This window comes from Zingiber officinale, chromosome 2B (genome assembly GCF_018446385.1).
Source record: "Zingiber officinale cultivar Zhangliang chromosome 2B, Zo_v1.1, whole genome shotgun sequence".
Classification (NCBI taxonomy): domain Eukaryota; kingdom Viridiplantae; phylum Streptophyta; class Magnoliopsida; order Zingiberales; family Zingiberaceae; genus Zingiber; species Zingiber officinale.
The window spans coordinates 138,195,901-138,267,989 of record NC_055989.1 but is presented as its reverse complement, the minus strand read 5'-3'; the positions used below and the strand labels follow the sequence as shown (position 1 = coordinate 138,267,989).

Genomic DNA, 72,089 nt, shown 5'->3' with positions numbered 1-72,089 from the left:
TCTCGCATTATTCTTTTTTCTTTTGAATGAACATTGTGGATCCCCATTTGATAGGGATGAGTTACAACACCAAGTTTGTACATTACATTTCAATGAAAATATATTAAATAGAATCTATTCTTGCAGCAAGATGTGATCAAATCTGAGGTGGGTTCAGTTTCAAGGTTGAAATACCAGAGACTCCGCCGCACATGCTCCACGACATTCTAAGATTATTGAAGGAGCCATACAGAATTCTGAAACTATATCATGCTAAGTTCTGAAGATTAATTCATCAGGTTTTATTGAGATGGTGAAGCAATGTTCAATGTGAAAATTTTGATTAGCAAGTTATTTATTTGTTCAGTTGATTCAGAAAAGTTCAGTTGAACATTCTTTTTAGTTATTTAGAGTGTTTTTTTTGTTTAGTTAAAGTTTGTTTAAAGTCCTGTTTGCTAAGATCATCAAGGCATTGAATATTCTACTAGAAATATTAGTCGAAGATGTTAATCCAAAGGTAATAATGTCACTCTACTATTTTCTTTCAGAGCCAAAAGTCAAGTTAAGGGATTTTTTAGTTTAAAGGCATGTAACACGTTTATACAAAGTGATTGTGGCTCTTGTATATGTGAATGTTTTGTGATGCATTAGGAGTTTGATAGATATCCTCATCATGTATTCTTTATTTACTCTAATGAGTGAATTGTGGAGGGACCATCATATGTTGGGTCATAAATCTATTGTGGAATGCCCCGAGGCATAACTGAGCCAGTAATCATGTGGTAGATTTACAACATAAATCCATTGTGGAAGCGAAGAGAGAACAAGATTATCTTTCCTCTTATTAGGAGTGAAAGAATGGAAAATGATGAAAATGTCAAATTATGTCATTCATTGCAATTGTGCTTGTGGCTAACACAAATGTAATAGTAAGAATTTGCAAGAAATTGCAATATTATTATTGTGTTACAATGACATTATTGATTCCCGCCCACATTATCTCTCAATGACTATGATTTATCTCTCTTATAATGATCTTGGGCAGGCTGACAAGGGCACTAGGTCGAGCTTATTCGCCTTTGCACTACAATGACATTATTGATGATAATTCATTGTTATTGAATTGGGGCGGTACAAACTCCTATATAATTCTAAATTTCTTCTCCTTAATATTGTTTTTAATTTTTAAAATCTAAAAGGATACACCATTTTATTAAAAAATTTAAAGGGGCCGGGTATTATTTTTAATTTTTCATTGAAAAGTGCCTTGTCTGCAATAAATTCCCATAATCTTCTCAAAAATTAGTCTATTTGATCAACTAAATTATGTCGGTTCAAATTTTTAACCTAATTTGGTTGAGATTTAAAATCAAATATTGCAAGACATTGTTTCTTTATTCACACTCCTATGAATAAATTCCTAATTATGATATCTTGTGCAATGACTGCCCTTTCATTGATGTACCCCTTTCCATTTGGTAACCTCACTTTAGAAAAAAAGTTGTTCACCCACTTGATTATGTTGAGGCGGTTAAGTTGAGGTAGCGAATGTTAGAGGAGGTGAATGGTGCCTGATACATGCACATACTATTTATAATACTCTTGCTACAATCTAGCAAGTTTTCAAACAAATTAGTGCAATGAAATAATTATTAATACACAATAGGTACTCAATCAATCACATGTGACATTTAGCTATCCCTTGGATTACTACTCCACGACTTATGATTCGTTAATAGATCACTCCAAGAAAACCTAACATTCTCGTTCTTAATCAACTACCAAAGGTTGATAAACCTCTTACAAACTCTAGGATTACAATGAAGTACAAGAGTAAGACTAAGAAGATTACAATAGGCTTCTAATAGATTTAACCACACTATTTCGCCAACCTTGAAGCCTCCAATGAGTCCTTATATAGCCTTCAAAACCTATTGATGTAATTTAATTTACTTCCAATAAGTCAACTAGTTTTCACCATGAGTCCACTGATGTAGAGAATTTAACCATTGTCAAGTAACAACATCCTTTTTTTTTCTTTCCATCTTTAAGACTAATTCCTAGCATCAATCAACTAATGTACCATTAGTCTACTATCCAATTAACTAATCTATTGAATAGACACTATGTGAAAAATGACTTTTTACTTCGTTGATTACCTGAAGTAAAAGACCTGTTTTTACCGAAGTAGACACGCGTGTAGTAAAAAGATTCATTTTACTTCGGATAAACTCCAAAGTCGTAGGCCCAGAAAAAACGAAGTCGTATTGGGTGTCGGGTTCGGACATATTACGAAGTAAAAAGTGCATATAACTTCGTCGGTTTTTAAAAACACCGAAGTAATTAATCCTTTTCGACTTCATCGTTTAGTATTTGTTGTGAAGTAATATACCTACTTTAACTTCGGTTAAAAATGAAGTAATGGATTACTTTTACTTCGTCATATATCGTTAATTCCTGAAGTAATTATCGATTAAATTACATTTAGCTTCGTTCTGGATCAAAGTAATAGATAGATACTACTTTGAAATTTTTGGTAATAACCGAAGTAGTTGATACTATTTTACAGCAACAAATTGTATTGCTTCGAAGTTATAAGTAGATTTTACTTCGGATTTTATGAATAAAGTGAGTATTTTTTCTCTTTTTACTTCATTATTTTTAGACTTCAGTAATTTTGAGCATCACAAAAGGTAACTTCATAAACCTTGATCAAAATAAGCCATGATTTCAGCATATGTTTATACAAAACAAATCTCCCTAAATATGATCAAAATAAGCCATAAAAAATAAAAAACATGTACTGATTCATTCACACAACCTGCAATTCACTTCAAATACGAGTACACAAATTCACTCCATTCAATTCTCACTTCATCATATTGTGTCTGCGTATAGTACTGGTTCTTCACACAACCTGCAAACTGCAATTTAGAAAGAACCAAGGGGCCATCTTCAGTCTGAAGTTTACTATAAGAACATATTACATCAACAGAGATAACCAGATAAAAAATTTAAGCTATCTTACAAGAGACAGTAAACGCATCAAAAGTTCCAATATCACTTTTTGAGTGACTAAACTGACACAATCAGTTATCTTTTCTCAATCAAAGAAGAAAATAAATCCAATCATCAAAACTTAAGATACCAACAGGACCAAAGTTAGAGAAAGCATCTATCATTGTTCTAATAAAAAAAAGATGCAATTACACTTCCAACAAATAGTAAAAAATATTGGAAAGGATCATTTCGAGCTTCGAGTTCTTACCACAAGTCGGCGTGGTGTACCATATGATGAAACTTCTCCACAACTCAGTCTTCTTTTTTTCAGGTACTCCACAGTGAGACTTCTAAGCTGCAAAGAGGAAAAAAATGGAAGAGAAAAAAAAATGCACCAGTTCTCCAATGGAAGACCCTAAGATATAACTATCCACTGAAATAATCATTTAAATTAGTAATATCTAAAACAAAATATAATGCTTGATTCACATAGTACAAAACTGTGTCCCACTTTACAGGATAAATTATGAGAAACACATTATCCAGATAAGGAAGTTACTTTTTTTCGGTGTCAAACATACCTGGTTACTTGCTTCAACTACATCATGAGGAGGCATCTCTTCAGTGCCAATCTCAAGAACAAATGCTCCAGGACGTTCCAATACCTTGAGGTAAAGCAATAGAATGGGACAAAAAAAAACATTACACATGATGAACCTTTGTTAATTTTACACAATAAAAATTCACTAATACAAATTCACGAATAATATTGGAGCAAAAAAGACCAAACAGTGTAAGACTTCTAAATTAATTCAAAGGAACATAAAGAGTTCCGACTCAACAGACAAACCAGTCTAGTTGTTTAAACTTTAAAGCTCTGTCTACTAGGAAGAAGGGAAAGGGGAAGGGAGGGTAGGAAAGGAGTGCAAGGTGGAAGGAAGGGGAGAGAAAAGTTCAGTTACTCAAACATGTCTACATGGAAGGAAGAGATTTTTACTAGACAGTTTATGGCATCACACCTTAGGGACTGCAGATCTTTCAACTAATGGAAATGACCAATCATTCAACAGTTGTTGCTTTAGGTGTTATAACTTACCAACAACTAAGACCATTATAGCCCATTAAGCAACATAATAAGACTAAAATTTGAAAAGGAATGAACCTTCTGCAATTGGGAATTTGGAATATTTTGAAACAAGAGATCATTTTCCTTGGAAAATCCTAATGGGTGCCCAAGAGCTTCCTGTGTCTTCAACCAAAGTTGAGCACATTGCCGAGCAAGACTGCAACACATTTAGAAACATATGCACTGAAAAATAGCTTAGTAGCAGCTTTATCTTTTAAGATTAATAATTCAAGAAAACTTTAGTGGATAAAAAGATTGTCATTCATCAACTCAAATTTTTAATTTAACAAAAATATTAAGAAGTATGAATGTGATACTCCATAAAAGAAAATCACTTAAATGCCAAGTTATTTTATCCATTTAAGTATTCTATCTTCATGATATTGCATCCAAAAAACCATTGTAATTGGTGTTGTCAAACGCTTCGTAACCTCGATTTAGGGGATTGGGTGGATAGACATTGCTTTTATGCTCTCTTGTCCACATCCTCTTCCCAAAGCCAAATAGAAAACTAACCATACACCATGACCTAAAACCTAGTAGAGACAAAAATCTTCTCAACTTGCTTAGATAAATTGAGATAAAAAATTAAGTACACATATCTTTAGATAATAGTCATTAGGTACAATCAATTTAATGCAATGAAATAACTTGTGAATCTAGTGGCTCCAAGTCTGCCTCCTCATTACTGAGTTTCTGCATTAAAGAATAGACCTAAAAATGATTGAAGAAGCCTGCCATAATCTGAACCCACTTAACTGCCCTAACAACCTTGGCATCAACATTTTTCTCAACAAATTGAAGGCGCATATGCACAAAGGTGTTCAAAATAGAGTATCCATTTGTATTGTAATCACCTGAAGCAAAAACATTAGACTGATTTCTCAGACTGTTGACTCAGTGGAGCCTAATTTGCTATGATAGACTGTTGACTGATTTCAAAATAGAGTATCCTCGCCCTTTTTCCAATAAGTAAAATTGTATTGATCCTCAAGATCAAGGGGCCGCAAGACGTTATCGGGAAGAGCACAAGCGACAACAATATGTAAGAGTGAAAATGCGAGTTTGCTTATTTTGATGGAACAATAAACAAATAAAAGTCACATCGAAAGGGAGCATTTTATAGTCTCTAAATATATGCCTCTATCATGACAAAGTTTCTTGAAATCGCAAGAACCTCAGCAAAAAGCGGATTACCAAATTGAAGAATAATCAATAACTAGCACAAAGCAAATAAACAAATAGAAACCATAAAAGTACGCACCTTCGTCGATCTGCTAAGGATCTATGAAGCCGGAGGCCGCCAGAGGACGGATTCGGCGTTGTGGGCATCTGCGGCTGTAGTTCCTGCGTCGCCGTCGAGCCTCCTGGCGAAGAATCCGAAGGGAAGGCGGCGTCGGTCGAGTCCCTCCTGCCGCCGGTCACAGCCTCGGCCATACGAGGGCCGTCGTCGTCGATATCGGCGGTTTGCGGGATAGAAACGCAAAGATTAAGCCCGAAGGCTCTCTTCGTTCTACTCCACGAGTTCGCCATGGCTTCGTCCGCTGCAAAGAAGGGGCAAGGCAAAAATACAGTTACAAAACCGGACCAAGGCGACACCCTTCCTTCAGGTCGCGCGGCTTGCGAAACAGGATCCCCGAAATCGCCTCTTTTCTAACCCTTCGCAGCGGATTTCGGCAAGGATCAGACTGCTGCGGATGGACGAACCCTAGGAGAAGGAAAAAGAGGTGGATCGATTCTCCGCTCAGAAGGGGAAGGAAGAGGAGGTCCAACAACTCAATTTCGGAAGAGGAGCATCAGAAGCCCTAACCCAAGAAAACGAAAGGAAGTGGGGGGAAATAAAAGTGGTCAGAGTCTCTTTGTAAAAATAAAAGTTAACTCTTGTACTATTACTTCGGAGTAAACACTAAAAAATGTATTCACGACGTTACTACTTCGGTATTTAACAAATTTCCGAAGTAATAACTTATTTCAGTTTAAAGCGAAGCCCGTGTTTTTAAATCTGCGAAGTCTATATTTGTATATACTTTGTCGGTTTTTGCAGCGAAGTTGCTTATACACTTTTACTTCGTATATTTAAATTGACGAAGTAAATTGTGACGAAGTAAAAAGTCATTTTTCACATAGTGAGAATATTACATTCATAAGCTCCTCAGCCACAATTAATTAATTTACAAGTCAATTGTATCACTCACTAATCGATTGATCCAAATCACAAACACCAAAACATTAAGGTTTTTGGTTTCTCTATTCCACTAATCAATTGATCCAAACCAGAAACTCCAAAACTTTGGGAATTTGGTTTTCTCCATTCCATCACAATCAAATTCAAATTCCAATTGATTGAACTCTTAATTACAATCATCATGATGATCAAATTCACCTATATTGAGTTCTATCCTTGTCCTATGCATACAGGTTACTCAACTCTTATAACTCACAAACAGAGTCTTACCATCATAGCTTGACTTTGCCCCTTAGCCATCTTTTGTCAAGTTACTCAGTTCCTCAGATGCACACATGTACTTGACTCCTCCAGATGTCATCCTTTATATATTTACCTATGTAGTATGCCTCCATCAACTATCATCTTCGCTGCCTCTATGCTTCTTGTCTTGTGATCCCTCAAATGCTTGGTCATCCTTCTTCAATCTCTATAAAACTAGAGCTATTGAGCTTCCAATTTTGTGGTGCCAAGTCATTGCTTTACAGCTGCTCCAATACCATCTCAATGCTCATATTCTATGGTTCCATGGATGTCTCATACCACGCTTCTTTGATCTTTACATACCTCTAAGCACTAAGTGTGCAACCTTGGGCCAACCAAGTCATCATCTATATTACTTGGCCTCATTAAGTCATGATCTCTCCAAGAACCATGATATCTCCAAGCTTTATGTGTATTACTGTAATTTGATCTATACACTCAAATACACATATCAAATCACAAGATAAAAACCTAACTTAAACCTTTTATCTAAACATCAAAACCCAAGGTCGCACTAGACTCCTCAAGATAATTGCACTAATAGGATGTATACTCATTAACTAATGTTTCTTTCCATCATTCTCACAAGTAAGTATCCACTCATTTTATGATGATTGTTCTTTGTGTTGGTGCAATCATTCCTTAAATGGTCATGTTTAACGTTGGATTTTGAAGTTTCTACATATGGATTTAGGACTTGCATATTCATTTGATGTGTGTTTGAGTGTGCAAGAACTTGCAAGACACACATGGAGTTTGGAGAACTCATGACTTGATGAGGTAAAAGTTATGTTGGACGATGACTTGGCATGGTCAATGAAACACACTGAATGATTTGAAGGTTCATGGAGATTGAAAAAAGTTGCATGAGGTGACAAAGGGACCACTAGCTAGAAGCACTAAGATGGTGTTGGAGTTTCTCTAGAGCATGACTTGGTATGACCAAGTTGGCAACTCAATGGCTCAAGATCCATGGAGATAAAAAAAATGATGGCATGGAGCATCTGAAGGACCGTACAATGAGGAGTAGTGAGAGCAACATTGATGACAACTAATGGAGGTGCGCTATGTAGGTGAAGTGGGAAGGATGACACATGGAACTAATTGAGGGTTCAGTGTATTCAAGAGATGATTAACTTGATAAGAGATACCCATGGGGTAAATTTAAATTGTGAAGCTAAGACTCTAGTGGTCAACTACAAGAGTTGATTGACATGTGCATATGTGGTTAGGATAGATCTCAACATAGGCAAAAGACTATTGTTAAGATGGTCAAAGTTAGGTTCTATTAAACTATAACGGAATCTAGTTGATTGAAGAGATGAGTATATCGAAGACTTTATCCCCTACTAATGTGATGTAGCTAAGTGTTTTGATGAGTTAGGCAAAAGGTTTAAATTAGGTTTGTTGTATATCTAATATGTGTTTTAAATTGTGTAGGATCTACCAGCTATACAGGTTACCTTAGCACAACCAAGTTATTTGATGGCTTGATGGATTAAGGTATGTACGATCTATGAAGGATGAGCATCAAAGAGACCACAAGAAGAGGAGCATTAAAGTATGACAAACCAAGGAGGTAAACTATGTGAAGGATGGCATGAGAATAAGTCAAGGGCTTGCTGAATCCGAGATATATGAGAATACATCAAGGTTAGTAGAAACACCATATGAGATTTGACTGGAGTGAACTATACACAAGGTAGAAAGGGTAGGTAATAACTTAGGTGGACTAATCCTTAGAAATGGTCGAAGTCAGGTGACCCAGTAAATTAGTGTTGGGATCTAGTCGACTAATGGCTGAGAAACCACTCTTCATGTGTATAAGGAGTTTTATGGTGTAAAGCAGTCAATTGATCAGTGTGTATCAATTGACTTTTGGTCCAAAGTCCCAAAGTTAAGTTTGATTTGGATCAGTCATCTAATGAGTAAGGATCAATTGATTGATGGTTCAAACTTTAACAAATTAATAGAAAGTTAACCAGTTGACTCAATGAGTCAATTGAATTCTATTTGAGGTGCATAAAATATCTAGAGTTGACTAGAGTATTCCACTAAGCATTGATCAATTGACTACTTGTGAGTCTAGTAAATTGATGTTACAACGACCATTTCAAATGAAGCCAAAGATGGAAGCTTTAATGACACAATTCAAATAAGATTTGAAGGATCAATAAATATTGATTGATGATTAGTTGACCGATGGTTGCTAGAGTAGAAATGATAGGATTTAGCATGAAGGCTATAAAAGGGGCTCTAGGGGCTTTGAGACAAAAAAAAATCCACTCAATGTAAATCCCGCTAATACTCAATGAAAATCACTCCAATACCTTGTCTCCTCAAAACTTATTTTTTCTTATTTTATTCTTGTATTTAGTACTATATTATGTTGAATTTGTAAGAGATTTCTCCTCCTCTCATATTTAACTAAAGAGGAGATAGATAATGGATATATGTGAATAGCATGTGGATGTAGCAATTTTTGGGAATCTTGAACCACATAAAAAATTCTAGTGTTTTCTGGTTTGTTGTTCATTTATTTTTATGTTCTTTAATTCCATTGCAATATTTTTATAGAACACAAATAATGTAGGAAACAAGTGGCATTCATCCTCTCTACCACAATAATACACCGATCCCAATAGATTTGTCTAAGCAATCGACTCAGGCTTAGGAGCCAGCAAATAGAATATTTTTGTTCACAGCTCAATCAAGTCAACTATTGTAATCCAATTCATTGGTGTTAGGATCTAATTGACTAATATTATAAACGGAGAGCAATGACAAATCATCAAAAGTTAGCTAAGTTCTCTTTGAAGGAAAAAGGTTTAGAAAAGCTTTAGATGATTACATGATATATAAAGGCCTTGAGATCAGATGCAAGGAGACAAGAAGTTATAAAATGAAGTTTATTTGTAAGGTTCAACCTTATGCTTGGAGAATTGTTGCTAGAGGGCTTGGAAATTTTTGGATCACTTTGTTTGACAAATTGCACACATGCTTATCATCTATGAGGAAAGATTGTTCTTGGGTTGCTCCAAGAACAAGTCATGATTAGTGAGAAGTATGTTATGACCAAAAGTAGCTAGAGGGGGGGGGGGGGGGGGGGGAATAGCTCGTTGCTCGGCGTTGCTTGTTTCTTCAAAGATGTGCAGCGGAAATACAAAGAAACAATCACACAACGCTAACACGGTTGGTTTACTTGGTATCCACCTCACAAGAGGTGACTAATCCAAGGATCCACACCAACACACATACCCTTCACTAAGTAAAACTCTCCTTTATGGTAACTACCAAGGGCGGAGAAGCCCTACAAGACTCAACACAAGAAGAGAGGGAAAGGATACAAGAAATACAAGCTTACAAGCTTATAATGAGTACAAACCCTAACCCTAGCTTCTCTTCTTGGCTTTGATCCGCCTCTTGACTTGGAAACCTTCCAAGATCCTTCAAGAACTGGCGATCTGAGCTTTGTGAGTGCTGTGGAGAAGCTGGCGAGAGATCTGAGATGAATCTGCGAAGCGATGCCGAAGGAATCGTGCGCCTGCGGCCTTTATCGACGCCAACGGTCGGATCCTGATCGATTCGATTATTCCCAATCGATCGGGGAGGCTTTGGATCGATCCACGGATCGATCCAGAGCGCCTCTGTGCTCTGGAAAAATGCCTGGATCGATCCACGGATCGATCCAGCGCTTATCGCGCGAAGCAGCAGCGTCCCAATCGATTCACTGATCGATTGGGACATCTGGATCGATCCACTGATCGATCCAGAGGCTTTCTGTTCACTGGGAAAGGTCTGGATCGATCCACTGATCGATCCAGAGCCTGGATCGATCCACTGATCGATCCAGCACTTGGTATTTGCCCAAAACCAAGTCCCAAACCTCCCAAACCAACATCCGGTCAACCTTAACCTGTTAGTACATCATGCCTAGCATCTAGTCATTCCCTTGACCTGCTAGGACTCCTCACCAAGTGTCCGATCAATCCCTTTGACCCACTTGGACTTTTATCTTCGTGCCAAGTATCTTGTCACTCCCTTGACCTACTTGGACTTCCACCAGATGTCTGGTCAATCCCTTTGACCCATCTGAATTTCCTCGTGCCAAGTATCCAGTCAATCCTTTGACTTACTTGGACTTCCCAACACCAGATGTTTGATCATCCTTGATCCATCTGGATTTTCCCTTGCCTGGCTTCACTCACCAGGACTTTCACCTGGCTTCACTCACTAGGGTTTTCCTTCTGCCTGGCTTCACTCACCAGGACTTTCATTCTGCCTGGCTTCACTCACCAGAACTTTCACAGTCAAGTATCCAGTCAACCTTGACCTACTTGACTCTTCTGCAATCAATTTCTTATTGTCAAACATCGAAATCCAAACCAAGACTCAAGCTTGGTCAACCAGGTCAACCTTGGCCTAAGGGATATTGCACCAACAATCTCCCCTTTTTGATGTTTGACAATACCTTTAAGTTTGGACCATTCTGAGTTAAGCTAATCCAATAGCCTTAACTCCATTCATGCCAAAGTATGAATGTCGGTTCCCTTCATTCTCCCCCTATGACATCCCCCATAGGTAATGAAGGTCTAACTTAAACCACACATTCTCCCCCTATTGGCACACATCAACCCATCCTTGAGCACACCTCAACCCGTGCCTCAATCTTGGGCACTCTTCAACAAATGCCCCATTGTTGAAAACTCTCCCCCTGAAAAGTTGCTCATCGTTGTTCACAACTTCACTCGTTGTGACCAACACGATAATGAAGAGCACATTCCCTTCATTTCCAAATAATGCTTGCTCTGGAGCACTGACATGGTCTAATGACCCAAATGAAGGTCTCATACCCTTCATTTATCCTTAACCCTTCCTCAATGTAGACAAATACTCAACCTTGAGCATTTTCTAACCACTTGAGTTCCCTCTTGAAATAATGAGGATATCCACTCCCCATTTCAAGTTCAACAACTCACACATGAGCATTTTCTTTAAAGAAGGTTAACCACCTTCCAAGGTTCATGAAAAATAATTTTTCATGTCTTCAAAGAGTCCCTCCCCCTAAAGACATCGTGGTAACTTCTGTCATTGCACCAACAATGACTTGGTATCCCTAAACCTTTAGGAAACCTAAATTTTGAAGTTTTGAGGTTCAAATACTCAAAATTTGAAACAAACCTCAACCTAAACTTCAATGAAGCCTTCCTTAACCAGTCCATCCTTGTTTTCACATGAAAACACCCTTTGTATGTATACAAATGTATTTTAGGGGTTTGGAATGGTTACCTAGACTCAAAGAGGTTCAAAGATGCTGAAATCAGGCCTTCCCAGTCAAAATCAACAACTTGGATCGATTGGAGTTGGGTTCCAATCGATTGAACCTTTTTGAATCGATCCACTGATCGATTCAGACTACCTGGATCGATCGGCTGATCGATCCAGCGAGCTTCTGCTTGCGGGAGACTTGCCTTCTGAATCGATCCACGGATCAATTCAGGCACTCCAATCGATCCATGAATCGATCGGAGCTCTGATAGTTGCTGAAATTCCATTTCAGTCAACTTCAGAAACCCCTAGAAAATTCTACAAAAATCCAAAAATCATGAAATTTCGTGTAGACATTATTTAGGGCATACTTAATCATGGAAAAATAGTTTTCTATGAGAATACATCATATTTTTCAAAGATTGACACAAGCTTGAAAATTTACTAAAACTTTAGCGTTTTCTTCAAGTTTGTGTCTAACTATTCAATGGTGATTACTATCAAAAGATAGCCTTCACCATGGTTTTCCAAAAGCATTTTTAAACACATTTTCAAAACCAATATCCCATCATGTTCCTTGGGCATAATGCACATGACTTGTACATTAGCTTTCCCAATGATGAGAAAACACATAACTATGTGTTTTGATGAACCTAAAAATTCAAAAGAATGCACTAAATCAACATCTCGAGCTTTGTTCATCATCCTAACATCTCACTTGTATCTAATGTGCACTAAAACACATACAAGTCACCTTATAGTCTTTGTGAGATGTAGATTTTGGTTTTGCCCTAAACTAGGGATCATGCATATCTATCTAGGCACTTTAGAGATATTAGACATCCACCTAGAATGTCACTTGTTAATAAGTGTTGTTAAATGTCATTTGTCCTTAATTACCAGGAATTAAACTAATGCATGATAATGTTATGGCATACATCAAAATAAAATAACTTTCAAAAGAAAGATTCCTATAACTACATGATGTATGAATGTCATGACATGGTATTTTTGGATTTTTCATAATAAAACATGAATGCAAAAATAGACATGATGTCATGGCATATGATGGGCAACAATCATGACAAGATTTAGCATAAATAAAATATACCTAGATTAACTATCTAAGTATCCTTAAAATCTTAGCTAAACTTACAACTTAAACCTAGATTGCCCTAAAGTGCTTCAAGAAAATGCCAAAGCCTAAATTGACATTTCTAATTCCCTTAATTAATGTATGCCAATTGAAAATAAGCATATCCTCAAATGTTGGCATATTTCATTTTTCCACAAGAGTAGCACCTTTAAATTAAGGCCCGGATCGCCTTAAATTTCCTAAGAACATACCAAAATCCCAACTTGGTAGTTCTTATAAATTTCCCAATATGTGCCATTTAAGATTAAAATCAATTCTTCCACCATTAGGCACATTTTACTCTTTCAAGGAGTAAATAATAATTTCATTTCATTTTCAAAGGTTAACAAAACCTTGAAAATGCTCCTTGAGTGTCAATTTCCTCAAAGTTGGGTTAACTACCCTTCTAATCGGAGTTGACACTCTCTAACCCATTTATGGGGTAGAGAAAATGCTCCTAGGAACCCAACACCTATTGGTGCTCCTTGGATGCTCTAGGTACTCACTAGGGATAACTTCCCTAGTTACCTTCCTAGTGACTTTGTTGGGCTTCTTAGAAGCCTTGGTCACATTTTCTAGGTCAGCTCTAGGGATAGCCTCCCTTGTGATCTTGTTAGTGACTTTCTTAGACTTCTTAGAAGTCTTAGTCACTTTTGTTGCAAAGATACTTCTAGGGATATCTTCCCTTGTATCTTTGACTTGACCTCTAGACTTAGGGTTTGTTTCATAGCTATATGGAACCCTATGATAACTAGGCACATCCCTTTTAGCTTTGGGTTTGTATCTCAAACCTCTATGGCCATTGGATGGCTTTTGTGCTCCTAGACCTAGGCTATGCTCGTTTTGCCCTTTTAGGATATTTTCCATTCGTTTTAGGGTCTTTTCTAATTTGTCAAGTCTTGACCTCAAGACTTGATTTTCCATCACTAAGTCCTTAGTTTTTGTTTTTCCATTTGATCCATGAGCATTTTTGTTTCTAGGCTTGTAACTAGAATCCTTAGAGTTCTTGCCTATACTTTTACCCACATTCCTAGCCCTAGGTGTAGTGGTTTTAGCATGAAAAGCTATATGTTTTTCCTTAACGCTATCATGCTTCCTATTTTCATGGTAAATAGCATTAAAATGATATAAGTTAGAACTTTCATGCTTTTTACCATAGTTTAAAGGGGTAGGCTCAATGAAAGTTACCTTTCTTTTTACCTTGGAGGCTCCCCCTTGAATTGAGCTTCCTCCATGAGCCTTAACCACCTTCTTCCCCTTAGGGCATTGACTTCGGTAATGTCCCTTTTGGTTGCACAAGAAGCACACAATGTGCTCCTTGCTCTTCTTTGTTCCGGGGATGGTCTCCTTGAGCATCTCCTTGCCTTTTTTTGCCATTTGACCCTTTTTCTTGGCCAATTTGGGGCACTTGCTCTTGTAGTGCCCATGTTCCCTACATTCAAAGCATATAATATGATTTTTATTATTAATTGAAATATTTATACCTTTTCTTGTAGGGGTGGCATCTTTTCCTTTGGATCCGGAGGTGGAAGCTTCCTCTTGATCGGACCTTGATTTCCCTCCATTTGATTTTTCTTGACTTGTGGAGGTAGAATCTTCTTCCTCCTCTTCGTCTCTTGACCCGGATGTAGAGGCTTCTCCTTCTTCTTGATCCGGCGTTACCAAAGATCGCTCCCCCTCAATCCTAGAGGTGGAGGCTTCATCATCTTGAATATGAAACAAGGAGTATGCTCCCTCCTTGTTCCCTTCGATGCATTCCCTTGAGGATGAAGCTTCTTCTTGGACTTCTTCTTCGGAGGTTGAGCATCTCTCAACCTTGGAGTCCTTCTCTTGGTCTTGCTCCAAAGAGTCACCCTCTCTGGATACTTCTTGCTCTTGTACAGTGGATGAGATCTCTTCATGAAGCTTGGCCAATTTGCTCCATAATTCCTTTGCATCTTCAAATTTTCCAATTTTGCAAAGGACGGTGTTTGACAATAAATTGACCAAAAGCTTGGTCACTTTGTCATTTGCCTCGCACCTTTGGACTTGCTCCGAGCTCCATTTGCTTTTCTTGAGAAGCTTGCCCTTGGAGTTTGTTGGAGCTTTGAAGCCTTCCATTAGAGCAAACCATTGCTCTATCTCCATCATAAGAAAATTTTTGATTCTTGATCTCCAAGAATCGAAGCTTGCCGATGTGTATGGTGGAGCCACCCTTGTGTCAAATCCAAGCCCATCTTGGAATTGCATCTTGAAGTTGAGCTTCTTGAATTTCTTTGACTTTGACAATTTTGCTTCAACTTCTTTACCCTCTAGCTCTTCTTGTTTTGCTTGACCCTTCCGGCGATGATTCCAGTGAAGAGCGGCATCGCTCTGATACCACTTGTTATGACCAAAGGTAGCTAGAGGGGGGTGAATAGCTCATCGCGTTCGCTCGTTGCTCGGCGTTGCTTGTTTCTTCAAAGATGTGCAGCGGAAATACAAAGAAACAATCACACAACGCTAACACGGTTGGTTTACTTGGTATCCACCTCACAAGAGGTGACTAATCCAAGGATCCACACCAACACACACACCCTTCACTAAGTAAAACTCTCCTTTATGGTAACTACCAAGGGCGGAGAAGCCCTACAAGACTCAACACAAGAAGAGAGGGAAAGGATACAAGAAATACAAGCTTACAAGTTTACAATGAGTACAAACCCTAACCCTAGCTTCTCTTCTTGGCTTTGATCCGCCTCTTGACTTGGAAACCTTCCAATATCCTTCAAGAACTGGCGATCTGAGCTTTGTGAGTGCTGTGGAGAAGCTGGCGAGAGATCTGAGATGAATCTGCGAAGCGATGCCAAAGGAATCGTGCGCCTGCGGCCTTTATCGACGCCAACGGTCGGATCCTGATCGATTCGATTATTCCCAATCAATCGGGGAGGCTTTGGATCGATCCACGGATCGATCCAGAGCGCCTCTGTGCTCTGGAAAAATGCCTGGATCGATCCAGCGCTTATCGCGCGAAGCAGCAGTGTCCCAATCGATTCACTGATCGATTGGGACATCTGGATCGATCCACTGATCGATCCAGAGGCTTTCTGTTCGCTGGGAAAGGTCTGGATCGATCCAGAGCCTGGATCGATCCACTGATCGATCCAGCACTTGGTATTTGCCCAAAACCAAGTCCCAAACCTCCCAAACCAACATCCGGTCAACCTTGACCTGTTGGTACGTCATGCCTAGCATCTAGTCATTCCCTTGACCTGCTAGGACTCCTCACCAAGTGTCCGGTCAATCCCTTTAACCCACTTGGACTTTTATCTTTGTGCCAAGTATCTGGTCACTCCCTTGACCTACTTGGACTTCCACCAGATGTCTGGTCAATCCCTTTGACCCATCTGAATTTCCTCGTGCCAAGTATCCAGTCAATCCTTTGACTTACTTGGACTTCCCAACACCAGATGTCTGATCATCCTTGATCCATCTGGATTTTCCCTTGCCTGGCTTCACTCACCAGGACTTTCACCTGGCTTCACTCACTAGGGTTTTCCTTCTGCCTGGCTTCACTCACCAGGACTTTCATTCTGCCTGGCTTCACTCACCAGGACTTTCACAGTCAAGTATCCAGTCAACCTTGACCTACTTGACTCTTCTGCAATCAATTTCTTATTGTCAAACATCGAAATCCAAACCAAGACTCAAGCTTGGTCAACCAGGTCAACCTTGGCCTAAGGGATATTGCACCAACAAAGTACACTGCAAAGATGATAATATTATAGCATATATTTAAAAAAAAAAATTGAAGTGACAATATCATATCAGAAAGCATTGAGAGCTAAACTCCAAGCAATGATTAATGTACATAGTGATTATGCTGAATTGTACAATGATATATATGCATTTATTAGCGAATTAAATATTAGAGATAATCAGACGATGATGCACATAAGGTCTACACATGATAATCACTTTCAACGTATCTTTTGGTCTATTGAGGCTTGTATGCATGCCTTTGTTGAATATCTACGTCCAGTTATTGGTATTGATACTTGCTACCTTACAGGGAAGTATCCTAGAGTTCTTATGATGGTAACTGATGTGGACAGGTCCAATGGATTATTCCCAATAGCTTTTGCAATTGTAGAAATTGAAAGTAAGCTTGCTTGGGAATGATTCTTGTTCGAACTTCGAAATGAGTTAATATGATATAAATGCATATCAATTATTAGTGATAGAAATCCTAACATACTACATGATGTTAAAGATGTATTTTCGGAATCATAATACAGTTACTGCTTTATGCACTTATCCAAGAACTTGATATTAGATTGTAAAAATAGAGAGAATGTAAAGTTGTTATGGGTTGCAGCACGAGCATGCACTAAACTCACTTATAATAAGTGCATGGATAAAATGAGGATGTATCATACTGAGAGATATGAGTGAGTTGTGAAAGTGAAGAATGAAAAATGGTCTAATGCCTATTTTCATACACACACAGGTTCCACATGCTATCTACTAATGGTTCAGAGTACATGAACATAGTCTTGAAGCATGTATGTGAATTAGAAATATGTGGCATAATATAGTACTATTAGTGCAATCGACCTCGAAGGTTTTAATATCTGACAAATATGTTTAATAGAGCTTGATCAAGGGGAATCCTAGTCATGGCTAACTAAGAGTGAGAAGTCAACCGAGTGACAAGTCCTAACTACGGTTAAGCAAGGGAAGTCCTAGTTGCAGCTAGGCAAGGAAAATCTCAGTAGATCGTGAAAGTCAGGTAGAAGGATTCGATAAGTTTGGAGGACCCGATATCGAATCCTTGGTGAGTCAATCCAATCTTGAGTCTTGGTGAGTGAAGGCAAGTGGAGAAAACCCTAAAGGGAGGAAACCTTAGGTCCTGATGAGGCAAGGAAACCTTTGTTGATCGAATGCTTTCCAGTCGACCGCACACGGTCGACCAATGCAGCAGATCTCGATAAATCTAAGTTTAGTTTTACCATAGTATTCTGTATTACTATTATTGATGTTGGTTAATGTGGTATTGCAAGAAAAGTCTTAGTGAATTAAGTGATCAGACACTGAGCAGAGGAAAGTCCAAATGAATTTGGAGGATCAATGTTTGACAGGTAGGTTGAGGTAAGCAACTGGAGAGAAGTGACGGTGAGGTCGTATTCTGGAAAGGAACAATCATAGGTCGCTGATCCAACTAAAGAAATCGGAAAAGTTTTCAAAATGAGATCAAGATAATTCTACTGTCAATTACTACTCATGCATCATGTATTACTGTCCTAACTTTGTGTTGTAGGAATATTTTGTTTAACACTAGTTTATAGGATCTGACTTGATCGGTCGACCGAACCTAGGGATCGGGCGATCGAACCAGGTTGACTCAGACTAGAGATTAGACCAAAGCAGAGTTTAGACAAATGCATGATCGATCTACCAGACCAGTAGATCGACCGACCGAACCTTGATGGCATGGCAAAGATTAGATCAAGCCAAAGCAAATAAGGAAGGCAGGTTGATCGGTCGACCGAACAATCAGAGAATTAATGGTGAATTAATTTCAGATCTTGGCAAACAAGGAAAGTGCTCTGTTTGATCGACCGAACAAGATGATCAGTTGATCGAACAATAAATGCTATTAATGAGGATGTGATCAGATCTGAATAGAGAAGGAAAGCTGATGGTTCAATCGATCAATAGAGGGGTCGGTCAACCGAAAGGATTAGTCTATCAAACATCTTTTCAGTCGATCGAACCATGCTTATAAAAGGGGAGCTCGAGGTCCAAGGCAAGGTATCAAGTTTTTGGTTCATCTCTGTGCATAGTCTCTGTTCGTGCTACTGCCCTGCTACTCATCATCAAGCAAGCTACTGCTCCGACCAAGTGTCGATGATCTTCATCGCTATTCTTTTTGATATATTTACATTTAGCTTGCATTGTACTTAATCTCATATAAGATAGTAGGTTATTACTATCTTATACTTTATTTGTACGAATTGCTTCTTTCTGAAGGTTTTTGAAAGAAGAGCTATAGTGAATTGCCCAACGATGCGATCAAGAATAATTTGGGTCTTGGAGTAGGAGTCAACATAGGCTCCAAACCAAGTAACCACCTGAGTATTCTATATTATTTTTTCGCTGTTACTTTGATAATCATTTTACAAATCAATACAAAAAGAAAGAGTTTTAAACGACCAATATTCACCCCCCCCCCCTCTATCTCTCCTTTTTGATCCTTCAAGTACATCTGGAGAAAATTATCCAAATGGTCTTATTTTCGTAGGTAGATTGGTGAAAAATTATTAACCAGAATGACTCCCTTTGTTGAAGATCTACTAAAAAAGTATAGTAGTTTGGCTATACATTACAATATTCACCCTTGTTTCAATACAAGATTCCAAGTAAGCACCAGTACTATTTATGTTGTTGATTTGTTTGAAAGACATTATACTTGTCATAAGTTCGACTTTTATGGTTTCTCATGTTCTCATACAATATGTGCAATTGGGCATGCTCATCTAGATCCTTACAACTATTGTGAAGATTACTATTTGACATTATACTACATAAACATATATTATCCTTGAAACTAGAAGCAGAGACGGAGCCACTCAAGGGCTATCCTAGGTTGTAGCCCATCCTTGAGTGGTTCCATCCCTATACTAAGTAAAGAGGAAAACAAAAACAAAACCAATAATTCTCAACCATCAAGTAAATATCAAGTCAAAAGAAGGGAAAAAAAAGCATATGTTGTTTTGTTTTCAATTTTTTTATTAATTCAAAATTTTTTAATTTACATATAAGTTGGAGACATGGTTCATAAATTTATTGTATCTTTGCATCCTTAGTATTTTGACAAATCATTTTTTGCCCCTTGTAATGTTATTTTTAATTCAACTATATATTTATTTAATTAATTTTTTTATTATAATTATAAATACAGATCGTCTTCTTTATCCTATCCATTCAAATTATATTTGCAACATGCATATTTGCTATTTCTTTAGCTACCTGCCAGCCAACTCCGGCCATGGACTTTCACTATTCCCTCCTCATCTTTGACTTTGAGACCACAGTCCAATTCTCCACCTCACTCGCCTAGCTCTTGTCGTCATCGTCATCGCTCATCCTCTCCCGAAGATATCGCATCCCTCCTCCATCTCATTTACTCGTCCCCATGCCTTTTCACTGTCGCCACTTGTGGTCAGGCCCTCACCCTTGAAGGCATAGTCGTCAATATAACCACTCTCGCTCACGGCTGCAATGGCCGGATTGATGTGCCCTCCACATCAACATACCCTTATGTCGATACCAAAGGCAAGCAGCTATAGATTGAGGTACCGCGTGAGACACTCGAGCATGGTCTCTCACCGCGCTCATGGACGAACTACCTCTACCTCATCATCAGTAGCACACTCTCTAACACCAACGTCAGTGATCAGACCTTCTATGATGACCCCCAAAATTTTCAATATCTACGAATTAGATATTACTATCAGTAAATTAACTTAACAATTTCATAAATAATAAAAAAAATATTTAATAAAAATTTAAAATATAGTGAAATAGGAAAAGATGAGATGGTAACTTATTTGCATGAAGTAAACTCAGACCTCTTATATGGTGTCCTTAGCGGACTCACTCAATTTGAGATTATAGGATACGTTGGCCTACTAACCCCCATCTGCTCCCTCCTAGGTGTCATGTACAACCAGGGAGACTACAAAAGGCATTCATTGAAAGCAGACACAACAGCAAAATTTAAAAAATGTGTACAAGGTGTTCATTACTAGGGTATAATCGTCGATCTGGTAGGAATCCTCCATTAGTTTGAATATATGGTTATAATGAAATTTTATGTATTTTGTATGATGGTTGCAATGAACTTGGTATCATTTTGTATGAGGTTTGAAATATGTAAGTAAATGTCATGATGGCTATAATGAAATTCTAAGCATTTCTAAGTAAATATTTGACACATGTAATCTGATAGACTTATACACTTACAATATTATATGAGACTATTATGCATTTATAGTATTTAAATATTTTCAATATTCAATTTACAATTTCATTTTCATATTGACTATGGCTGCTACATAGTAGACTTGAACAAGTCCGTGTTGTAGTAGCTACGTAACCGTAGCTGCTACAATGTCAAGTCAAGTCTGTGTTGTAATAGTTATGGTTACGTAGCTGCTACAACGTCATGTCTATGTTATAACAACTATGGAATTGTAGCTGCTATAATGTGATTGAACAAGTTAAGTTTGTGTTATAGCAGCTATAGTTCCATAACTACTACAACATCAAGTATATGTTACAGCAACTACGGAACCAAAATTGCTACAACGTGATTGAACAAATCTAGTTTACGTTGTAGCAACTACAATTCCATTGTTGTCAAGTATGTATTGTAGCATCTACAGAACCATAGGTGCTACAACATGATTGAGCACATGAAGTCTATGTTATAGTAGCTATAAAATCGTAACTACTATAGTATGATTGAACACATGGAATTCGCATTGTAGCAATTACAGTTCTGTAGCTGCTACAACGTCAAGAAAGAATTCTTCAAATTTAGTATCATCCATATCACCTTCCATAGATAGAGAGATATCTTTATAATCATTATTCTCATATACATCAGCAGCAATGAAAAATATAAAATACACTCTATATGCCTCCTTAGGCACATAGAGTTCACATTTCTGCAATTTCTCTATAAACAATTTCCATCTCCAACCATTATAAGTACCCTTGATTAAAATTTTAGTTTCACTTGCCAATTCTGATAAGTTTTGGTTCACGAAAACTTTGATAACTTGGTCTAGAGTACCACTTATGGAATCACAAAAATTTTGTTACCTCTTAAGTTTCAATTGCCAATGCTATCTTTTCTTCTATCGATATTCTGCTTATTTGATCATTACTCAGAACCACTTGCCTTTCCACTTCATTAAACTGGATATTGTTATTGTTGGTGCAGTCATCACTAATAATCAAACTCATATTTTTATGCATGATAAATAGTTAAAGTTAGATTATGTGTGATCTAATGTATTTACCAAGTGTGCAGAGTAAAGGACTTGACAAGTCTAGAGGACATGACACCAGGCTGAAGTCTAATTATGTAAGGAGGACTTGATAACTTGCAGAAAGTCCAGATAGGTCAAGAGAGGATCTAATATCTAGTAGGAAGTCTAATTAGATTTGCAAGACTTAACAATTGAATGAAGTCCAAATGGGACTTCTGGTAGGAAGACCTAATGAGTCAGATGACAAGTCAAGTGATTCTACAAATGACAAGTAAGGTAAGTCACTAGAGAAGAGAGATCTAGTGAGGACGAGTCTCAGTATAACTATAGGTGTTGGTCCAACTTAGATCTATATTGGAAATCTAAGTTGAGACCAAGAATTGATTCTAGTCGTGTCAGACAGGATCTAATTCATAAATTTTATTATGTTAACTCTATTTTGCAGGTATTCTTTGTTATTTTAAAGTAACATATTTTGTAGGAGTTAGAGCAAAAAATAAGCCTAAGATGAATACTGCTAAAGGAGCCTCGGCTGATTGAAGGTGCCCTAAGTAAGACACTGGAGGTGCCCTGGATAGATGGAGGCACCTCTGCATAGATAAACTTCAAGGATGGAGTTTTAGCAGCTGGAGGCACCCTGGGTCGATTGGAGGCATCTCAGATGACATTGGAGGTGCCCTCAGCTGATTGGAGGTGCCTCCGGAAGGATAAACTCTAAAGATTTGGGATTAGATAAGAGTTGATGGAGGCACCTCAGATGAACCGAGGCACCCCCAATACACTATATAAAAAGTTCACAACCAACACTCAAGACATCACTTTTGAACAAGCTTTCTAGCTCTTTCTGCTACGCCATCTCTTTACTACCACTCTATTGTGACTTTGTTATGCCCAACTCCTGTAGTTAGAGTGACACCAACCTCGATCTACGATATTTATCTACTACAAGAGTCGGTAAAATTCTTGTTCATTTTGATCCTACAAGTGGTATCATAGCCCTAATTGCCCAAGTGGGTAGGTTATGTTTTTAAGGTTCCAACTAATTTGGTATCTCTCCCTGAATCATAGAATCTTTGTTTTGTGTTTAAGTAATGAATTTCATATTAAAACTTAAATTTAACCCTTACAATCAACTTAAATTTAATCCTTAATTTTAAAATAATCAATCTTAATTGAATTAATCCTAATTTAATCAAGTTAATAAAAAATTCAACAATTAATTAAGTAATCTTAATTGAATCCTCAATTAATTTATACAATTAATTTTTCTTTAACTAACTTAATATGTAATCAATTAACAACTTCCCGTCGTCTCATTCTTTTCTACACTACAGCCACGTTGTAATAGCTACAGTTTCGTAGCTGCTACAATATAAAATCTGTGTTGTAGTAGATATGGAATCGTAGCTGCTACAATGTGATTGAACACATGTAGTCTACATTGTAATAGCTACAGTTCTGTAGCTACTACAACGTCAAGTCTATGTTGTTGCAGCTATGGAATTGTAGCTGCTACAACATGATTGAATACATGGAGTCTATGCCGTAGCAGTTACGGTTTCATAGCTGTTACAACATCAAGTATATATTATAGGAGCTTTAGAATGGTAGCTGCAACAATGTGATTGAACACATGGAGTCTACGTTGTAGCAGCTATGATTTCGTAGCTGCTACAACATCAAGTATATGTTATAACAGCTACGAAACCATACATACTAGAATGTGATTGAACACATGGAGTCCGTGTTGCAACAACAATGGTTATGTAGCTGCTATAATGACAAATCTGTGTTATAGTAGCTACGAAACCGTAGTTACTATAACAGACATGTGTTTGCTACAACAATAATAAGTCGTTCAACTAAAACTTGATACAACCAAAATAACATCACATTAACAATATATCATAACAACAATATCACAGTCTTTTTTTTTACAAATATACATTTTGAATCTTGTCATTAATCTTTTAGAGACAACAACATCACACTTGCACTAGCCAATTTTTGTTTGTCATAATTATATGTCCAACAATAAATCTATGAGCTTTTTTTTAGTTTGTCTAAATTAAGTTGATTTATATAACATTAAACTCTTAGCATAGCACATTACAAAAAAAAAACACAATCTAACTTGCAAGATAAAGTTTTTTAACTTGTAAGAATCTAATGGCAATAAAAAATATGAAACATAAATAAATACTTACTGTTTAACTTTTATGGGGGCATTTACTTGAATCAATTTAAATTCACTTGAGGAAATAGGTGCTAATTTTCGATGTCAGATGCGAAGGTATGATCAGTTTAGACTCTTAAAAAATGACACTTGCATATAAGTGGCATTAGTAATCAATATATATCAAAAGTTTATTGTAATGGAATATAGAACTGAATACTTGCAGTTTTCTCAAACATAGAACTGTAATTTTTTGTAGTGTCGAGGGAGTTATAATGAATAAATTGACCTTTCTCGAGGTTTATGATCACTAAATGGCAATGGTCATCTTGATTATTAAGAGGACAAAAGATATATCTAATGGTTTTATATTCGTCAATTTTCAGAATTTGTTGAAATTAGGGGTGTAAATGAATCGAATCGAGCTAAATATATAGAAAAATTTAAGGCTTGAATTCATCTCGAAATAGGTATATTCGAGTTTGAGCTCGATTCGAAGCTCGAAAAATTCAAAATGTTTGGTTTGAGTTCGGTTCGAATTAGGGCTCGGGTTCATGTTCGGCTCGAAATATTCAATCATGTTTACAAACTATTCGAATTATTGCTCGAAAATAAGTTCGAAAGACTCGAAATTTATTTATTTAATATATATTTAACTTATATTAATAAATATTAAGACTCGCGAGCGGCTCAAATAATATAATTTGGGCTCGAGTTAGGCTGAAAACAAGTTCGTATATGTTCGAGTTCGGCTCGAATTCGATAAATTCGAATACAAATCAAATATTTTTCGAGCCGGCTCGAAAAGCTTGCGAGCCGACCCTAGTTGAAATGCTTGAACATGCATTATTGGAAACATATTCTATGTAAAAAAGAACAATTATTAATGGAATATATGCAAGAAAAATTAACATTAGTTCAGTTAATCAAATACTTATAGTAACTTAACCCCACAAAATATAAATGGGCATGTGTCCTAGGTTTTGACTTCATTTGTTATAATTATAAAATATACATTTATACAATCATTGCTATCATGAAGGATCACATATCTAATGCAAAAGAAGAGTGGGGTCATACTCAAAGCAACATAACCCTACCTAAACAAACAAAAATATTATGATAAATTATAAAATAAAGAAGAAAACTATTACTATTATTATTGAATAATATTCACAAGTGCTACACTTGTAGCCATTATGAAAATTATATGTGATATAACAAGTTCTAAACATGTAGATGGTTTCATTATTGCTAATCTAACTTTACAAATGAACCCTATGTGTTAACCTTTAGGAAATTGATTTTTTTCAAACAAAAAGTAAACTTTAAACTCAGTTTTTACACAAAACTATGTTTATGTATATTGTGCTCTCGATATTAAGTCTAGGATTGAAACTTAATACCAAATTAAAATTTCATTGAAAAATAAGTTAGACTTTTTTATAGAGGATGTTTCATCCAGGCATTTATTAGGAAAAGAGTTTTTCCAAGGGCAGTTTCTCTTCTCTTAATATCAAATTTTCAGCATGTCATTTAATGATATCAACTGTCATTTCCTTATAGTATTTGCTTTATTATTGTGTCTACTTAGCATTTTCTTAGAACATATTTAGTTGTCATCATGTAACGAGGGGCAAGAAAAATAAAAGATGACATTATGATAGTATTAAAATAGCAACTTGAATCATTATGAGAAAAAGAAAAGTAATGGTTTGATAGAGATGAAACACCATTTCATTAGGGATTATATGACAAAGGGAGATATAATGCTTAACTATGTTATATCCAAGTTAAACTTTTCTAAGCCTCTTCATGAACCTGAAGTTAGTACACTTCAAAGAGAGCTTTACATGTGCATTATAGATTAGTAAATTTCTATCGTGATACTAGATGTGTACCTTCACATAGATAGAGTTATACCTAAATCGTGGAACATAGAAATCAATTGAGATGTCAGAATGATAAATTCGGTTCAAGATATTGGTTATGATACATCTAGAATTAAGCCAAATGTTATCAAGATATGTGAATCATGAAAATAACCAATCTTAGAGAAGGCTTTACAAGTCATGCATGTGCATATAATTCAATAATCATGATTGAAATTTTCACGTAAATCTTGTTAGAATGTTTTTAAAAAGACTAGGAATACATATTTTTTTTTGATGAAAACATAGTTGATACAAAGTTGGTTTAGAACACTAAGGTTTTCAATTCATTCCAACTTTGTGTTAATTTTTGAAAATATGATGGATTTCTATGAAAACTTTTTTATATAGATATTATTATTAAAAGTGTGTTTGTGTGTTTGTCAATGTTTTGATTTTCAAACACTTATAAAATTACTAGGGAATTTTTAAATTTGAGTTGATACACACTCACAAGACACACACCAACTGTTAGATACTAATCACCGAATCATCATGGAGTCTACTAATTTGGAATCATCATAATTTGTTTCATGTTGGATATTAATAAACAAATCATTATGAATAATAATTGTGACGGTGCAATTTTTTGAAAACTGGTTGAAACTCTAATGCATTAGTTTCAATCGACGGGCTCACTAGACTAATGTGCTTGAAACCGTGCATAGTTTCAATTGACCCCGCGGGTCATCTGAGTTGGTATGTGGCAGGTGTTGTCACAATGAGGTCGCGAGGTCGATCCTCGGGACAGCTGGGGAATAAATCCCTTATCCCCGTATTACACCCTGTCAGTCACATGCTCGCTCGGATGCTGCGATTTACCTCCCTCGTGATGGCCTTAGGTCGGATACGATAGGAGCGCTGAGGACGAGCATTTCACCTTTTGCCACAATTAAACCGTGCATAGTAAGTTTTCCAGTCGACTGATGTGCACGAATCATACACAGTAGATTTTCCAATCAATTGACGCACTCAATTGATGTGCACAAACCGTGCATGGTAGGTTTACCAATCGACTGACCCGCTCAACTAATGTGCACAAACTGTGCATGATAGATTTTTTTGTCAAATGATTCACTCGCCTATTGTGGAGGAACTACGCACAGTAGGTTCAACAATCGACTGCTGATCAAGGTGCAGTCAATTGTCCACATATCAATCAACTATGAATAATTTGGTTAATTGAAGAAAATTCTGATATAATTTTAAATTTGAATATTGGTGTGTTTATATATATTTTAAGATAACTTAATTCAAGCAACATAATACCAAAGTGGTCCCTATGTGGGAATTAATTTATTTTAAATTATAAAAAGTTGTGTACTTACAACTTATGTGAGTATTTAATCAGCCTAAAGAAAGGTTAATACTTAATAAAATTGAAAATACACTTGTGGTGATAAATATGTGACAATTATTTGGTTTTACATGTGAGCAATAAATCGGTACAAAGGAAGATTTATTGTTTGATATGTTCTTATTATTAATATTTGATTGCTACACTAAGATATCACTTAGTAGTTAATATTTTATCCAAAGATGAAATATTAATGGGCTATTCAGTATCCTGAGATGGGTTATATTTGAATTTACTATTATTATTCTTATTTAAAGACTTATGAGAATATGTTTTCTTGTTTGTTGTTCTTTTTTAACTAGCAATAATCCTGTTAATACAACTGTCAACATCAATTCCATTCCTATGTTAAATGACACTAACTTCCAATCAAAGTAAGAGAACCTCTTAATAGTTTTTGTCATGGATCTTGACCTTGCATTAATGACTGATTCTCCTCCACCTCTTTCAGATAAGGGTACCTCTGATGAAAAGAGAGAGATGGAAAAGTGGGAGAGATCAAATTGTATGTGCCTGAAAATCATGGAGAAAGTCATTTTAGGGGCATTCAAGAGCACAATAACTGATAGGATAACTAAGCCTAAGGAGTTCCTTGTTGAAATTGAAAAGAGGTTTGTCATGAATAAAAAGGCTAAAACAAGTACACTTTTGACAAACCTAATTTCAATGAAGTATAAGGGTAAGGGTAATATTAGGAAATACATCATGGATGATATGTCTCATCTTGCTTCTAAGTTAAAAAATACTTAAGCTAGAACTCACAGAGGACTGGCTAGTGCATCCAATTTTGATATATCTTTCCGCACACTTAGTCAATTTAAGGTGAGTTATAATTATCAGAAAGAGACTTGGTCTCTAAATGAGCTCATCTCACACTATGTCTAGTAAGAGGAAAGGTTAACGTAAGATACGATTGAAACTGCTCACCTAACCTTAACCCTTAAGAATAGGAACAAAAATAAAAATAAAAAGGATATAAAAGTCGTAGATACAATGCCTTAGAAGAAACAAGCAAAGAGGTCGAATGCACTGAAAGGTAAGGGTTGTGATCATTTCCGTTGAGCTGAGGGGCATTTTAAAAGCAATGCTCCAACTATCATGCTTGGCATGCCAACAAAGGTGTGCCTCTTAATTTAGTTTGTTCTAAGGTTAATTTAACTTTGGTGTCTACACACACTTGGTGGATAGATTCTAGTACAACAACTCATATTAGTATGTCTATGCAGGGTTGTCTCCATTGTCGTAAGCTAAGTGATGGTGAAATTAAAGATAGATATATATGAACAATGACAAGATAGTTCATGTTGAAGCAATTGGTTTGTCACCATGAGGTCTGAGATTCGAATCTCGGTAAAGTCGAGGTAAATGTCTCTCTTATCTGCTAGTCACTATTTCAAAGGATAGTAGCCGTCCGTGATTTACCTCCTCCGTATTGGCCCTGGATGGGTTGGCGGGGGCGCTGGGGCCGAGCGTATTCGCCTTTTGCCACCATATTGAAGCAATTGGTTGCCTTCATTTCCTTTCCATTTGCACAAAATTAACTTTGCCCCTAGGGCATAGTCAAGTTGGTTATCACATGGTAGTTTTGTAGAATTGAGCAAAGGTCAATTATTATGTGGGGCAGTTATGAGGGACCACTAGGGTGACAGATTTCATTTATTTTTTTTGCAGACTTGCAAAAGTTGAAGCAATTGGGAAATTTAGATTATTATTGAAGATTATTTTTTATTTGGATCTTGATGAAACTTTTATGGTACCATTTTTCATATAGAATTTGATTTTATTTTCTACTTTGAACAAATTTAGTTATTCTTATTCATTTGGGAAAGAAAATTTAGTTTATTTCAAGATTCAAAATTGCTTGAAATTGATTCTTATTTGTTTATAATAATATTTACTTGTTTGATGTCATTGTGATATTTAATGAATCATTGCAATTAAGTACATGAGGTATAAAGAGAAAATTAACCAATGAAAATTCGACTACATTATGACATGAGATTATGTCATATCTCCATATTAAAAATAGAGATATTTGTTTTGGATAAATTTAGACCCCTTGGATTTTGTAGATTTAGATGATTGTGTTAACTATATAAAGAGAAAATAAACAAATAAAAAGAGATTTAAAGTTATATTGACTGTAGATGTCTTAGAACTTATACATATAGATATTTGTAGGTCATTCCCTACAACTATTTAGAATGGTCAATACTATTTTATAACTTTCATAGATGATTTTTCACGATATGACCATCTATATCTCATTCACGATAAGTCGGAATCATTGGACATGTTAAAAAATTATATGACTGAAGTTGAGAATCAACTCAACAAAAGGATAAAAATAATATCAGATGAGATTATGGTGGAGAATACTATGATAAATATAATGATTCTGGTGAATAACATCTAGAACCTTTTGCTAATTTCCTAAGGAATATGGTATCATCTCACACTAGGTTCGCCCACTATGAATGATGTTATTGAAAGACAAAATAGAAGGTTTAAAGACATGATGAGGAATATGATTTATTACTCTACCTTATGAAAATTACTATAGGGAGAAGCACTTAAGACTACAACATATATCCTTAATAGAGTTCCATCAAAGCAACTAGCAAAACTCCTTATGAACTTTGGACGGGTAAGAAGCCTAGTTTAAAGTACTCACACATTTGGGGATGCCTAACTAAAGCACGACCTTATCGGTACCTTTTTAACCATAGAAATTCTTTATGGAGCAATATAATGTAGGTAGGCAACTTGTACCAATTACATCAAATGTAACTCTTGTATAATTAGGTAAACAAGACTATTTGTTAGTTTGCCAATCTCATGAAATCCATATTATAACTCATCTTGAGTTAGCTTTGGTAATCACCCAAGACTAGTATAATTTAAATTACATATGCCTCTCTAAGTTCTCAATCCAATTGAGGTAACTTAGTTAACTCACACCCAAAGTCCAATAGTCAGACAATACCTATCACACTATAGCAAGATAAATCGAGTCACTTTCCTTTGGCAAAACCTGACTACAATTGAATGAGTTAGTAGTGAGTGCCGAACTTTGGTAGGCATATTAAAAGAGCCTAATTATGATTAAACTACACATGCGTCGCATACAATCATGGCATATCTCGCATATATCAATATATATGCTAAATAAAACGTGACATGGTTATAGCCCCATCAACTATAATCTTCTCAAGCCAATGAGAAGATTGGAAGGTCAACCTAGGTAAAAGCATTTTCTTCAAGTGCTTTCTTAGTCGTCGTGTGTTGTTGTCCTTCTCCCTTTTTCACCATCGTCCAGTAGACTAGTTTTTTTTATAATTTGTACATTACAAAATCTAAAAAAATCTTGGGTTACATTCGAGGGTAGTCTAAATTGACAATAAGAATGAAAAAGAAGAAAGACATGACATGCAGGTCGTATTATAAATTATAACATACACACACATCCAATCACATCGGGGTTAAGGTCATAATCATGCACCATGTCATATAACATTCACAATATCTTTATGACATAAAATCTACTATGATTTCAACAAAGAATTATTAGCCACAATGCCACGGTGGTCTGAGACCCTGCTGCCCACAAAAACTGAGACCTTATTATTCACAATAGTTTTGGCTGAGACCTTGGGAGTATATTTCTATCAAACAAAATCGGCTATAGCACACGTTCATAACATGCATGAAGATGCTATATCCTTTAGATTGTTTAACACAAACTATTTCATTCCCAATAGAAACAAAGACTCATAATCATGCAAATCATAGTAAACATCTCATGCAAATTCTATATCACATATAAAAATTTAACTATAACTTAGGGGGCGTTTGGTTCTTTCCTAGGAATAGGAATCGGAATGAGAATCATTGTATTGTGGAATGGGAATGGGTATGAGCATGCATATCACTCTTAAAAGTAATGTTTGGTTAGTTGCATATTTTCTATCGGAATAAATCAAAATTTCCTTTTTTACCCTTAAAGAGAAATAAGAGAAAAAATTAGATGTGAGAGAAAAATATGATGAAAGAGAATGATGAGAGAGAAAGTATGATGAGAGAGAAAGTGTGATGAGAAAGAATGAAAAGAGAGAAAGTGTGATGAGAGAAAATGAGAAAAGAGAGTGTGATAGGAGAGAGCATGATGAGAGAAGATGAGAGAGAAAATATGATGTAAGAGAAAGTATGATGGGAGAGGATGAAGAGAGAGAAAATATAATGAGAAAAAAGAGGCGAGAGAGTGTGAGGAGCGAGAAAGTATGATGAGAGAGAAAGTGTGATGAGAAAAAAGAGAACAGTGAGTGTAATGGGAGAGATTGAGGAGAGAGAAAGTATGATGAAAGAGAAAGTGTGTTGAGGAAAAAAAGGAGGGAGTGTGACAAGAGAGATTGAGGAGAGAGAAAGTGTGATGAGAGCAAAAGTGTGATGAGAAAAAAAAAAGAAAAAAGAGAGTGTGATGGGAAAGATTGAGGAGAGAGAAAGTATGATGAGAGAGAAAATATGATGAGAGAGAAAGTGTAATGAGAAAAATAGAGAAAGGAGAGTGTGATAGGAGAGATTAAGGAGAGAAAAAGTGTGTGATAAAATGATGAGAGAGAAAATATGATGAGAGAGAACAAGGGGAGAGAAGTGATATGAAAGAAAAAATAAATAAATATATTTTGATATTTGATATTAAGGGAGAAAATTTTAGTTTTAGGTCAAGGATATTTTTGGAATAAGGAAATATTTTGATTGATGAAAATAGGGTAATGACTCATTGAAGGGGAGGTACATGGGAATGCGTCATTACCCAATTTCAAGGATTCATTCCTTTATTTGTATTCCTATTCCTATAATCCAAACATTAACAATGACAATCAATGATTCTCATTCTCATTTCCCACTCCTATTCCCCTAAACCAAACGGTCCCTTAGTATACACCTTCGCAAGTGGTTCTGATACCACTGTAAGAATCTAGAGCACTAAACACGCAGAAAGTGCAACATAAAAATTAACTAGATCCTTTCAAAAGATCCATGCGAAGAAGAAAATCATATACTAAGTTTGTTAAAAGGGAGTTATACCTTTGTTGTATAAACACGAACTCCCGACAGCAACTTTCTCCTCGTTGGATCTCAGAACGATCAAGTGTTCGCGCCTCTTTTGGTATCCACACAAACACATTTCGTCCGTCTCATGAACTCACAAACTTGGAGAATAAAAACCACCTAAGATTGTGTTGGACCGTGATGCACGTGAGAGGGGTAAATCACGTGGTTTTCAAAACACTTCTTTTTCAATTTTAAAAACTTGAGTACGCAACGGAAAGTAAAAGAAAAGTAACAAGAAGAACACAAGCAATTTTTTACTTGATTTGGAGCCTTCCGCGACTCCTACTCCAAGACTCAGGTCTCGCAGACCTATCGATGGGCAATCCACTAAAAATCTCTTCTAGTACCTTCGGAAGACAGAATCGAGTACAAAAGGTTAGGTCAAGTGCAACCCACTGCACTTGCCCTTTTATAGAAATTAAGTACAGAAAACAAATGTTACCAACACTCTTTAGGTATCAAAATGAGGCACTTCGTGTTGATGTCTGTCTGTCGGGCACGATCAGAACTCCTCGGAGTAGTCGTCGGGTTCAGCAGCTTTGTAGTAGAGTCGCAGCAGGAACCGAGAGCAGTCGGAGGCTCAAATGTGCGTAGTAGCTCGTATGTGGTTGTTGTTCCAATACCTCCTCGAAACTACCTTATATAAGGCTTAGAAGGCGCCATACATAAGCATGGAAGACACCTCCAATGAGGCAAAATCAATCCATCGCTGCGCCTTATTTGCGAACCGGTCAAATTTTATCCATGGAAGGCGTCTTCTATAGCCATGGAAAGCGCCTTCCATGAACAGTACTAAGGTGCCTTCCACAGCCATAGAAGGCACCTTCGGGTACTGTTCACCCCGAAGGCATCTTTGCTTGTTTTAATGCCCTGCAACAAATGTGTTAGTCCAAAAAACCCTGCAAGACAAATGTTAGCACAATATAAAAAATAGAGTAATTAGTTCTGGTCCTCTCAGGACCAGGAACTAATCAATGTCTCAGCTTAGGAATCTCAAATGGACCTAAACTGGATCGACGTCTATTATCCCTCAACTGGAACGCGTCCTCACAGTCACTCTCCTCTAGTGACTTACCTTTACTTCTCTTTTGTCAGATATCTAGTTATCCCGTCGACTAATCTGGACTTCGTGCAAGCTATCTGGTTGGTCCGTTGACCTAACTGAACTTTCATGCAACACTGAGTTAGCACAATAAATAAAATTGTAAGGTAAAATAGTGTTAACAGAATTCAAGATTCGCTAGTCCGGTCGCCCGTGTCGGTCACATATAACCTAGGGTTATCTCCCCCTAGGGTTACCTAGCTTCACTCACTATGACTTTCATTGTTTGGTTTCACTCACCAGGACTTCCTCTACCTAGCTTCACTTACTAGAGCCCGACTTCACTCACCAGGACTTCCACCACCTAGCTTCACTCACTAGGGTCTGACTTCACTCACCAGGACTTCCACCACCTAGTTTCACTCACTAGGGCTCTACTTCACTCACCAGGACTTCCACCACCTAGCTTCACTCACTAGGGTCCGACTTCACTCACCAGGACTTTCACTACCTAGCTTCACTCACTAGGGCTTGACTTCACTCACTAGGACTTCCATCCACTACCTAGCTTCACTCACTAGGGCCTAGCTTCACTCACTAGGACTTCCACTTTGTCTAACGTCCAGTTAGGACTTCTTTTTGCTAGTCATCTAGTCTTGACTAGACTACTCTCTTCCAAACATCAAGTCCTTTTTGAATTAACCCTTAGTCAAACTGACCAGACTTGGGTGTATTGTCAAACATCGAAATCTTAGAGGTTAATTGCACCAACAATCTCCCCCTTTTTGATGTTTGACAATTTTCTTAAGTTAGGTTTGGGTGTTTAAGGGTGAATATAATTCTCAAAATTAAAGAGATTAGTTACTTTCCCCCTTCTAACTTAGGATTACTCTTCCCCTATGACACACATCAAAAAGATATGAACTTAAGATCACTCTTGATTAGATTTTGCACCAACAATAATATTTGAAAGTCATAATTAAGTGTTTCAAATATATATATAAAAGTGGTGTTAGACTGATTTTGCAAAGTTGATTGTCAAGGTAACTTTTGAATGTTTAAGTAATTTTTTGATAGTGAATTTTCAAAATAATTTTCAAAATAATTTTCAAGATATTTTCACAAAAATTTGTAAAGCGAAGAGTATTTCGTAAAAAATTAATAAAATAATTTTTCAAACTCAATTTTAATGATTTACAAAATTAATTTTTAAATAAATTTTTTAAAAAGTATTTTTAATCTTTCAATCAGGGCTCCCCTTAACTTGACACATTCTTAGAAGTTCTTAACCATAAATAAAACTTCCAATGTGTCTAAAGGGTTGATCCAAATTTAAAAAAAAAACAAAATTTGAATGTAAATTTTTAAAATATTTTTCAATACACCAAAAAAAAAAAACATATATATTTGGTAAGAAGCAGAAATAACTTTTTTTACTAAGGGTAAAAGTTTTATTTATGGTAGGAGATTTTAGGGCAATTTTTCAATTTTTTAATTTAGACCATTATTTTATTCTTGTTTGTTGTTGTATTCTATTCTGTTGAATTTATTCATATTATTTCTCTTCAAAATTTAAATATCTAATGATAATATTTTTAAAGTATAACCATTTTAAATACACTTGTCAATATTTTTCTTTTGTCGAATGAAATGATTATGTGAATATTAAGAGTGAAATTATAAAAGTTTTGAAAAGATTAGTGATTGTTTGGTGGGTGTGAAACTCAGAGCATTTTAAATAATGTAAACTTCAGGGGGCAAAGTGAGACGCAGGGACTCATCTTGACCGTTGGATTACATCAACACTGTATGCGTCTGTTGTCCGTTCGCGTGTTGCCCTTATTTAGCCGTCATCTCCATCCTCTCGCCTTGCCTATAAATACACTTCGCTCCGTCCTCCATACACTTCGCTCAAGAGCAGAAACCAACCTGCAGTTTCGGCGGCGCAAAAATCATCGGCTTCGAGATTACCGTGGTAATGCTATTCTCTACTTTTATTCTCGTTTTATTTCTTCGCGTGGATTATGTTCCATGGAGGACGTGATGCAGTTTTATGAGATTATTATTTTACAGTATGTCGATGCGTGATCGGTATGTTCTTCTGAAAGAGATGATAGCTTGGTGTGTTGATCTGATTCCAGGCAAATTTTTTTCTTCTGTTTTTGATGCTAGGATACTTAGGCTTATTTGATTTTTTTTGTTTATGATCTTTTATGTAAGATTACTTCTATGGAATAGAATTGAGTTAAGGGAAAATAAGAATGCGCTTATGGATGGTCAGATGCTGATCCTGTAACGACCCGCCTCCTACTGACTAGGCTGCGAGGCCGATCGCTACAATTATGCTGTGCTGGACTATTAATGCGGAATGAAAACTGGCTAGTTTAAAATTTTACTGAACTAAATGCTGTAAAGTTTAACTTAGTGTTCTGGGTGTACCTAGGAGCTGTACACATGCTAGGGGAGGTGTTTACAACTGATAATAAACTTCGGATCGATCCACAGACCGATCTACTAATACTGGCACGGTAGGAAACTCCGGATCGTTCGACCGACCGATCCACAAACTACACTGCAATCTGTACGCTGCTGGATCGGTCTGCCGACCGATCCAGCTGGTCCCTGATCGGTCAATGAGACCGATCAGTGGCTTACTGATCGGTCTGCTGACCGATCAGTGAGCCACTTTTTTTTTCGCGACCCAGCTCCTGATCGATCCACGGATCGTCGCAGAACCCAGGTCCCTGATCGGTCTACCGACCGATCAGAGACTCCCTGATCGGTCTGCTGACCGATCAGAGGTTTCTGATTTCGTATCAGGCCCCTGATATCAGCACTGATGCGTGCCCAAAGCCATTACACCACACTATAAAAGCTAAGAGAACATTCTACTAGGTAATGGCTAACATATTAAACATAATTAAGGCATAGAATACTAATTCATGGCATGTAAACATATGGAAACCAAAACTAACAAGGTTTTAAACTGTTCTCTTGCTAACTAACAGAAACATAAGATAACGCTTGCTATAAGTACTAATGCATACTGAACACGTTCTAATGCATAATAAAATAAAATTAGATCCCTAGGATCTTTATTCCAGTTCCTTCCACACACATCTTGATCTGCATTGACCTCCAGCCTCCACTGCTAGTCCATTTTCCTTTTACCTGTATCTGCAGTATAAGGAAAATAGTATCTGTAAGCTAAAAAGCTTAGTAAGAAACCATCTACCTCACTAAAACATGCATACGATGCAAATATGATTTTTAAATCATGCTGTTTGAAAGGATATGCTAAGTATACTGAATAAACTAACATGGCATGGCATATAAGCATACAATCATGGCATATCTAAAGCTGAACATGATATCAATCACATGGTATCAATGAAGAACTAAGCTGATACTAAAAACTGAGCTACTGCTAGGACTGTACTGAATTCATGAACTAATTTGTGAAAGGTTGAAAACCATATACATATAGTAAGTGAAAATACTAAACATGCTGCTGATGGGCCCTGGCAACTGTACTTGCTGTGCGCGCATCCCTAACTAGACCCGGGATTGCAAGTTCCAAATCTAGTAGGGTTTACTAGGTTAGCTAAACCTAGGGACGACTATGGGAGCCCAACCCAATGGATATCTATTCCAGTACAGTGCCACTGAAAAGTAAAATACTGAAATAGCTAATACTATTTTGCTGAATCTAGGTTATCTGAACCTAGAACTAGGTTGTCTGAACCTAGAGGCGATTGTGGGAGCCCACCCATTTGGACATCTAGTCTCGTAAAAGCTGAAATAAAAACTGATCATGCTAATTAATATGTTCTATGGCATTTAACTAAATGCCCACTGTATCATAAGGCTGTGCTAGGCATTTTGTCGAGCATTTGGCGCTCTCTAACTCTCCTCTCGATCAGGGAGACCACCTCTAGGCACCCAGCAGCGTCTAAACCCCTATCTACAGAGGATACACGTGCTCGGCCCATCTAGAGATGCTCACTAATCCCTAAATCTGTGAGAAGAGTTAAACTACACACTATATGCCGACAAAATTCAATAAAACTAATCTAATGCATAAAAGAAAACACGCGAGAGCTACTTATACTGCAGGTGAGGGGTTTCTTACCTCGTACGCTAATTTTCTTACAACTCTATTCGCTAGAATTCCGGTGGAGACGATCCTTTCGATAATCTCCTTGCTCCAACGCGTCCTTCTCGTGGAGGGGAACGTTCTTGTGTTGGAATCGCTGTCGGAAGGTGCTCTTAGGGCCCTAGGGAGGGAACCCTAGGGTTGGCTTTGGCTTGTTTGGGCGCCGAGAGAAGGAAGAGGAGAAGGAGAGGGTGTTCGGCGGTGAGGGTTTTTGAGAAAGAGATGTTGCCGAACCAAACTAAAAATAACCCAAACCAACTTAAGTTTTTAATTTATATTAAGTGGGTAACTAGGCCCAACTCAAATATAAATATAAATGTTTCCCTTCTCTTTCAGCACGGCCCTGCTGGGTTCACCGGTTACTAAGGCTAACTAAAGGTTTAGCGGACCCGAGAGGTCCCGGGTTCGATTCCCGCTTAAGCCATTTTACTTTTCTAATAATTTTTGCTACTTCCGCTACTCGGAAAATTCCGGAAAAATATCTAATAATTCCAGAAAAATCATAGAATATTTCTAAAATAGTTTTGAGAATTTTCGGGCGTTACAATCTTCATCTCACTTGGTTACCAGGATTCATAAACTCTAATACTTAAGCCTGGAGGTTTAGAGTTCAAATTCTGGGGGAGGCAAAAATCCACTGATCAGGGGTGGAAAGTCCTAGTGAGTAACGGCATGGCCAAGGGTCGTCGGTCGACAACATGAGAGGTCGCCAAATGGGCCGACGACATAAGGGCCGACGGTCGACGACCCGAGGGTCGCCAAATGGGCCGCCAAATGGGCCAAGAGGGCCGGGTCGTTACAATAAAAATGCGCCTTTTATTGTAACGACCCGACCCTTTGGCCTCTTGGGCGGCCCTTGTGGCGGCCCTTATGTCGTCGGCCCATTTGGCGACCTCTCATGTCGTCGACCGACGACCCTTTGGCCGTGCCGTTACTCACTAGGACTTTCCACCCCTGGCAGTGGATTTTTGGCTTCCCCAGGATTCGAACTCTAGACCTCCAGGCTAAGTAGTAGAGTTTATGAATCCTGGTAGCCTACCACTGGCGTAGGCGCAATTTTTTTCTTGTCCTCTAGGATCTGTTTTGCCTTTTCGCCATTTGCATATACCTCCCCAACCCTCCATGCAACCATCCACTTCAAGGATGATATAACAGTCTTCAGGGGCCACTTCAAGGTCTGGGAGTTGCTGAATTAATTTTTTTATTTGTTTGACCAAGGCCCAATCCTGATGATTCATTCTTTTATCCCCAGTAGGACTAGTCTTGCCATAAAGAGGACTTAACAGCCTTCCCAGGTTTGGGATGTTGTTTCTTGCGGAATTTAAAAGACCTAGCCAGGATCGAAGGCCTTTGGTTGTCTTCAAATTTTCCTCCTTAAAGTCAGCTATCCTGGAGATAATGTGCGGTTGTAACTTTATCTTGTTGTTCCCCAGAATTGCTCCCAAGAATTCAATTTCTTGTACTGCTATCTTCATCTTTGTAGGACTTAGTACAAGTCCATGGTTTTTGCAAATTTTCAGTATTTTCCTTAAATGTTTGGCATGTTCGCTTTCAGTTGTTGAGAAAACCAATATATCATCAATATAAATGGCTATAAAATCCTCTGTCCCCTAAAGCAATTGTCTATTTTTCTTTGAAATATTGCGGGGGTATTTTAAGGTCGAATGACATTACCAACCATTCATAGAGACCAGCCGGAACCAGAAAGCCGTCCATTCTATTGAGTCGGGATGCATGGTCACCTGGTGGAAACCACTTTTCAAATCAAACTTAGAATAAATTTTACTATTGCTGACCTTTCTTAGGATGGTATTGATGCCGGGAAGACTGTATTGGTCTTTGTTGGTTAGGTCATTCAGCCTTTTGTAATTAAAGACCATACGTTCTTTGCCATTAACTTCTTTTCCTGTCTTCGGATCTATTGTTGTTCCTGAGTTGACTATGATAACGGTTGTCTTGTGGCGACTCTTACTTGGCCTGATGACTCCAATTTCCAGCAAAGCTTTGACATGTTTTGTGAAGGCCTCCTTTTGTTGTGGAGTCAAATGCCTCAGCGGTCTATCTTCTATTGTAAAATCAGGGTTCTTGATATCCAACTGGCAGGTGATTTGGTTCTTTGCCCAGTGTTTTAGAGGATCTTCACCAATGTATCCCTGATCCTTTAGTTCCTTGAGGAGTTGGCTAAACTGTTCTTTAAACCTTGGATAAGATGGCCCAGTTGAGTAGTTGACAATCTCCTTTATTTGGATGTATTCCTCCTCTTCTAATTCAAGCTCCTCAATGGCTGCAGCTGATACAGACGGTAACGTATTAATAGTAGTAAGGTTTTTATAAAACGTTACCGCATGTCCTTCTATTCGAAGACCTCCATGCATGGCTCGAATGAAGCTACAACTTATGATCATTTGTATATTGTCACCCAATATCATCGGGAAGCTGTAGGTGTAGGGTATTTTGAACACATTTTTCCCAATAAACATACGGGCTTGTTTCATCTTCATGTTGGCGGTATGTTGTGAGTTGATACCACTGAAATTAACCACAAAAGTGTTCCTCTCTAGTGCTTCAGTAGGTACTGATTTTTGGTCGATGCAGCATGTAGTGGCTCCAGTATCTAATATTGCTTTGAGAGAAAACTTTGGTATTCCTGGAATATCTATTTCAATCACCAGGTTGTAGAGCATATTGGCTAGTAAAAAATATTATTAGAGAATAGATTGCCAAGCGATAATCAATTTCTTTGGTAAATCCTCAAATAACAAGCCCTCCAGAGTTCGATGAATAGCCTTTACCGACTATGTCACGGGGATCGAGATACCAGTGCACTTTGAACACATTGACGGCAAGGACAACCAATTAGCTGATGCATTATCTAGACTAATCTGTTGTCTTGTTAGTGCAGAATGGCCGGAAGCGATCCTGGAACAATTAGAATTGATAGCACCGACACTCCTAGAAGTACAGGAGAAGCCCAAGGAAGAAGCACAGACCCAGATGACACGAGTTCTCCTGACCCTATCGGCCTTGCTAGAAAATATCAACAACTTTTACAAGACCAAAAATAACCACTCTCCCTCAGTGAATTCTGAAGGATCAACCTACAACTTCATCAGCTTCAACAACAAGCAGTCGTACAGGCAGCTAACTTCCTCCAACAGCTTAGGCTGCTGTACACCATGAAGAAAGAAGAATGCCAGCGGAGGAGTACATATGATAATTGGTGGTCTGATTGGTACCCAGCTACCAAACAGATAGATGAAGAGCTAGCAATAGCTGTAAATCTACTACACGACGCCTTCCGACTGTAAAGAGCCAAAGCTACTTTGCGGAGGTGGTGGACCCTCAAAGAATCCTATGACTCATCCACCAAATAAAGAATGTGTATTATTGTACTAAAAGTAGTGTGAGTGTGCACTTGCAAGCTGTAAAGTAAAGACGCTACGTTAGAAAGCAGATTTGCTCTTATCCTGAGGAAACAAACGCATGTGATGATGGGCCCAATGAGCACCCAGCATCGTTTACTCATCTCTATATAAGAGGGATAGTGTAACCCTTGCAAGGCATTCAAGCAGACCTTGAGCCTTACTTGAGGTATTGTAAAAATTTTCGAAGTTTTGCAAGAAGAATATGTGAGTTTCTCATCCTTTCTCCTTATTTCTTTTTGTTAAACTTTTTTTTCGACCACCACATTGAAAGCAATCATTTCAAGAAGATACACTTGGTGGTGCTCTTTTATCTTATTATTGTGACATTTTCTCGCCAAATTTTGCGACAAAATAATGTATATTCGTTGCAAAATTTGCGACAAATTTGTTTTTCGTCGTAAAATTCATTGCAAATTTGTGATGAAAAATAATTCGTTGCAAAATTTCAAAATCTTAGATACACAGAGAATTTACGATATATTTGCTATGAAAATTTTTCTCACAAAATTCGTTGCAAAATGCTTATTTTTTCACCAGCACCTGCCTATTTTTTTTTTTTACATTTTATTGTGTATACAAATCATATGAAACCTATTTTTTATAAACACAACAATAAACATTCCAACATATCCTACACAACAATTAAACATTCAAACACCAACACATCCTACACAATTAATTCTAATAAGTCATATTCATACAAGTACAAATATCCAAAATAAAATTATACAAAAACAAATAAAACAAATGTATTCATACAAGTCATATGCATATAACAACCCACCATATACAGAACTCATAGTTCGAAGAGTTCATATTAGATAACAAAAGGACGGAAAGTTACAAACATAAATCATCATCCTCTTCTGCCTCTACAGACACTTTATTTCTCCTTCTTCCAATCTTCTTCTTTTCCTGTGTTTTAAAACAAACAAATTAAAATTAACATTTATGTCTAAGTTATCAATTATATCGATCTATGTGTCAACAAACAAAACTTAATTCATTATATTTTTGGACACCATGTATATATTTTTGGACAACATCACACGCACGCACGCACAAATTTCATGTTTTCTTCTCTTTTGTCTTATGGTTATTATTTTTGGACAGCATGTATATATTTACAAGTAAAGCATACGAGACCCAACATGCCAATCCTGCTAATATACTCAAATGAAATAATGTACGTTAAACTTTCCTACCTAGAGAAGTAAATATCAACTTGTATCAGACGTGTAATTTTTAGGTCTACACGACTTACCTAACACGAATGACAGATAATTGTCATGAAAACGAAGTAAGAGCATTGAAAATCGGTTATTCACTCAACACACACGTGTTATAAAAAATAGTGGCAAAATCAGATGTCATTCGAAATTATTCTTTAATATTAGTCTTTTGAGTGATTGAAGGAATATGGAGAGAAAGAAGAGCATTTAACAGAAAGAGAATCAAGAGAAGACACATCAAATGATCGAGAAGAAAAATACTGGAAGAAGAATACGAAAACAAGAAAGAGTGCCCTACCTGGGCTGCGACCTGCAGGCGCGAACTTGCTCAATATAGTATTCGATCGACGACAGAGGCATTGGTGATTTGAGAGAGAAAGCTGACGGGATTACAAGATTGACTTAGGTAATGGAAAGAGTAGAATATTTTTATAAAAATGCACCTAATATTAATTTATTTTTTGAAAAAAAATTATAATTTTTACTTTTCTACTTAGAACACCTTACACAGATTTATGGAAAAGTAAGGGTGTTACAGAATTATATATAAAGGTGTTCTAAGTAGAAAAATAAAAATTAGAATTGTCTTTTTATAAAAATGTTATATTCTTTCCTTTACCTAGGTCAATCATGTAATCCCATCAGCTATCTCTCCAAGATCACGGTTGCCGTCGTCGTCGATAGGATACTATATCAAGGAAGTTCGCGTCATAGCCCAAGTGGGGCTCTCTTTGTTGTTTTTGTTTTCTTCTCGTTCATTTGATGCGCCTTCTCCTGATTCTCCTTTTGTTAAAAGCTCTTCTTTCCCTCCATGTTCCTTCAAGCACTCAAATGACTGATATTAAAAGAATATTTTTGAATGACATCTGATTTTGCCACCATTTTTTACAACGCATGTGTGTGTTGCCTGAATAACCGATTTTCAATGCTCTTTATTTTTATGACAATTATCTATCATTTGTGTTAGGTAATTCATGTAGACTTAAAAAATACATCGTCTAACTCCTATCGCAAGTTGATATTTACTTGGTTGAATGATCATAAATTTAATATTGTCTGACAACTTCTCAATTATTTACAGATACTGTGCTTAAATTGTATGACAACTAATTGAGGACGTTGTGTGATAGACAATTTTATGGATTTCACTTCTCTAGGTAGGAAAGTTTAACATACATAAGTTCATTCGAGTATATTGGCAAGGTTGACATGCTGAGTCTCGTACGCTTTACTAGTAAATATATACATGTTCAAAAATTGTAACCCTGAGACAAACGAGAACAAAACATCAACACACCCCATGCGTTATGTGTGGAGTATGAGAGAGGAGATTGCTGTCTTGGAATTGAGTTGTTTTAACCTTGTCCGAAGCAAAGGAAATATATTGTTGTTTTGGTAGTTTTATCTTTTCCATACAATAGAGCACATTCCTATCGTTTATATACTTCTTTCTTTACATATCTATTGCTTTTGGAGAGAATAATTATCTCATTGTTTCCTTGTTTCATCATTTGAAGAGGGATAATAGCGTGTAAAATCATATCATGGCATTGCAAAGGACCATCAGAAAACTAATCAATGGTCAAAATTACCTCCTTCCTCGAGGGGCTGAATTTCTCCATTCACATGCAACCAGCTTTGGTATCATGCTTTTATTATTCTTCTCTATTTCCATGCCTAATTTCAATTTATGTGCTTAAATTTTATGTTCAATTCTGCAATTTCAATGAGCACGAAATATAAAATTTTACAAAGATATCTCGGTATTTTTTATTTGTTATTTTTTTGAGGCACATTTTTCTTAATCTTTACCGCATGACATCTTTTCTTTGGGTATTGTCTGATAGGATTGTGGCTAAGTTAATGTGTGACCATATAGTTCTGAACCCTAGACTCTGCACAACTATAGGATATGTAATCTTCACTCACGCTGTGCGTTAAAAGAGATTAATTTGAGAATAGTGTTTATGGAAAATGATGGTTGTGGGTATAACAACCAAAGTCTAAAACTTTAGATGCTTGTCATCCAGTTGCTGAATGCTTGATGTGCTAAGAGGTAAGAGTTTAGTATTTTCTCGCGTTCATTAAAAATTCTCTCCACTCAACTTTGTTGAGGACCTTGAGGTTATGGTGAGTAGGTTGCCTCTTTGTAATTAGCTCATAATTTTAGTAAAAAGTACCAATGTTTAGTATGGAGATAGCTTAGCCAATGTTGCTAATAAAAACAATAAGAAAGGTTCTCATTACCGAAAAGCCAAATCTGTAAGAGGCTAAGAGCTAACTAAATAAGGGTCAAAATCAAATGACACAGCACTGGGAAGATTTTTTGAAGCAAATTGTTCTAATTTATCAATTAGAAGTAGCATGTTGACTCAAAAGAGATTGTCTATGAAACACCTTTATGGATAATTTTGGGACACTAACAATTTAAAAAGACACTTGTCTTGATCTTACTTTCACACATGCCTTCTGAGGCCGATGAATTTTACAATGTCCATTGTGACTCTTTGGTGGACAAACATGTGAAATTTTCTTATGAGATTGCTCTCCTTCCATGGTAATTAAAAAGTAAGTTGGAATTATGAAACACTTGAATTATTCTGTTCTTATTTGCTTCGTGCTGATCTACACTCTTATGATGCTTGGTGTGATACAGACACACAGTAAATCAATGAGATGTGTTACTTTACATGCTATAAATTAAAAAAAGATCAAGTTTGTGAAGATTTTAACAAATCATGTCTTGGTCAATTAGAACTTGTAGATCTTCTGAAAACATATTCGATATGCTGTGTATTTCGGAAGAATGATACAAGAAACTGTAGAATGTGTATTGTTAATCCAACGATCTGACGTTATATTGCTGGAATGGTATAACTTATAATACAGTCAAACTGAATTGATTTTTCAGTACACTTACGTCTTCCCTATTGACTAAGCCTGATGCATCACAGTTTGTCTAGAATTATGCATATTTATTTTGGGAGATGAATTGATTTTATCTTCTTTTCCACTTGTCTTCATGATTGATTAAACATGATCTGCTGTAATGTTAATCAGTTGAGAGACCAATGTTTTCATGACATGTAATGAAGTATGTTCATATTGGCAGCAACTATTTCCTTATGACCCTTATCCATATTCTGATTTTAGTACTGTGTCATAACTGCAAAAGAAATGCATCACTATCTTATCAAACTAACACAATCAAGTTCATGTGATTTTTAAGGTGACATTTTATCTACAATTATAGGAAACAAACTGAAAGATTGCATCTTAGTATTAATATCTACATTGATGGTAGTAAGCATTTTCCATCATTTGCTTCATTTTTCAGACTTGAAGGCATTAAAACTTCCTCCAATATCCATCTCTTCATGTATAGGATTTGATTGAGATTTTAGCCTCACAAAGTCTGAATTCATCCAACTTGCATGAATTTATTCTTTCAAGATGGAAGGAATAAATGAATAGTTGATGCATTCTCTTTGTTTCTTGAAAAGCTCAAAAATTACCAAGGCACAATTCCATGGAAACATGAAGAAATCATTTCAAAAGTATCATATTTCAAAGATGCATAAATTTGTAATTTCCCCATTTATCATATTAGTTAACACAAATAACTCTTTTTTCCTATGAATCTGACCATATGAATTTTTTTGTTCTTTTGTTAATAATGTGGTATCTAATGCAGGATTTACAGAAGTCAGCGAAGAAGAAAAAAGAAAATTGGTCGGCAATGTCTTTAGTAGTGTGGCTTCTAAGTATGATTTGATGAATGATTTGACGAGTGTGGGATTGCACAGATTGTGGAAAGATAGGTTGGGGTCCTTTTTACAACTTTTCATTTGATTTATGATCCTGCAATTAGATTCTTCTTAATTGAGCAATGCATTCTTTTGAGGAAAATTAAGATTGATTTCAAAGCTAGGTCCTTTTCCTGGGATGAAGCATCTTGATGTAGCTGGTGGCACAGGTAATTGTTGATGTTATCAACATAAATGCATTCAACTAGAGCAGAGATTAAGGAACTATTCTTTATGACTAACAAACACTACCACCATGAGCTCCTCAGCCTTTCCCACCACTGAGGCAATGACAGTACTAAAGCAAAGATTGTTCTCGAACAATGACTGTAATTGTTTATATAGATTTATATAATATATATTGTATTTTACATTACTAGCATTTGTCTTCATTTTAGAATATGCATAATTAGGTTTTTTTTTTCCTTTTCCTTCAGTTATTTCACATTGTCATTTCTTCATCTTAACTAATGTATGTTGATCTAGGAACTCTATATCTCAACTCTTCTTTAGTTGACATGAAGAATTGTAGGCCTTAGTGTGCTTATTGTGTCTTACGCAGGGGATATAGCTTTCCGCGTGTTGGAAAGTATTAGAGGTGTTGGTCATAAAGTCATGCATGACAGTTTTGTTGAAACAGAAGGACAAACACAAATCTTTATATGTGACATTAACCCAAATATGTTGAATATTGGCAAGAAGCGAGCTATTGAGAGAGGTATGTATACCATATTATTGGAGCTTAATTTATAAATTGTTTTGTGACTGTCTCTTTTTTTACTACATACTTATTTTCATTATGTAGGATATACAAACAGTAGCTATCTGCATTTTGTGGAAGGAGATGCAGAAGCATTGAGTTTTGAGGGTGGGTCAATGGATGGTTACACGATTGGATTTGGTATTAGAAATGTAACACACATTGAGAAAGCTCTTGCAGAAGCCTATAGGTGCGCTTTTTGAAGCAACATGTATTACTCAAAATTAGCATTTCTTTTAAATCATTCAAGTTTTTTGGTGGAGACAGACATTTGTTGAGAAATGGATATGTTCTGTAGTTATTAAAAGTCAATATTTAGTGGAATAATGAAATGATCGTTTATATGAAAATATTGTATCTATGATGATATTCAAAATGGATTGTTTGCTCGCGATAGAAGTATTCCTCTGATGACATTTTTCTAATAATATCATTTTCTATGCTCTCCAGGGTACTGAAAAAAGGAGGCAGGTTCTTATGCCTAGAATTAAGTCATTTTGAGTTTCCTATCTTCAAAGAGCTGTAAGTAAAAACGGTTGAATTACTTTTAGCAAATGTCCCCATAAGTTGTAGATTTCTTTTGAAATGCAATCTACTTTTGTTCATCAAGGTAATGACTACCAAAATGTATCCTTCTTTGTTAAAGTGAAGATAAAACTTTTTTTTTTAATTGATTTTCATGTTCTAGTCTATTTGCTCGACTCAAAGAAGCCCTTTTTGCAGATATGACTATTATTCTTTTTCGATAATTCCTGTTATGGGGGAACTTGTAGCTGGAGACAAAGAGTCTTACCAATACTTAGTTGAGAGCATCCGACAGTTTCCGAAACAGGTGATTTTTTTGTTTTTCCTAAGCTGTTCATATTCACAAATGCCTTGTGTATTTGTTGTCTCATTTTACAACACCTCTGAGTAACTAGTTATGTAGCGTTGACTTGAAACCTCGGAACTATATTGAATTTATGTCGAGAATGATTTTAGATCAGTTCTAGGCCCCTCGATTATGTCATCAATCCTTATGAAAGCACTTCTTATTTGGTACATGTAATTTTTTCCCCTTGCCTGCTGAACCCTTGAGGTCCATGCTAGGCATACTGAAATTAGGTATGCCATAGTTCTTTTGGTTTATCAACATTAGGTGATGAATAATCTCACCATTTAAACGGCAATCAAAACTAACTTTCCTCATCAAGAAGGATTGAAAAAGAGTTTGGCACGATAAGTTTTAAGTTCAACTCTAGGCATTGCATGATTAAGGTAATCAAGGTTAATCTATTGCACATGAAAATTGTGTGAAATCCCCTCAATTCAATAGGCTATCCTATTGTCAGAGTGTGTGCTTGCGTGTGCTTCATAATGTTAAAATAAACGTAGGTTGTGTTTTGAGAGGAAAAGAAGAGTTCAAAAACAAAATGAATAACCAAAGACGTCTTGTTTGATGGATGATATTTACCCAAGTTCTGTTTGTGCAGGATGTATTTGCTCAGATGATCGTCGATGCCGGCTTTCAGTCAGTGGAGTATGAGAATCTAGTTGGTGGTGTGGTGGCCATTCATTCTGGTTTGAAGTTGTAAACCATATATGACAACAACTTGCGCTTGTTAATACCAACATTTTAGTAAGATTTACTGATCCAGTTGAAAACAAGTAAAGCATCAAATAATAACACATTCTTCCATATTTGCTTTGATAAAAACATTCTTCCGCTTGGATTAATCTTGTTAATTATTTTTCTGTATTAATCTGTCCTTATTTTGTTTTGCATCAATCAAATTGTGACATTCTTACAAGAAATTTTTTTTATCATATGAATGTTGAGCTATGACTTGAGCACATGAGCAGCAGATAAGACTTGGAGAGATGAGGATGTTAAGATGGATGTATGAACATAATAAAAAATAAAAAATATTGGAGTCTAAATTGTATCTATTGAGAGAAACTTCGAGAGATATTTAAGATTATATGTATTTAGACGGTTAATAAATGTTTTAGTTAGACGATGTGAAATTATGATAAATACACATCAAACGAAGAAGAAAATAAAAAAAATGATAAAGAATTATAAGATATGATAAAATTTATTTAAATATAATGATAATATAGTAGGAGATAGAGTTCAATAGCTTAGAAAGATTTATATAATCAATTTTATTTATTTCTAATCAATTTTATTTAGTGAGATAAGACTTAATTGTTATTGTTTATGATTTATATTGGTGACTATGATGGTAGATTTTTTTACTGTGCTGAAAATGTTTTTATTTATTATTTTCTTTTTTTTCAAAGAATCTTGAATTTCTATATGTTTTTGACAAATAAATTTATAAAATCTGAATTTCTGGAGGATTTTTGTTATTTTTTATTGATTTTGTTTGGTTACTTTTCAGAGACCTTAAAATTGAGAAATTTTCATCCTCCAACCGTGATTTTATTTTTAAAATAATATCTTCAAAGTTTTATAACTGAACATCTTTCAGAAATTGATACATTGAAGTCTGGTACCATTCTGACGTACGGTACCATTCTGGACGTACTGTTTAATATTAAAATTGTATCAAAGTTCTGCAATTTTATTTTGTTATAATTCATACAATTTAAACAACATTCTCTAAAGAAAACACTTTATCATTAGATTATTGAAGAAAGAAATATATGATCCATTATGGTGATAAAAGATGAATACTTTCGCCCACAACGCCTCTATTAATCCGTTTTAGAGTCAAGATGAAGGAGGTAAATCACGGGTGGTTACTAGTTTTTGAAATAGTGACTAGCACATAAGGGAGGTATTTACCTCGACTTTGTCGAGATTCGAACCCCAGACCTCATGATGACAATATTTCATGTGCTAGCCATTAGACCCATCCGAAGGGATAAATATATATGATCCACCATGTAATTTGACTCCATAGCTATTTCTTGTAGGGTTATTGAGATTTAAGAAAATTTTCATGCAGTGAGTAAAAAAAACTTTGAACCTAAATCTAAGATTGACAATAATAGTTCAGAAGACTGGGTTGCTGATATCAGTACTTCACACTGGAATATTATGCTAAAAGAATGTATATAGCAAAAAAACGAGTTGCAAAAAGAAAATTAAAAGTTGCATTATCTGAAAAAATCACAAGAAACTAAAAAGCAGCAGCATGTGATAATAAAACTAGCCACTCGCTGGAGAAAATATTCAATGGTCGATTTCAAGACAATTAAATTTGAGAACAAACAACAAATACCAAGACCCCAAAAAATACATGATGTTAGATTGTGGAAGACTGAGAAAAAAATTGTTGTGATCAAATTCAGCATATTAGTATGTAATCATCTATATATGATAATAGAACTTGCATAAAATTATATGACAAACCATCGAACAAGATGAATTGAATTTGTATGATGATTTATACTTCACAATTATATATGAATAAAAAATTTTTTAGTAAAAGATAATTACGTTTATCCTAAGCATCTCTAATAATCTGTCCCCAAATTATATGAAGGAAGGTAAATCACAATGTCAGCTTATAACCGACTGTCAAATGACTAGAGGATGAGAGAGAATTTTTTTCCAATTATATATACCCGTCAAGAATTAACTTCTAGCTCAATTAAAGTAAATCGGTCACTTTCTAAGAACTATATGAATAGAACCTTGATACATACAAAATTAAAGAAATATAGTAAGATGTGCAGACATATTTAAAAGAGGAAGATGAAAATGAATATCATCTACTGTACCCTCCATGAAATTCATTGCTTTCAAAGAGGGACAGCGAGTGGCAATGGTTTCTTTAGCTTATGCTATTGTTGTGTGCTGATTGATCAACACTTCACCGTCCATAAGCACATTCCTTTTTAAATTATCCAAAAAAAAATAAGAAAAACCATTAAATAGTTTTTTGCACAAAAAATACAACAGAAAAAACATTACAAAAATACTATCACTTAGAGACGAATTTTATAACAAATTTTTTAAAAAAAATCGTTGGAAATTAGAATTGCGATGAAAAAAATTCATTACAAATACGTTGTCCCAAAAAATTACGATGAAAAATTGAAAATTCATTGAAAATTTTGCAACGAAAATAATATTTGTTGCAAAATTTGTTGGAAATTTTGCAACGAAAATAAATATTCATTGGAAATGTTGGCAGAAAAATCTGCAACGAACCCCAAATTTGTCGCAAATTAGTAACAAAAAATGTATTCGTTGCAAACGGATTTGCGACAAATGATTATTTGTTGCAAAAGTTACAAAATACAATTTCCACACCGAAAATACATATTCGTTGGGAATTTTCAACGAATCATTTTTTTCGTTGGAAATTTTCAACGAAAAGAAGAATTCGTTGGAAATTTCCAACGAAAATCAAATTTTGTTAGAAATTTCCAACGAAAAAATGATTCATTGGAAATTTCTAACGAATTTATATTTTCGTTGAAAATTTCCAACGAAAAAATGATTCGTTGGAAATTTCCAATGAATTTATATTTTCGTTGGAAATTTTCAACAAAAATATAAATTCGTTGCAATATTTTGATAAAATATGATATTTCCAACTAATCTAATTTCGTTGTAAAATTCGTCCCAAAAGTAAACAAAAAAAATCCAAACTCATTCAATTTCAATATTTTTTCTATTACAATTTTTTTTTCCAAACATATTCAATATATATTGAATACACAATAACACAAATATAAATCAAATATCAACTAACATATTAGTGTACAACAAAATAAATACAAATATCAATAATATAAACCCAAACATATACATCATCAAAACATATTCCATTACAACCTAAACTAAGAACATAAAACTAACAATACAACAAACATCATCATCCAACAATACAAATTACAACAATATACAACTACAACTAACACCCTAAACCAAACACTACAACAAAGTTACAACAAACATGTCATAGTATCCAAATTCCAATCTCATACCAAAACATGAAAAAGATAGAGTAGAAGATAATCTCATGGAGATCCTTCTCAATCCAATTCCTTCTTCTACCTACATAAAAAAATAAACAAACAAAAAGAAAATCTTATAAACCAACGCAAAAATAAATAGGTAAAGACTTACATATTTTTACATCAATACCACCATCATCTTCACCTACCAACTCTGTTTGAAACAAAAATAACAATATTAATCAAAATACAAAAATAAAGAATTTACAAAATCAATAAAATAAAAGAATTCAAAATTTCTAATTACAAACACTCATGCATCATCATCAACATCATTGGCGGCATCATCATCATCGTTGATATCATCACCAATACCAAGAGGAATATAACTTGGACTTGATCTAAATTGTTGAAATTGTTGCAAAAGAAAGGCTTGTTGTTTGCACATTTCAATCATATCCAGATCTCTTTGTGAATTTTGTTGTTGAATTTCTAAAATTTGCTGATCCCTTTGAGATATTATGTCTTTCAAATTGTCAACCTCTTCAGTTAAGCTATGAATCTGTGTCGTAACTGCGGGTGGGGTAGAAGAAGATAAAGATCTTTGAGGAATATTATGGATTCTGCTCATAGAACTCATACCTATTATCCTTCCCCTTTGACTCCTCCACTGGCCTCCAACCATAAATCTAAATTATTAGTGGCAGACGGCTCAGATCCCTCAATATTATCGCCATCAACTGAACTTCTCTTGATAACGATAACTCATCATATCTCTTCTATGAAAAATTAAAACCTTAATTAGAGCAAATAGATAAGTAATAAAATCTAAGTTAAAAATTAAGATTAAAGATTAAATCAAACCTTAATTATTCTAGCTCTATCTCCACTCTAAGTCTTGTCTTTTTTTTTTAAAGCACGGAAAATCGGGCTCTTTTCCCAAATCCTTAGACTAAAAATAATATGGTTAGAAATAATATAATAACATGAAATATATTAAAAATCTAATTGTAGAGTTGAAAATTTACCAATCTACGTGAATGCTCCTCAATATTTATAGATCCTCCTGCATATATTGCACGTGAGTCTCCAGAATTATAATCTTGATTTATTTTATTCTATAAACTCCTTTGTTTGCACTCATGAGTTTGCCAAAAATTACAGATCTTAACCCAATTATCCGATGTGATAAAGGCAGGTTTTTTTCCACAACTTTTGGCATGGTTTAATACATGTCGAATGTGATCACCACATTTCTTTTTGAAAATTCTTTTAATTTCCATCTCATAATAAGGGTCCCAAGTAAATAACCGCTGAAATGAAAAAAAAAAAATAGATTATACATTAACTTAATTGATTTATATATAAAATAAATTAGTTATACCTTAAACTCGCAGCACCAGAGTTCTTTTGTGGGTGCTGGAGTGCTTGAGTATGACATTGAGTCTTCTCTCCAAAAATTATTCACAATTTGATTAATCTCGCGAACAACAGTTACTGAATTTTCAAATCTATCATAAAATTACAAATAAACAAACATTAAATAATTAAGATAGGTTAAAATGTAATAATTTTAATACTTATGAGTCTCCAAGAGGGACTATATGCAGTCGAGCGTCGGTAATATCAACGGATGAGTGTCTGACAGGTATCAATGACTCAAGTGGGGAAGGTGAATGGGAAAATCCTACCGGCAACTGGTCATGTGAAGTTCCTGCTGGCAACTAGACACGTGAAGGTCCTACCGGCGACTGGCCACGTGAAGGTCTTGTCGACGACTGACCATGTGAAGGTCCTGCCGACGACTGACCATGTGAAGGTCTTGCCGGTGATTGGCCACGTGAAGGTCCTGCCGACGACTGGCCATATGAAGGTCCTGACTGAGGGGAGGGCGTAGGTACCATCCTACCAGATGGTGAATCAGTCTGGCCAATGCTTGAACGCTGTCATCTATGCCGTGCCCGTTGAAACTACCAACCAAAAATCAAAATTAGAATAAAAGAAATGAAAACTTGATGCTTGATGAAGAAATATGAAAAACTTACAATATCCATAATAAAAATCTCAGAGAGCGAGAATCTGCAGCGATAATGTCTCACCTCTAATGACATATAGAAAAAAATAGCATACACATATAACATATATAAATTTAATAATGAAATAGTAGATAGTCAACTAATTGAGCTACAAATTTTATAAATTAACAAATTAAAATTAAATAGAAAAAAAACTTATCGTGCATGTTAAAAACCAAAGTTCTCGTCCTCCTCATCCTCGTCCTCGTCCTCATCATCATCATCCTCATCCTCATGAAATTCACTGGCATCCACATTTATCACTACTCCGATGGGATCTCGTAATGTTGGAATAATATATTCCTCGGTCTGAAATGTATTTGCAACCTCCTCTTGTTGATATACAATGTCTTCCCAATGTTTCTCTATTTTTTTCCATGCTTTCGTTTTACAAACAACCCACTAATCAATTTTGTCACGTTTCAAACTAGGATATGAAGCATAGAAAACTTGAATCGCTTGTTGTGCCAAAACAAAAGGTTCATATCTCTTATATAATCTTTTAGGATTTATTTCAACCAAATTATAACGTGGATGCACCTTCATTCCTCAGATAGAGTCAAACCAGCGACACATAAATAAGATAACTCGTATTTCTAGATCAGGGTATTCTATCTCTATAATTTCATCTAGTAAACCATAAAAATCATTGCTTACACCTCCATCATTGGATGACTGAACACATACCCCACTATTCATTGTAGTCTTCCCTTTTCCATATTCTTGAGTATGAAAATTATATCCATTTATGAAATATGTTGGCCAAGTGCATACCATTGCTTTAGGACCCCAAGACAGATGAAATAACATTTCATGTTCAAGGTGATCTTGATTATCATACACCTAAACTCAAATGAATATGTTATTCATTTAAAAGTTAAAATATACTATACCAATACAGTAAATCAGAATACAAGGTAAAAATTACTTACATATGATTTTAACCAAGGTTTAAATTCTTGATCATAGAAACGATCAAACTCTAGTGTTGGCATATCAGAATACAAGTTTTGGAAGATCCTATCATAAAAAATTGAATTATAACACCAAAATTTACGACATAAGAAAAAAATAGGAGATATATACTAACTCAAAATATGGTGATACTTCTGGACAATTAAGTAAAACATATGTCTGGGTTGCTCACCATTCTTGATTAGTTAAATATCTTTGCTTACATTATCCACTTGGTCGACCAAGATAATTAAAAATTGAGAATATGTTCGTATTGGGATCAATAGGACCTTCACCATTTCTTCCCGGTCTCCGTCTTTTGGTCTGAATGTGAGGCTCAACATAATATGATGCAAAAGTTGTTACTTCCTCCACAATGTATGCATTAACAATAGAGGCTTCAACTTGTGCCTTATTTTTTACTTTTTTCTTCAATGATATAAAAATCTGATTATAATATAACAATTTGTATTAGATTAATATATATATAAAAAAGTTATAAATTTACAATGCATTAATAACGAAGTATATAAGATAAAAAAATATACCTTTCAAATGGATACATCCATCGAAAATAGACTGGTCCTCCAACTTTGGCCTCGTATGGCAAGTGAACCAAAAGATGTTCCATTGAATCAAAAAATGAAGGTGGAAAGATTCTTTCTAAATTACACAAAATAATTGGAATGTCTCTCTCTAACTTCTCCATTTGTGAATATCTCAAAACTGTTGAGCAAATATCATGAAGGAAAATGCTTAACTCCGTAATTGTACCCCATACAAAATTTGGTAAGAGTTCCTTAAAAGCAATTGGAATAAGTCTTTCCATAAATATATGACAATTATGACTTTTCAAACCAATCAATTTGGATTCCTTCATATCGACACATCTCCCAAGATTAGAGACATACCCATGAGGAAATCTCAATTATTTCAACCATTCACAAACAACATGTCTCTATTGTTTATTTAATGTATAAATTGCCTTTGGCTTTGGTCCCCTACTACTTTCATCCACATCAAGAGTGGGTCGTTTACAAATTAGTCGCATATCTTTTCTTGCATTCAAATTATCTTTTAGTTTTCCACCAATATCCATCACTGTATTTATGAGATTATCAAAAATATTTTTCTCAATATGCATTACATCTAGATTATGATGAATTAAATTACTATACCAATACGGTAAATCCCAAAATATACTCTGTTTAATCCATTTATGTGTGCTTCCATATTCATATGTTGTACCATGTGGTTTTTCAATAACAGATGAAAAGTGAAGCACTCTATACCAAATATCTTGACCTGTCAATCTCAATGGCGAAGGTGTTCTTTCAATTCTATTCCTAGTGAACTCATCTTTATTCCTTCTGAAATTATGATTTAATGGTAAAAATTATCTATGACAATCAAAATAACTCGACTTTTTCCTATATTTCAATCTGATCGACTTTAATCTCTCCATATATATTGGACAACCTAAGATTCCCGCAGTACTCCAACCAAATAGCATACCATAAGCCGAAAAGTCATTAATGGTCCAAAGAAGAGCAGCCTTCATTACAAACATTTGATTAGTACGAGCGTCATATGTAGGCAACCCTTCATCCCATAGTTGTTTTAGCTCTGCAATCAGTGGTTGCATATAAACATCTATTAACTTCTTTGGATTTTGCGGGTCAGGCACAACTAATGCTAAAAATATATACAATGTTTTCATGCACCTCCCAGGCAGAAGATTATATGGAGTTAATATAACTGGCCAACAAGAATAATGTCTTCCTGATTTACCAAATGGAGCAAATCCGTCAGCACAAAGACCTAACCTAATGTTTCGAGTCTCCTTCGCAAATTCAAGATATGTTCTATTAAAATTTTTCCATGCCTCTGCATCTGATGGATGACACATTAACCCCTCCTCTGTTCGATAATTTGCATGCCAAGTCATGTGTTCAGTAGTAGTCTTTAATGCATAAAGTCTTTGTAACCTAGGAGTTAAAGGCAAATAAAACAACTGACTGTATGATTTACGTCGTTGTTGACTCCTTCTATTGCTCTTGTACCTATCTTGATTACAGAATCTACAAACATTTGCATCTGCATCATCTCCCCAATATAGCATACAACCATCTCTACAAACATCAATTCTTTCCACCGGAAGACCTAATTCTTTGGTAAGTTTTTCATACTGTAAAAATCATTAGGTAGTATATTATCACGGGGCAATGCCTTTTCAAAGGCTTGAACAAACTTATTAAAACTATCTTCTGACACATTACACTTTGCCTTGATATTCAATAGTCTTGCAGTGAATGATAATTTAGTATGATTGTCACAATCAACCCATAATGGTTCATCTACAACACTCAACACTTCCTGAAATTTAAGATATGCGTCATTATTCACAATTTCATCGACACCTGGTACTTGTACCTCTTCTAACAGTGATGCATATGTAGTAAACATTTGCTCAACTGTCGGAGGGAAGCTAGAACTGGCACCATGTGGTTCAGAAATTAAATTCGGACCCGTTGCATCAAATATCATTCTCTGATATGAATTTAATTGATTATAATAACTTTGATCCCTAGAGACTTGTATGTTGTGTCCATAATAAACCTCATCAGATATGAATGGTTCACCATGACATGTCCAATTATAATAATTCGGAGTAAAACCAAATCTACAAAGATGCTCTGAAACTTTATTAGATGGTAAAAATTTACCATTATAACACTTTCTGCATAGACACCATATCTAATTACCATCCATAAACTCAACATTACTAGATGCAAAATTTAAAAATTGTCTCAACCTAGTGATAAACTCATCAGTTAAACCCCCGCGGTCAAGTAAATTTTTATTATACATCCAACTTCTTTTATTCTGCATTTTACCTGTTTCAAATAAATTATAGTAATAAAAACTCCTAGAATGTAAATACTAATGGTCAATATTACTTCGTTCAAATACAACTGCAAATAAAATATAATATAGGAAAATAAAAACATGCAATCATTGTTAAAATAACATCTGTAAATAAATATACCTAACAAAGGTAAATAAAACTGAGCGTCTCTCCCAGCCACATCAAATCCAAACCTGCACAAACAATAATATCAAGTTTACAATAAAATAAAAAAGTCCACAAATTATCAAATATAGTCTTGGCCCCCACGATAAGGCACTGACCCCCGGCCAGCCGTGCCGCGGTAAGGCACTGACACCCCACGGCAAACCAAGGTCAACAACGGCCAGCCGACCCCAAACAGTGACCTGCCGATTTACAAACAGAGGCCACCCAACTCTGTCGGCAGTGGTCAGCCTAAGCCGCCAGTGGCTAGCCTACGCCGCCAGCGGCCAGCCTACGCCACCAGCGGGAGCCAATGCTAAACAGCAGGCAGGCGAGGCTACCAGCAGCTAGCCTATGCCGGCAGTGGCCAAGTGAGTCTGCTAGTGGCCAACTTCAGCGCCAATGGCCAGCCGCAACCGTCGACGGAAGTCATCATCGCCAGCGGCCAAGCGCGGGTGTGAGTAGCCAAGCGCGGGCGCGAGCGGGGGTGAGTGGCCAAGCGCGGGAGAGAGGGGCCAGGAGCGGGCGCGAGCGGCCAGGCGCGGTCGCCCGGGGTAATGAGTGGCCAGGCACCGCTGCCCGCGGAAACGAGTGGCCAGGCGTGGCCGCCCGCGGCAGAGAGCGACCACCTGCGGGATGCCTTGGCTAGGCTTACCAGGGACTTAGATTGTCAGAGATAGGCGGCAAGAGAGCTTATCGGTCTGGAGATTGGCGGAAAAATCGTCGCAGCTGCCGTCGCAAGGAAAAAATTAGGTCAAGACGTAAAGAGGAGAGATTAGGCCGGGTTGAGCAATTATTAGGGTTCTTGCCAATGAATCATTAAATTCGTTGGAAATATTTCCAACGAATCATTGAATTCGTTGGAAATTTCCAACAAATTAATTATTTGTTGGAACTTTCCAACAAATTCGAGATTCGTTGGAAAGTTTGTAATTTCCTAAAACCCGATTGATGGACCTAAACACTTCAAAATTGGATGAAACCAGTTCGTATGTGCTCCTCTATTTATCCTGATTTTATATATGTCCTCAAATATTTTTTGTACCTAATATATTTTTCTTAATAATTTTTCAAATATCAATGTGTCTGAAAAATTTAATTCGGGTTTAAAAATTCAAAAATAAAAATATATTAGCTCTAAAATTATTTTTAATTCATGGATATAATCATGAGAACTTTATGAAGCATACAATCTGATTTTGTCTCATTCTGAGCCCTCCCACATTATTTTGTAAATCTAAAAACTTAAACTAGATCAATTTGTTTTAAAACCCTAACACTTTCAACGAACATTAAAATTCATCTAATTGACCTAGATGTGAAAAAAAAATCATCCTATGTCAAAAAAAAATATTTGAGCTCATTAATAGAATCAGGGGACCAAGAGGAGCATATAGAAACTTGTTTCATCTGATTCTGAGGTCTCTAGGTCCATCAACCGAGTTTTTAAGAAATTACATACTTTCCAACGAATCACGAATTCATTGGAAATTCCCAATAAATTCACAGATTCGTTGGAAATATTTCCAACGAATTCGCATATTCGTTGGAACTTTCCAATGAATTCGAGATTCGTTGGAAAGTTTGCAATTTCCTAAAATCCGGTTGATGGACCTAAAGGCTTCAGAATTAGATGAAATCAGTTCTTATGTGCTCCTCTATTCATCTTGATTTTATATATGTCCTCAAATATTTTTTGTACCTAATATATTTTTATTAGTAATTTTTCAAATACCAATATGTCAACAAATTTTAATTCGGGTTTAAAAATTCAAAAAACAAAATATATTAGTTCTAAAATTATTTTTAATTCATGGATATAATCATGAGAATTTTATGAAACATACAATCTGATTTTCTCTCATTCTGAGTACTCACACATTATTTTGTAAATCTAACAACTTCAACTAGATCAATTTATTTTAAAACTTTAACACTTTCAACGAACATTAAAATTCATCTAATTGATCTAGATGTGAAAAAAATCATCATATTTCAAAAAAAATATTTGAACTCATTTATAGAATCAAGAGATCAAGAGGAGCACATAGGAACTTGTTTCATCCGATTCCAAAGTCTCTAGGCTCATCAACCGAGTTTTTAAGAAATTACATACTTTCCAACGAATCACGAATTCGTTGGAAATTCCTAGCAAATTCACAGATTTGTTGGAAATATTTCCAACGAATTTGTAGATTCTTTGGAAATTTCTAATGAATTTGTAGATTCGTTGGAAATATCCAACGAATTCGAGATTCATTGGAAAGTTTACAATTTCCAAAAACCCCAGTTAATGAACTTAAAGACTTCAGAATTGGATGAAATTAGGTCCTATATGTAACGCCCGAAAATTCTCAAAATTATTTTAGAAATATTCTATGATTTTTCTTGAAATTTTAGAATATTTTTATGGAAATTTTAAAGTAACGGAAGTAGCAAAAATAAATAGAAACGTAAAATAGCTTAAGCGGGAATTGAACCCGAGACCTATTGGGTCCTATGACTTAAGGTGAATGCTAGTAACCAGGAGAACCCAGCAGGGCCGTGCTAAAAGGAAGGGGAATCAATTATATTTATGTTAGAGTTGGGCCGAATTACCCACTTAATATAAATAGGGAGATGATTAAGTGAGGTTTTATTTTTGATCGGGATTTCCTTCTCCCTCAAACCCTCACCGCCGAACCCCTCTCTCCCGCACCCTCTCTTCACGCCAAAGCCAAGGAAAGGCTAGGGTTTCATTCCTAGGGTCATAAGGGCTCCTTCCGGCAACAACTCCGACACGAGGACGCTCCTCTCCACGAGAAGAACACGTAGACGCAAGGAGATCGCCGAAGGGATCTTCTCCACCGGAAGACCTAGCGATTGGATTGTAAGAAAAACTAGCGCAGGAGGTAAGAAACCCCTCACCTGCAGTATAAGTGGTTCTCGTGTGATTTCCTGCTTTAGTTTAGTAGTATGTGGATTTTTGGCACATAGGGTGTGCAACAGCGCACGCCAAGTGCTCGATAGTATGTTCAGCACAATTAAAATGCGACTTAGGCATTTTAATAGTTTAGCTAAATGTGATAGAAGCATTTATTTGGTATATGAAGTTTTACTACAGCTTATATGGGACTACGGTCCAATGGGTGGGCTCCCATAGTCGCCTCTAGGTTCAGATAACCTAGCTCTGGGTTCAGATAATCTAGAATCAGCAAGATAAATTAATTAGCTTATGATCTAGTATTTTACTTTCAGCAGTGGCACTGTACTGGACTAGATGTTCATTGGGTTGGGCTCCCATAGTCGTCCCTAGGTTTAGATAACCTAGTAAACCCTACTAGATTCGGAATTTGCAACCCCGGATTTAGTTAGGGATGCGCGCATAGCACGTACAGTTGTCGGGCCCATCAGCAACATGATTATGTATTTTCATCTATCTATGATAAATAGTTTTCAAAACTCACAAATCAGTTGTGTATACAGTTTAAATTTTGTTCTAGCTTAGTTTTAGTTTTAGCTCAGTTCATGCTTCAGCTTAGTTTTCATTATCGATACACGTGATAGTTCTATGATTAGTTTTGGTTTCTATGTTTGTATGATACCATGCCATGCTCTCACCTGTTCAGCATATATTTCAAATAGCATGTTTTAAAAGCATAAATTGCATCGTATGCATGTTTTGTGAGGTAGATGGTTTCTTACTAAGCTTAAAGCTTACAGATACTTCTTTCCTTATACTGCAGATAAAGGTAAAGGAAAGATGGATTAGCGGAGGCTGGAGGTTAATGTGATGAAGATGTGTGTGGAAGGAACCTGGAATAAAGATCTTGGAGAAATTAGCAAACTAAGACTTTAGTTTTTATATAATGTTATTTCCCGCATTTCTAGTTATTTTAATGCCTTGAATCATGAAAGACTTGTTTAGATTGTTAGTACTTATGCTCATAATCCTAGTTATGTGTTATTAGTATGTTTCCAGCTATTATAGAACTCTTGTAGGTGAGTTTGGCACGAAACAGTGCTGAAATCAGAGCTTTGCTGCGAAATCAGAAACCCCAATCGATCAGCGGATCGATTGGGGGCCCTCAATCGATCAGTAGATCGATTGGGAGCCTGGTTCCGCGAACAGTAAGCTTCTGGATCGATCAGCCGATCGATCCAGTCGCATTCTGTCGCAAACAGAGAGTTCAGGGATCGATCGTTCGATCGATCGGAAAATCGCTCCCGCGAACAGAGAGCACTGGAATCGATCACTGGATCGATTGGCCAGTCTAGATCGATCAGCCGATCGATCCAGAGTATACCCCGAGCACAGTACTTTTTCAGATCTGCATGTCTAGTTTCATGAATTTCAAATGTAGAAAATAACTCTTCTAAAGTACTTACCTCTAGATCCTTAGATATATAATAAGTATCTACTAATGATATCCATTCAATAGTCTTAGCACGTGAAAAATGTCTTTTTACTTCGTTGATTACCTGAAGTAAAAGACCTGTTTTTATCGAATAGGACTCTTATGGAAATGGTTAGATCGATGATGAGTTATTCAGAATTATCAAATTCATTTGGGGATACGCTCTGGAAACAACAGTGTACATTCTGAACTTAGTACCTTCTAAATCAGTTTCTTCTACTCCCACAGAATTGTGGAATGGGCGAAAGCCCAGTCTAAGACATATTCGGATTTGGGGTAGTCCAGCACATGTGATGAAACCAGATGCTGATAAGTTAAAATCTCGTACTGAAGTTCGCGTGTTTGTGGGGTATCCCAGAGGAACGAAAGGTGGTTTATTTTATAGTCCTAAAGACCAGAAGGTCATTGTTAGCACTAATGCCCAGTTTTTAGAAGAAGACTATATAATGGATCACAAGCTCAGTAGCAAAGTTGTTTTAGAAGAACTTAGAGAGGACACGTCTACTTCAGTACCAACAGTACAAGATGAAGTACCACAAGAGACTGCAACACGTGTCACACATGATACACAACCACAGACAGTGCCTCGTCGTAGTCCGGTTGTAAGGCAGCCTGAAAGATTCATGTTTTTAGGAGAGTCTTCGGACTTGATCCCGGGTAAACATGAACCTGATCCCCGAACATATGACGAAGCACTCCAAGATATAGATGTAGCATCTTGGCAAAAGGCAATGAATTCTGAAATAGAGTCTATGTACTATAATAAGGTCTGGGAGCTTGTAGAACCACCTGATGGTGTAAAAGTCGTTGGATGCAAGTGGATCTACAAAAGGAAAAGAGGGACAGACGGGAAGGTAGAAACCTTCAAAGCTAGGCTTGTTGCGAAAGGGTACACTCAGAAAGAGGGAATCGACTATGAGGAGACCTTTTCACCGGTAGACATGCTTAAGTCTATCCGGATACTCTTATCCATTGCTGCTCATATGAATTATGAGATTTGACAAATGGATGTCAAGACAGCTTTCCTTAATGGAAGTATTGAAGAGAACATCCATATGAAGCAACCAGAAGGGTTCATTGAAAAAGGCAAAGAGCATCTAGTGTGCAAGCTCAATCGGTCCATTTATGGACTGAAGCAAGCTTCAAGGTCTTGGAACATCCGGTTTAATGAAGTAATCCAATCATATGGATTTATTCAGTGTCCGGATGAGTCTTGTGTATACAAGAAGTGTAACGGAAACGTGGTGGTATTTCTTGTACTATACGTAGATGATATTTTGTTAATTGGCAACAATGTCAAGGTATTATCGAATGTAAGGGTATGGTTGTCCAAACAATTTGATATGAAGGACTTAGGAGATTGTGCACACATTCTTGGGATCAAAGTTATAAGGGATCGCAAGAAAAGAATGTTGTGTCTGTCCCAAGCTTCATATATAGATACAATCCTTGCTCGTTTTAGCATGCAAGATTCCAAGAAAGGTTTCTTACCTTTTAGGCATGGAGTAGCTCTATCTAAAGAGATGTCTCCGAAGACATCAAAGGAGATAGAGGACATGAAAGCAGTTCCTTATGCTTCGGCTGTAGGAAGCCTAATGTATGCAATGCTATGTACGAGACCTGATATCTGTTTTACCATAGGCATAGTTAGCAGATATCAGAGTAACCCTGTACAAGGACATTGGACAGCGGTAAAGCATGTATTAAAGTACCTGAGAATGACCAGAGATTATATGCTAGTTTACCAAGCAGACGATTTACTCCCTGTGGGTTACACGGATTCAGATTTCCAATCAGATAGGGACAACAGTAAGTCTACATCAGGCTATGTGTTTACTTTGGGAGGTGGAGTCATTGCATGGAGGAGTGTTAAGCAGAAATGTGTTTCAGACTCAACCATGGAAGCTGAGTATGTAGCAGCCTCTGAGGTGGCTAAAGAAGCAGTATGACTCAGGAACTTTCTAATGGACTTAGATGTGATTCCTGGTTTGCCCAAAATCATCACAATTTATTGTGATAATAGCGGTGCAGTTGCAAACTCGAAGGAACCACGAGCCCATAAGGCAAGTAAACATATAGAGCGCAAGTACCACCTGATACGAGATATCGTGAAGCGAGGAGAAGTTGTCATTGCCAAGATTGCATCAGCAGATAACCTGGCAGATCCTTTCACTAAGGCCCTTCCGGCAAAAGCTTTCGATCGGCATGTGGAGGGAATGGGAATCAGATGTATGGCAGAAGATATGGCAGCTTAGTCATTAGTATAAGTAGGAGATTGTTAGAGTGTATACTGAAAGCCTAAGCTTTTGTAAACATTTATTTTGAATAAAGAATCACATTTGGTCAAATTATCTACATTTAGTTGTAGTTGTTCAATTAATTTATATTGTAGATAACATAGTATGTGGTGCCACATACAAAAGATGATGTTATCAGTATCTTATAAATTATAAACAGTAGCTCACGATCAAAACTGGAAAGAAACAAACCATTGGAAGGTCGTAGTGTAATTAGGAATTAGTTTATCTTAACTATATAATTACACTAGTACACTTAGAGTGTATTGAGTAGGACCATTAGAGGTTGTTTCTTTTATACTGACTTTATAAAGGAACAAAGACCTCAGTTATTATGGAAGTGTGTGCTCTTAATCCTAATATAATAACAAACACATATATTTGATATTTATTTCTTTAATTTATCAATGGGTGAGATTTAGTTCGATAAATCAATAAGCCCGATAAGTTGGGAAATGATATCACTTATAGTGTGTGTTGTTGATTATAGAAAGAAACTGTGTCCTAGAAATCTAGGTTGATAATGTCCCCAAGATGAGCTCATAAGGATTGTCATGTTAAACCCTGCAGGTGGACTCAGCCCGACATGATGATAAGGTTGAGTGGTACTATTCTTGGATTAAGATATTAATTAAATGAGTTGTCAGTAACTCACTTAATTAGTAGACATTCGACATCTTAAACACAGGGAGACTAACACACTCATAATAAGAAGGAGCCCAAAAATGTAATTTGGGATTGGTGCGGTAGTTCAATAATAGTTCTCTAGTGGAATGAATTATTATTGATAAATTAAGTTGTGTGTTCGGGGCGAACACGGGATGCTTAATTTTATCGGGAGACCAAAACCAATTCCTCCTCTCGGTCCCTATCGTAGCCTCTTATTTATAGAGTACTATACCCACCTATACCCACCTTCATACCCATGATATAGGGATCGGCCAAGCTAGCTTGTGGATCAAGCTAGGGCCGGCCAAGCCTTGGTTCATGGGTGGACGGCCCTAGCTTGAACCCAAGCTTAGGTGGCCGGCCCCCATTAAATTAAAAAGAATTTTAATTTTAAATTTTTCTTATGTGGAAGATATAATTTATTGGAGATATTAAAAATTAAAATATCTTTTTTAAAAGGATCTACAAAAGATTAAAGAAAGAGATTAGATCTCTTTCCATATTTGTAGATTGGAAAGATATTTTATTTTTCTTCTTTATAAATTATTCACATGTAAAAAAATTAAAATTATAAAAATTTCTTTTTATCAACCATGAAGGGATTTTAAAGGAAAATTTTATTTTTTAAAATTTCTGAAGACAAATAAGGAATTTTAATTGTTGATTGAAATTGCCTTGTTTGCTCTTATTGAGGTGGCCGACCATGATATAATTGATTAGAAAATTTTATTTAATTTTTCTTAATTAATTGTTGTCAAGGAAAGTTAAGGAAATTTTATTGTAATTAAATTTTCTTATTTACCAAAGCTAAGGAATATAAAAGAGGGGGTGGGGTGCCTTCATGACACACAACTTTTATTATTCTCTCCCTCTTTTTCCTTGGTGTTGTGGCCGGCCATCCTCTCTCCCTCTTCCTCTTTTATGGTGGCCGAAACTCTTTCTTGCTTGGAGCTTTTGTGGTGGCCGGATACTACTTGGAGAAGAAGAAGAAGAAGGAGAGAAAGCTTGTATCCCTTGGAGCATAGTTGGTGGAAAAAGTTCTTCATCCTTGAATTTTGGTGCTTGGCCGAAATTTGAAGGAAGAAGAAGAAGGTACTAGGTGGTCCTCATCTTGGAAGATCGTTGCCCACACAACGTCCAAGGTTAGAAGAGGAATACTGTAGAAGATCAAGAGGTCTTTCTAAAAGGTATAACTAGTATTTTTCCCTTTCCGCATCATACTAGTTATTTTTGGAAATAATACCAAATACAAGAGGCATGCGATTCTAGTATTTCGAATTTGTTTTCGATGTTGTATTCTTTTATTTTTCTTTTCCTTGTGATTTGATTGTTCTTTTCGGTTGACCTAAAGTTATTTAAGGAAATTAAATATTAACTTTCCTTAAAAAGCTTTGTCTAGGCGGTGGTGGTTGTTCCCATATCCAAGAAGGCCATGTGCCTCGCCATGCAGTCCTGGAAGCCAATTTTGGAAACTAATATTTAATGAAATTAATAATTTAAGTGATTTGGATTGAACGTGTTAAGTTCCGCAGGAGATCCGAGTCTAAACCTAAAAGAACAAATAGATTAAACTTTGGATCAAACGTGTTAAGTTCCGCAGGCGATCCAAGTTTAATTTAAAAGAACACATGGTAGCTAGGAAAAGGTTCAGACCTTTGTACAAAATTTTTATACAGTGGAACCATTAGGTTTTCTGAGCAGCAACCAACACATAAGCCTTGATCAAAATAAGCCATGATTTCAGCATATGTTCATACAAAACAAATCTCCCTAAATATGATCAAAATAAGCCATAAAAAACCAAAAACATGTACTGGTTCATTCACACAACCTGCAATTCACTTCAAGAACGAGTACACAAATTCACTCCATTCAATTCTCACTTCATCATATTGTGTCTGCGTATAGTACTGGTTCTTCACACAACCTGCAAACTGCAATTTAGAAAGAACCATCATGTTATGTTTTGTAACTGAAAACTTTAAATCAAAACACAGTAAGTTGACAAAAAAATCATGAATTAAATTAACAAAAGCATGATAAGACAAATAAATATGTATTGTTATATGCACTCTTATAGTAACAATAACATTTCATCAAATGTGCAATAAAAATAATCCAACAGTTTTTTGAACCTTAAGTTTTAGTAGTTCCAATCGCATGGTGATTAGATGCTCAGTTAAATTAATGTATTGTATTCTCAATTTCACATGCACTATGACAAAAAAAAGCAAAAAATTGTACAATGAGACTTGCTCAATAATCACACAACACGAAAGTACTGAATTAGCGGTGTGGACAGATAACTGCATCTTTCAAGTAGCCTAGCTGATATGCTGAACATTTTTCTTATGGTAGCTTGGGCATGGTTCTCGTGGATATGTCACTATTCTACCCACCTTGGTCATAAATAATGTTCAATATCGAGGTATGACTTATGATCCCTTGTCTCTCATCTTAAAACATCTGAATTTCAACTCATAATACAGTTTATATTTTGATGCCTAAGGTTCTATTGGATTTGATTTAAACTAAGCACGTGTCTAGAAAGGTTTTGTCATTGTTATTAGCAAATGACTAGTATTAATTAAAAGCATTTTATAACATTAGTGCTAATAGCAAGACTATACTTTTCTGTCCACAAAAAGGAAAATTAGAGAGGAGTGTTGTGCTGAAGGCTATATGTGCAGGATTCAAGGAGTCTACCGAACCTCCTGTGTGCTTGAGTGGAGGTTTGCATGACTATTCATTTCTACTGAACTGCATGCCAAAACGAGTGGGTGGTTCATGCTTGCTTTATTCTTTTTTCAGATATTGAAACAAATGAGTGCCTTAAATCAAATGATGGTTGTTGGCAGCACCCAAAATTAAATATCACAGCCTGCAAGGTACTTTGTCATTAATCATATTGTTTATAGGCTTTGAAGTTGCATTTTAGATAAATTATGTCAATTTGAATTCTTTAGGATACCTTCAGAGGTAGACTCTGTGTATGCCCTATAGTGAATAATGTCCCATATCAAGGAGATGGGTACACATCCTGTGAAGGTAACTACTGCTCTAGAAATAAAAATAGTTGTTCCTTGACAGCCTTCTATATTCTCAATCATCGGCAAGCAGAAATTTAATAGTTTATTAGGTCTATAAGGTAACCATGCCCAAATCAGTTACTAATTTCCCCCAGCTACTAATAGAATTATGCATAACACAGTTTTGTATAAAACCATAAACAGGGTGTCATCTAAGGGCGAGGAAAAAAAAGAAGGAAAGAAGTCATATCAAAGCATGAGAAGAAAGCAGTAGCAGGGCGTGAACGATTTGATTCAGTATGTGCATTCCTGTTCAAAATGGAAGAAATTCACACACCTTCCTCTCCAACTGTAGATCCTCACATTCAACAATCTCTTTCATGTACCGCATGACACAATATCCACATTCAACACAACCTTGTTGTTTGAGATTACCCTAATGAATCAAAGTTAATGTAATGTGAAAAACCAAATATATAAGAACCAGGAATGCATGTTTTCAATAAGACATACCGTCAACTGTTTGAAAGTTGGTCGTTTTGGATTACCCCTCATACAAAGGTACGTCCTCACTCCACTACATTGTAAAAATAGAACTTATTTCATTTTATATTTGCTAATCAATCTATTCACAATCTACATAATCTAAAACATACTTGCACACTATAGTTTTCCAAGCGTTATCTCGGTTCCTATTACCCATTGAGTCCAACAAATAAATTATATCTTTATCCTCGTTTATAACGGTCAAGATCTAGTGGTACCTGCACGATTGTCAATATATAGCTAAGCTACTATGTATTAGGAATTGAGCAGGGATTAAAAATATACCAAGTGTTGTATGGGATAAGGCATATGTTGTCTCCGTTTGATGCTTTCAACTGATTAGCAATGTGTTGTGAAGAGGTACTGCCATCTTGAGTGGCTGGTATTTTGTTGGGATCCACAAACGACACATACTCAACCCTGTTTGTTTCCATCAAGTACTTGTACAAGTAACTGCATTCAAGTAATAAAAAACATGGTTACTTAAGACATGAACTCATGCAAAGAGAAGAATTGTATATAAGACATAACTTACCCCATGTAAACCAAAATTTGCCTGGACCCTATCTCTCTCATTTCCATACAGCGCATGACATCCTCTCTCAACAACGATGTACTCACATTACGTCCAAACATGGCTTCATCAAATTCGATAGGAATGGTCTCCTCCTCAGTCATCAGTCTAACAACATAAGAATACAAAAACTTGCATGGCATTGGTAGAGCACTTTCAACTTCCTTGAATTTATTTTTCTCATCAGGAACCTCCAAAATAGCAAATGGTGGTGCATGTTTCTCCTTTTTCTGTAATTTTAAATAATTGTAGCAAAATATATAACTATAGCAACAGAAAAGTGAACTGAAAATATCTTTATCGTCGGAAATATCACCAACTCTTTTGGCCAGCCAACCACAGTTCCAACAGCATCTACCATTACTGTTGGTCCCAACTTAAGTGGAATTGGAAGCTCCGCTTCCTCCTGTAAAACAACATCAACAGACACCTTTAAGTTGCCTTCCCCAAGTGGAGCATTGTGCAACATTACATTTGGGCCTCCGTCGGATACTATCGTGTCATATGCCACCACATTCCCCTTATTCTTCAAAGCCAAATGACATTTTTTCCCCTGAACAATAAGATATTATCTTTTAATATCTGAAGCTAGGAAACAAATTTAATGTACCAAATATAATACAAAACCTCATTGAATGAATTGTCGCATTCAAAAACTTCCACATCATCTTCCAATATTTGAACTGCCATGTGCGATGACTTGTTAGATGCTACACGTTCTGAAACTCGATCACTTGTTTCTGGCATAAATCGAGCAAGAAGAACCTTCAGTTTTTCAACTTCAGCTTTCAAACTCTTTGTTTCCTCCTCTTGCTCTTTGAAGTTTTCAGTCAAAGCCTTTGACACCAACTCCCTCTTCTTCCTTGGAGTTTTGAAGTAGACTTGGGGCTTCACAAATCCCCTACACCTCTAACCCTTCCATAAGGTTCTTGGCTCCCTAATGCAGTAGTTAATACGTCATTGCTTCCAGAAGATATGAACTCTCCCCTCTTTTTTTTGTCCAACAAATCGTCCTAAAAATATGGAGGTAACATTAAATATCCAATGAAGACACTTTTTTCACTTATTATGAATGAACTCAAAATAAAACTAAAATAATACAATTTTTTCAGCAACTTCAGCAGTCTCTGTATTTGTGATGTTTCCGGATTTGTCTTCGCGGGCCTTACGCCAAAGGAATGACCTATCAACTTCCTCATCCTCCCTGAATATTTTTCTCTTCCTCTATAATTCCAAAAAACGATCATTTAAAACATGACGTACTACATGAAAAGGATAATATAATGTTCCATGGATTACCAATTCAGTCTCCAATCCAATGTAACCCTTGCGAGACATTTTGTGATGATACTTGCAATTGCTCGCCCGTTCCTTTTGTTTTTCATGAGTGACCTATGTCACGTAAAAAAAAAAGTAAATTTATAGAAGAATGGCTAGAATTTAAAAACAATAGGATGGAGTATGATGAACTTATTATATATATTCCTGCTGTACATGAACTTATTATATACAGAACTTCATTTTGTTAATTAAATGCCCTAAATATTTTAAATCTTGGTGCATATAATAATTTAAATATAACATGATAATATCATCAAGTACCTCCCAAGATGGATGTAGCCTCTCATCGACAAAAGCTTTCCAAATTGCAGATGGGATCTGATACTGCTCCGGTGGTGACCTCAGTTTTTCAGGATTATCTCTATATGGCCAGACAAACCTACTGTTGAGTTTGTTTTTGAAGTCTCCATTTCTGGCCTGCTGAACTCATCACTGCCGCCTCGCTTTGAGGTGCTAAGTCGAAGACATTCTGTAACACACAGCAGTAATTGCTATCAATTTGTATATTGAAAAAATCACAATGAAAAAAAAACATAAGCAATCTCATAAGGAAGTGTATTATTGGATTATACTCACCGATATTTCTTCCCATACTTTCTGTTTCATGTTCTCTGGAACAGTGGGCCATGACTTTATGTTAATAGGCACCATGGATCTAACAACATAGCCTATGAAAGATTGTAGTGCCTTCCCATTTTCATTGTACACAGGTCGTCCCATGTCATGTAACCCCCCAAAATTCTCAAACTTGCATTAGAATTATTCTATGATTTTTCTGGAATTTTTAGATATTTTTCCGGAATTTTCCGAGTAGCGGAAGTAGCAAAAATAATTAGAAGAATAAAAAGGCTTAAGCGGGGATCGAACCCGGGACCTCTCGGGTCCGCTAAACATTTAGTTAGCCTTAGTAACCGGTGAACCCAGCAGGGCCGTGCTGAAAGAGAAGGGAAACATTTATATTTATATTTGAGTTGGGCCTAGTTACCCACTTAATATAAATTAAGAACTTAAGTAGGTTTTGGTTTATTTGTGGTTCGGCAGCCCTCTCCTCACAAAAACCTCACGCCACTTTTCTCCAAGCCCTCACCGACGCCAACCTCTCTTCCTCCTCTTTCTCTCGGCGCACCCAGGCTAGGCCCCCAAAGACATCTTCCGGCAGCGGCTCCGACACCAGGACGCTCCCCTTCGCGAGAGGAAC

At 36.2% G+C, this 72,089-nt stretch overlaps 3 protein-coding genes and 1 long non-coding RNA gene across 5 annotated transcripts in view; 3 read left to right on the top strand and 1 right to left on the bottom strand.

Annotated features, from left to right (window-relative positions):
- Nucleotides 1-2,943, top strand: part of LOC122048761 (ABSCISIC ACID-INSENSITIVE 5-like protein 7) — a 17,798-nt gene extending 14,855 nt beyond the window's left edge. The window contains exon 3 of the mRNA XM_042610287.1: nucleotides 2,878-2,943. Within this exon, the coding sequence (XP_042466221.1) occupies nucleotides 2,878-2,943 (66 nt within the window). The remainder of the gene's footprint in view (nucleotides 1-2,877) is intronic.
- A 280-nt stretch (nucleotides 2,944-3,223) lies between these two features.
- Nucleotides 3,224-4,676, bottom strand: LOC122048760 (glycine--tRNA ligase, chloroplastic/mitochondrial 2-like). The gene is made up of 3 exons (XM_042610284.1): nucleotides 4,142-4,676; nucleotides 3,561-3,644; nucleotides 3,224-3,334 (listed from the first exon to the last, which is right to left on the bottom strand). The coding sequence occupies exons 1-3, from the start codon at nucleotides 4,271-4,273 to the stop codon at nucleotides 3,224-3,226; spliced, it is 327 nt and encodes a 108-aa protein (XP_042466218.1). The 5' UTR covers nucleotides 4,274-4,676.
- A 36,764-nt stretch (nucleotides 4,677-41,440) lies between these two features.
- Nucleotides 41,441-48,822, top strand: LOC122047423 (2-methoxy-6-polyprenyl-1,4-benzoquinol methylase, mitochondrial-like). 2 transcript variants are annotated; one of them, XM_042608712.1, is made up of 9 exons: nucleotides 41,441-43,169; nucleotides 43,968-44,091; nucleotides 46,145-46,271; nucleotides 46,365-46,426; nucleotides 46,819-46,974; nucleotides 47,062-47,206; nucleotides 47,467-47,538; nucleotides 47,740-47,848; nucleotides 48,489-48,822. In XM_042608712.1, exons 2-9 carry the CDS (start codon nucleotides 43,995-43,997, stop codon nucleotides 48,588-48,590), a joined length of 870 nt encoding a protein of 289 aa, XP_042464646.1. In that variant the 5' UTR covers nucleotides 41,441-43,169; nucleotides 43,968-43,994; the 3' UTR covers nucleotides 48,591-48,822. The 2 variants fall into 2 exon arrangements, with proteins under 2 accessions (XP_042464646.1, XP_042464647.1); XM_042608713.1 differs by having other exon boundaries at nucleotides 41,443-42,856; nucleotides 46,145-46,426.
- A 19,249-nt stretch (nucleotides 48,823-68,071) lies between these two features.
- LOC122047424 lies at nucleotides 68,072-68,445 on the top strand. Its single transcript, XR_006130534.1, has 3 exons — nucleotides 68,072-68,133; nucleotides 68,213-68,289; nucleotides 68,368-68,445. It is a non-coding gene; the product is annotated as an uncharacterized LOC122047424 (long non-coding RNA).
- The last annotated feature ends 3,644 nt before the right edge of the window (nucleotides 68,446-72,089 follow it).

Bases quoted from the DNA above. Each gene is read 5' to 3' on its own strand.
- LOC122048760 (XM_042610284.1), bottom strand. From the start codon at position 4,273: ATGTGTTGCAGTCTTGCTCGGCAATGTGCTCAACTTTGGTTGAAGACA. The intron at 3,645-4,141 runs GTTCATTCCTTT...CTTTACCTCAAG, and splicing joins CAAATTCCCAATTGCAGAAG to GTATTGGAACGTCCTGGAGC. The intron at 3,335-3,560 runs GTATGTTTGACA...TCCTCTTTGCAG, and splicing joins TAGTTGAAGCAAGTAACCAG to CTTAGAAGTCTCACTGTGGA.
- LOC122047423 (XM_042608712.1), top strand. From the start codon at position 43,995: ATGGCATTGCAAAGGACCATCAGAAAACTAATCAATGGTCAAAATTAC. The intron at 46,272-46,364 runs GTTGGGGTCCTT...AGGAAAATTAAG, and splicing joins CACAGATTGTGGAAAGATAG to ATTGATTTCAAAGCTAGGTC. The intron at 46,427-46,818 runs GTAATTGTTGAT...TGTCTTACGCAG, and splicing joins TGATGTAGCTGGTGGCACAG to GGGATATAGCTTTCCGCGTG.